This window comes from Lagenorhynchus albirostris, chromosome 15, assembly GCF_949774975.1.
Source record: "Lagenorhynchus albirostris chromosome 15, mLagAlb1.1, whole genome shotgun sequence".
NCBI classification, from domain to species: Eukaryota; Metazoa; Chordata; class Mammalia; order Artiodactyla; family Delphinidae; genus Lagenorhynchus; species Lagenorhynchus albirostris.
Genome location: NC_083109.1, coordinates 11,559,870 through 11,631,048, shown reverse-complemented (window position 1 = coordinate 11,631,048; position 71,179 = coordinate 11,559,870). Strand labels below are relative to the sequence as shown.

At 48.5% G+C, this 71,179-nt stretch overlaps 2 protein-coding genes across 6 annotated transcripts in view; both read right to left on the bottom strand.

The window, feature by feature from the left end:
- Positions 1–20,532, bottom strand: part of UBE2V1 (ubiquitin conjugating enzyme E2 V1) — a 50,821-nt gene extending 30,289 nt beyond the window's left edge. For 2 of the 4 annotated variants that reach the window (XM_060125182.1, XM_060125184.1), the window contains exons 1-2: positions 20,443–20,532; positions 2,203–2,351 (exon numbers count right to left, since the gene is read on the bottom strand). In XM_060125182.1, the coding sequence (XP_059981165.1) occupies positions 2,203–2,351; positions 20,443–20,464 (171 nt within the window). In that variant the 5' untranslated portion in view covers positions 20,465–20,532. Of the gene's footprint in view, positions 1–2,015; positions 2,148–2,202; positions 2,352–20,132; positions 20,153–20,442 lie in introns of those variants that run through there. The other 2 variants (XM_060125183.1, XM_060125185.1) reach the window with 2 other exon arrangements.
- An 8,779-nt stretch (positions 20,533–29,311) lies between these two features.
- Positions 29,312–53,354, bottom strand: PEDS1 (plasmanylethanolamine desaturase 1). 2 transcript variants are annotated; one of them, XM_060125180.1, is made up of 6 exons: positions 53,172–53,354; positions 45,202–45,321; positions 35,946–36,037; positions 34,593–34,737; positions 32,831–33,043; positions 29,312–30,373 (listed from the first exon to the last, which is right to left on the bottom strand). In XM_060125180.1, the coding sequence occupies exons 1-6, from the start codon at positions 53,293–53,295 to the stop codon at positions 30,252–30,254; spliced, it is 816 nt and encodes a 271-aa protein (XP_059981163.1). In that variant the 5' UTR covers positions 53,296–53,354; the 3' UTR covers positions 29,312–30,251. The 2 variants fall into 2 exon arrangements, with proteins under 2 accessions (XP_059981163.1, XP_059981164.1); XM_060125181.1 differs by lacking the exon at positions 45,202–45,321.
- Between the last annotated feature and the right edge of the window lie 17,825 nt (positions 53,355–71,179).

Below are 71,179 nucleotides of genomic sequence, written 5' to 3'. Positions count from 1 at the left end.
AACAAAATATGGTATATCCATACAAAAGAATATTATTCAGCCATAAAAAGGAATGAACTACTGATAAGTGCGATAACATGAACGAATCCTGAAAACATTATGCTAAGTAAAAGCCAGTCACAAAAGACCACATATTAATTCCAATTACATGAAATGTCCAGAACAGGCAAATGCATAGATACAGAAAGTAAACAGTGATTGTCAAGGGTGAGGAGTGAGCGGGTAGAAGGCAGAATGGGAGTGACTGCCAAAGGGTATGGGGTTTCTTTCTTGGGTAATGAAAATGCTCTGAAATTAGTGACAGTTGCACAATTCTGAATATAATAAAAACCACTGAACTGTACACTTTAAAAGTATATTCTATGGTTAAGTGAATTCTATGGTTTGTGAATTATGTCTCAATTAAAAAAAAAAAGGATGTAAAGGACATATGGAAAGTATCTTGCATACTGTAGCTACTCATTAAAAGTTAGCCCCCTTTGGAAAGAGGTAAACTGAAACTCGGTAACCTAAGATGTTTTAGGTGGGACAGCATATTTTCAACAGAACTTAGTGTTCATTTTATGTATTCATTTGTTTGTTTAAGTATATAATTCAGTGGTATTTAGTGTATTCACAATGTTGTACGCTGGTTCATTCTTAGTTTGTTAGAACCTAAAAATCAGTCTGTTAACAAATCTGTTGAACATGTACCCCATTCTGAGTCATTTCTAGGCGCTCTGGAGAGTAAAGAGAAGGGAAGAATAGTTCTCATCTTCAAAAAACCTAAACCATTCTTAGGAAGATAAGAATACAGTGAAGGAAGCCATCACTATACAGTGGACTTTCAGAGACAGCAAGAAATGATCTTTATGAAGAAACAAGCCTTCTAGATCAAGGTTTTTCCCAGTATTTAATAGATTCAGAAAACCCCGATTTTCATAGATTAAAAAAAGATCAAGAAATGAGTAAAAACAGATTGAATATTTTTTTTAAACCTCCCAAACAAAACTACAGGGTCACAAAAATGATTCAAAAAGTAACATTAAATATCAAAGCCAGTCATTCATCATGAGTGTTTATGACAGTCTAAGAGTCCTAACACTGAGCGAGCACCACACTCTTCCTTTTTTCAGACAGGGCCACATCCCATGTGTCTTTCTATCTCCCAGAGGCTGGTGCAGAGCCTTGCACGAGGTGAAAAGAATGACCGAACATCATCACCCTTAAGCACAAGCAGACACAGGAAAGGGCCTGCTACACTCAGGCAGAATCTCCTACCGCTTGTCTGAAACAAGTGTCACATTATTGGAATCTATTTCTTCACTCCTACATCAAATTGCTACTTAACACTAGATAATTCTATAGTGGGAACAGATGAAAACTCAAAATATAAATAGGAAGGAGACAATATAGCACAGTGGTTAGGAGCACAGGCTCTGGAGTGAGACGAGGTTTGGGAATTATCGGCCATGTGACTTTGTACGAGTACCCTGACTTTTCCAAGTCGGCTTCCTCATCTGTAAGATGGAACGCAGCTACGCCAACAGGAGCACCTTACAACAGGCTCTTGTGAGAATTAAAGGGCATTTCTGGGGGGTTTACTATGTGCCACAAAAAAAGGTTAGCGGGCATTATAAGACTGGGAATGCTCGAAAATCACAGAGCTCTAAAAGAGGGGTCCTGTTCCCCATCCCCACTGTCTTTGTCTTCTTCGCAAAGGTCTCTGGGCCCAACAGAGCCTGGAACAGACCAGAGCAGACCAGGCAGGCAATAACCCTTTGTTGAATGGCCCAATGAATTAGGATACAGACGCATGGCAGGACTGGGAAACAATGAATAAAAACCACAACCATAAAGGTTTTCCGAAGTTCAGTTGGACACTGTCTTCAGGAATGCTGGCTGTACCTGGAGCCTTGTTATTTGATAAGCCCAGGAGTTTGTTCTAAACTACGTGAGGGTACAATTACCTCTAACCTCACTGTCTACATTGTCATGTAAATTCACACTATGAGACTAAACAGGTTTTTGCTTACCATTTAGAGGGATTAAACAGCATCAGAGGAGGTTCAAATATATAAACTGAAACTGGTCAAAAAAGAATAGCCACATTTCAGAAAATATACCATTGGTGAGCTTTTTCCGTGATAAGGCTAATATTTTTTAAAAGGAGGCACAGTGAATTTAAGACATTGACATTTATAGCGGTAGCTCGACGCTTACTCTTGGAGGCCCAATTATCATCCCTGTCCATCTTGTAAGTGTCATGTCTTCGTCATCTTCTAGACCCCAGCTAACTGTGCCATCTCCTACTCCTTTCTGGCCTTCTTCGAGTTCTTCCAACAGTCGGAAATTGCGAGGGACTTTTACTCCTAAAATAAATGGAAAGAAATTCAAGATACTAGCAACTCCAGGGGAACTTGTAAGCCTAGAGCTAGCTGCTCATTATCACTAGGTTAGAATAAAGATGCTTATGTGCTAAAAACTTCTGTAAGTTGTCGTACCTCAAGCTTGCTGCTTACGAAGCTATCTGTATTGACCAGCACAACCAGAAGGAAGGGGCACGTGGTTTGTTACAGGTGAAGTGTCGACTACACCAGGGCTGGATGACCAAACCTAGAAAGACACCCCACCCCCATCCCTGGAGCTTTGACGAACTTCATAAAGGGTTTACAAGCCGAAATGTTGATTAATTTGGGCCCAATAGTTTGAGATGAAAACTAAAGTGCTAACAAAAGTGCCTTGGAAGAAAAGAGGCTATTTCTTTTGTTTTGTTCTTATTCTACATTTCTGAGTCTAAGGGCATGCTCATTTGTTGGTACGACTCTCAAACTACCTTAGGAGGAACAGACGCCCTGGCCCTATCATGTAACAACAGTGTCCTCTTGATCAACTCAGAGTCAACAGAAGGCAGCAAGGATGAAAAATTGCAAATATTTAAGTCATAGTTTCTCTCTTGTGAAAAAGCTAAGAGGGCAGCCAGTTCTCTGCTTTACCTGTTTCCAAAAATCCCAAAGCCTGGAAAGTAGCTCATGGAAGCAAACACACGAACACATCTCACAGGTTCATGCCACTGCACCCAAGTTCAGGCTGAGGCTTGCACCGCTTCTGGGTGTCTTCCAGAACAGAGTCTAGGTACTGGGCCCAGATGGGGATGTTATTCTCCCAACCAGTCCTGCCTACCTCTCCCCGCACTCACCTCTTCCCCTGGCATTTAGACTATTCCTCAGGAAAAAACTCAGGATCCAGGCCAAGTTACAAGCTTTCTTTACCGAGCCTCCAACTGGCCAGACTCTCAGAGCCAAGCAGCACTTAACATATGATTATGAAGAAAGACCCACTGGAGGGACTCAAGACTGTGGGAGGTGTTCACTGTATATCTCAGTATTTCCCAAAGTGTGGAACACATGTTACTATTAATTCAACTGGAATAAATACCTGAGGAAATCAGGCACTTTTCTAGGCACCAAGAAATAAGCTGTGAACAAAACAAAAATGCCTGCCCTCATGGAGCTTACATTCTAGAAGGAAACAAATACAAATTATGCAAGTTATGTAGTATGACAGATGGTGGTGTTCTGGAGCAGAGAGTACTGGTGGGGGGAGTTACAATTTTAAATAGGGAACATTACTTATTGGCAGCTGAGGGGAGAGTCTTCCAGTCAGAGGAAAGAGCAGGTGCAAAGGTCCTGAAGTACGACCTTGCCCAGAGTGTCAAAGAACAGCAAAGATGCCAAGTGAGCTAAAACCAAGTCAGTGAGATGGAAGTAGGAAATTAGGGACTCCAACTGTTAAAAAGCCACTGGAGTTTTGAATAGAGGAATGACAGGATTTTGACTTGTTTTTAACAGGATCCCTCTGGCTGCTGTATGAAGAGTACAGTGAAGGGAGCTAGGGCAGAAACAGCTGGAAGGCTATTGCAATAATCCCAGCAAAAGATCACAGGTGTTAACAGTGAAGGAACAGGGTGATAGCAGTGAAGGTGGTGAGAAGTAGCACAGTTTTAGATATTTCAGGGGTGTGAGCTGGTAAGATTTGCTGTCAGATTGCCTATGAAGTGTGAGAGAAAGAGAAGTCAACTATTGCCCCCAGGCTTTTTTTCAGGTGGTACATAAGTGAACACTTCATTTTACAGTCATGTATTTATTAGGGCAAGTAATGTTAAACTAATTTCCCCTTTATGATTATGTTAAAATTTTCCTTCTAAAATAAACATAAGCAAAAGAGTCAGTCGACTGAAGAAAAATATTAAATAGCACAGATGGTACTTGAAAGGAAACAGGAAAAATCTGAAAGCATTCTTGAATGGTCCGTTTGGAAAACACTGGCATTTTTTATCCACAGAAGAGCCAACTGGATTATTCACTTACACTGGATTAAGTCTCCTCCAGCAAACGCGAAACTGAAGGCTGTTTGTGACATTATAAGCAAAAAACCAGACAATTCAATGCCTTTTGTTTAGAAAGAGTTAAATCTTTAATAATCCTAATTTGGCTTAGGAGAAAAAAAATCACTGTGCATTACTACTGCTGTTACTATTGGTTACTTTATAAGCCTGCACTAATAAAAATGAATATCCAAATAGCACAGAATTGTACTGATAGGAAGACTGATAGATATCTGACGTACTTGTTCACAGGTGGTGTAATGGGCTGAACTGTGTCTCCTCAAGTTCATATGTTGAAGACCTAAGTCCCAGCATCTCAGAATGTGACTATATTCGGAAACAGAGCCTTTAAAGAGGTGATTAAGTTAAAATGAGGCCATTAGGGTGGGCCCTAATCCAATATGACTGGTGTCCTTACTGGAAGAGGAAACTTAGATGCACAAGGAAACAACAGGTATGCACATCTGTATGGAGTAAAGACCATGTGAGGACCCAGTGAGAAGGCAACCACCTGCAAGCCAAAAGAAATCAAACCTGCTGATACCTTGATCTTGGACTTCTAGCCTCCAGAATTCTGAATGTCCATTGTTTAAGCTATCCAGTCTGTGGTATTCTGTTATGGCAGCCCTAGTAAACTAATATAGATGTTAAGTGACATCTTAAGAAACCTGGATAGATTATCTCTAGGTGCAACCTGGTTATCTCTAGGTGCAAGGATTATGGGTGGTTCCAACCCCCCCTTTCCATATTTTCTGATTTTTTTAAAAAACCACGATTGTGACTTACTTCACTCTGTATAACAGACTCTAGGTCCATCCACCTCACTACAAATAACTCAACTTCATTTCTTTTTATGGCTGAGTAATATTCCATTGTATATATGTGCCACATCTTTATCCATTCATCTGTTGATGGACACTTCCGTTGCTTCCATGTCCTGGCTATTTATAGAGCTGCAATGAACATCGTGGTACATGACTCTGTTTGAATTATGGTTTTCTCTGGCTATATGCCCAGTAGTGGAATTGCTGGGTGGTATGGTAGTTTTTTTAGTTTTTTAAAGAACCTCCATACTGTTCTCCATAGTGGCTGTATCAATTTACATTCCCACCAACAGTGCAGGAGGGTTCCCTTATCTCCACACCCTCTCCAGCATTTATTGTTTGTAGATTTTTTGATGATGGCCTTTCTGACCAGTGTGAGATAATAGCTCATTGTAGTTTTGATTTGCATTTCTCTAATGATTAGTGATGTTGAGCATTCTTTCATGTGTTTGTTGGCAGTCTGTATATCTTCTTTGGATAAATGTCTATTTAGGTCTTCTGCCCGTTTTTGGATTGGGTTGTTAGAGTCTGTCATACAGAGTGAAGTTAAGTCAGAAAGAGAAAAACAAATACCGTATGCCAACACATATATATGGAATCTAAGGAAAAAAAAAAAGGTCATGAAGAACCTAGGGGCAAGACGGGAATAAAGAGCAGACCTACTAGAGAATGGACTTGAGGATATGCGGAGGGGGAGGCGGAAGGGTAAGCTGGGACAAAGTGAGAGAGTGGCATGGACATATATACACTACCAAATGTAAAACAGATAGCTAGTGGGAAGCAGCAGCATAGCACAGGGAGATCAGCTCTCGGTGCTTTGTGACCACCTGGAGGGGTGCGATAGGGAGGGTGGGAGGGAGGGAGACCCAAGAGGGAAGAGATATGGGGATATATGTATAACTGATTCACTTTGTTATAAAGCAGAAACTAACACACCATTGTAAAGCAATTATACTCCAATAAAGATGTTAAAAAAAAAAACCAAACAACCATGATTGTGTCATTTGATCAACACAACACTTAGGAACCATGTCAACCAAACTGCACTTGCTATTCGCTTTGCCTGGAACACTCTTCCCCAGATAAGTTATATAAGTCATGCTTCCTCACCTTCTCTAGGGCTTCAGTTATGTGACACCTGATTGTGGTGTCACAGTGGTCTGTGTTCTTTAGTGTTACCAAAACTTGTTCAAGTCAAATGATCAACAGCGAAGTACAATAGCTCCCATGGCTAAGCCCTTCACTTTTTTTTTTTAAGAAGATGTTGGGGGTAGGAGTTTATTAATTAATTTATTTTTGTTGTGTTGGGTCTTCGTTTCTGTGCGAGGGCTTTCTCTAGTTGTGGCAAGCGGGGGCCACTCTTCATCGCGGTGCGCGGGCCTCTCACTGTCGCGGCCTCTCTTTTTGCGGAGCGCAGGCTCAGTAGTTGTGGCTCACGGGCCTAGTTGCTCCGCGGCATGTGGGATCCTCCCAGACCAGGACTCGAACCAGTGCCCCCTGCATTAGCAGGCAGAGTCTCAACCACTGCGCCACCAGGGAAGCCCAGCCCTTCACTGTTTTTTTTTTTTTGCGGTACGCGGGCCTCTCACTGCTGTGGCCTCTCCCGTTGCGGAGCACAGGCTCCGGACGCGCAGGCTCAGCGGCCATGGCCCACGGTCCCAGCCGCTCCGTGGCACGTGGGATCCTCCCGGACCGGGGCATGAACCTGTGTCCCCCGCATCGGCAGGTGGACTCTCAACCACTGCGCCACCAGGGAAGCCCTGTGTCAGATCTTTAAATCAGGTTGGATTAATTATTTCAGGTGTAACTGTTCCTCTTGTAAACTTTAGCAAAGAACATTCTTATAGGTGGAAATGTTCCCTCTTCATCTAACAACCAGGTCTGATTAGGAAATCTTTTTTTTTTTAATTTAATTTTTTGGCCACACTTCGTGGCAAGTGGGATCATAGTTTCCCGACCAGGCAACGAACCCGCGCCCCCTGCACTGGAAGCAGAGTCTTAACTGCTGGACCACCAGGGAAGTCCCCCTTAATCCAAATATCACAAGCTCATTGCTATTAGTTTCAAAACAGGTAGTGAATTCAACATATCTTTCTGACGCTTGATTTTTTTACTTCTGAAGTAGGGGAAAATATTATATTAGTAATGAATCTTGCACTTCCAACAGGTATTTCCATTGGATTAGAGACATTTAATTACTTAAAAACAAAGCATGCAGAGCTCATATACACAACTGCACAACAACAACAGAGTCACTTAAACTTATTTTAGGTTAGTATTTGGAACAGTAAATGAGCACCACAGAGGACAAAGTCAGCTTTTCATTGTTACTTCTGTACTGACATTACAGGATGATTCAATTTGATTCAATTATAAAACAGGCATCAAAACAGCTTAATAAATGAAAAACTCTGGATTGGCCAGCATCTATTAGGCAGTCTAGAAATATTCCAAGCAGGAGTTGGAATATACATATGAATATCAGAATAATTGTACTATATACTGATTATGATAAGCATTTATTCCATTTGAATAGCAGTTCTCAGCTTTTTTGGTCTCAAGACCCTTTTACACTCTTAAAAATTATTGAAGACTTCAAAGAGCCTTTGTTTATGTGGGTTATAGCTATTGATATTGACCAAATTAGAAAATTAAAACTGAGAAATTATAAAAATACTTAACTCATTTACAACTAACCACAACCAACCATTACGTGCTAAGATAAATAACATATAACTATATTTTCCAAAGAACAGAATTAAACTAGTGAGAAGAGTGGTATGGCTTTGCAGATTTCTTTAATGTCTGGCTCAAAACAACAGGAAGTGTTAAGAACTGAGGTGAGCTGGAGAATACACATCCTCTCTAAAGGGGACAGTCACGCCTTTGCCCTGGCCAAATGTCTATGGGTCAGATTCTGCTTATGGGACACTACTCTGCAACATCCGAGGTCACCTAATTGTTCTCAAAAATCCCTTTAAGCCCTAATATCCTAGGTTTAGCTCAGAGGATATTTTAAACCCTCTGAGGGTAAGGGTAAGTAAAGGTTGCTAAACGTTGTAATCTGGCATTGGGCAGTTAAGTACTCAGTTAACCTTTATTTAGCAAAATCTCGAAGAATTTAAGTCCACAAAGTGGATAGCTTTTATTTTTTTCATTTTATTTTTAAAAATTATTTGTTTATTTATTATTATTTTTGGCTTCATTGGGTCTTTGTTGCTGCACGCGGGCTTTCTCTAGTTGCGGTGAGCGGGGGCTACTCTTCGTTGCGGTGCGCGGGTTTCTCATTGCGGTGGCTTCTCTTGTTGCGGAGCACAGGCTCTAGGCACACAGGCTTCAGTAGTTGCAGCACACAGGTTCAGTAGTTGTGGCGCACGGGCTTAGTTGCTCCATGGCATGTGGGATCTTCCTGGACCAGGGATCGAACCCATGTCCCCTGCACTGGCAGGCAGCTTCTTAACCACTGCGCCACCAGGGAAGTCCCTAGATAGCTTTTAAAGAGGACTGTTACTTTTTTAATTCATTTTTCCTAAGCCATAAACTTTTATTTTCACTCAAAAATTGACTAAAAGTGAAGTCTGGGGAATAACTACAGCTAGCAGAAATCAGGAACTGCAAAAATTTACAAATTATGCAGTGATTCATTTAGCTTTTTTTGATATTTAAATAGAAGTGGCTGATTAGCACCTGGTTAGCTGGTATACTGAACTCTATTTAGTAAGGAACCATCTGGTTAGCTGGTATACTGAACTCTATCTAGTAAGGAACCATCTAGGGTTCACCATGTTTAATGTGTGTAAAACTGAGCTCATTCCACCTTTACAAGCAAAATCCACACATTTCAGGACTGCAATTTTTTAAAATGTTAGCTACGCTTGTTACCTGTTTGTCAAAATTTCCCTACCTATAAATTTGTTAGTAATATATATGTACACACACTTTCTTTCAGTACAATAATTATCACTTATCCAACACCATGCTAGACCTTATTGGGGCTATGAAAGAAATAAAAACAGGAGCTTCCCAATCAGAGTATAAAGTCTCACTATGGAAACAAGATACACATACAAAGTTCAAGAAAACAAAACAGTATTAGAACGTATGAGAGAAATATAATCATAGGGCAACGTTTCTTAATCTTTGAGGGGGTCATAGACCCCTCTGAATGTGATGAAAGCTAAAGAGGTGGGGCCATGTTACTAAGAGGACTTTATCCTGAGGGTAATTAGTGGGGAGCTGCAAAAGGCTCTGAGCAGGGCAAGAGATAAGGCAAATCTCCCAGGTAATGTTCAGGATGGGCTGAAGGATTAGAGGCCAGGTTAGAGATGTGTTACTACTAACATCTCAGGATACAAAGCCAGAAGCATTTGCTTAGAGCAAATACTTGTGACAACGGAACAAGTTATCGAACTTCTTATAAGCTGAGGTAGGTGGGATGTTAAAGAGATTTAAGGCAGCACACATTAATTTGCATGACTGTTGTGATAGTTCCCATTTTTATAAAAAAAACATTAAAACAACTGGCCTTTACATGGTAGTCTGTAGATAAATATTCGTTGAAAAATAAAAAAACTGAGCAAAGTATAAAAAGGTATGTACACTCCATTTTATAAAAGATAAACACAAAGTCAACCCATGCTTCCCCGTATGTGTATACTCACATAAACGATCTTTAGATGCCACGGAAGTAGAATCACAAATGTAAGGATACCTGGTTGACCTATTTTTATTATTTTTTTTTAAGATTTTTTTTTTTTGATGTGGACCATTCTAAAAGTCTTTATTGAATTTGTTACTATACTGCTTCTGTTTTTTTTGGCTGCAAGCCATGTGGGATCTTAGCTCCCCAACCAGGGACCGAACCCGCACTCCCTGCACTGGAAGGTGAAGTCTTAACCACTGGACCGCCAGGGAAGTCCCGACTACTCTATTTTAAAAAGGTTGGTCAGAGGAATGGCGAAGTTACCTCCCACAAATAAGAGTCAGAATATAATTTAGAGAAAATTCTATAATCTCTCAGCAGAAGGTTAAGACCAGGAACCTAGGCTCAAATCCATGCTCTGCAACTTTCCAGCAATCTAGCTGGGTGACTACACCAAGTTATCCTTGACCCTCAGCGTAACAGGGATCCCGATACTCTTTGCCTCTACAAGTGGTGAGGAAGAACCAATGAGGTAAAACCTATAAAAGCACTTTGTGTAATACCTGGGACAGAGATTGAATCACCTTCATCGGCACTGTACTATCCATCGTAGTATAAAATACAAAAACTCTCACTTGATCCCATATCCCCTTCTAGCTACCAACTCATTTCTTTGTTCATTTTTAGCAAAAAATCTCAAAAGGGCTGTCTAGACCCCTTGTTTGCAATTCTTCACTCTACTTGCACCTACTCCAATCAGGCTTTTCTAGCTAGTCACTCACCCAAACTGCTCTTGTCAGGGGCACCAAGCAGCACCCTCTAGCCAAATCCTGTGGTCAATTCTCAGCCCCTACCTCAAGTTCCTGGAGCTCTCAGCAGCACCCATAACTCCCTCCTGTAACTCTCTTCCCTTAGCCTCAGGCTCTCTTCCTACCTCACTAGTTGATTGGCTTCACCTCCTTGACTGCAAACACTGGCTGCCAGGCCTCAGGGCACAGCCCACTGACCGCTGCTTTCCTGCCCCCTCCCCAAGTGATTTTACCCAGACCAAGGAAGCTTAGTAACTCTCCAGTTTATATTTCCAACTAACTGCCTTCTACACATCTCCGTTTATATGCCTCATAGGCCTCTCCAACTTAAAACAATTCCAAACAAAACTCCCTTGCACTCCTCAAAAAACAAAAAGTACCCACTCTTCGATCTCAGTATATAGCACAAACAGATTTCTCTGGCTAGAAATCTTGGAGTTATGATAAGAGATCTTTCTCTTATACCCCATACCTAACCCATTTCCAAATATATCCCAAATACAATCATCTTCACCATTCCCACTGCAACCACTGTTAAGTTAGATCCCATCACTCCCCTTCTCAAAGCCCTCCACTGGCTTTCCCTTACAACTAGCATCCAAACTCCTTACCTCACCTACAGAGCCCTACCTGTTTCTCCAACATCATTTCCTGCCACCCTTTCCCTTGCTCCTCACCCTCCTTCAGCCATACCATCCTTTTTGAAGTTCCTGAAGAGGCAACCTGACTTTGCTTTTGCACCTGATGTTGCCTCACCCCAGAATTCTCTGTCCCCGAGCTGGGAATGGCTGGCTGGCTGGCTGGCTCCCTTATTCTTCATCTAAGCTCCAACTTCCCATTCCCTTATCTTGCTTTATTTTTCTTCACAGCATCATTACCACTTGACATTTTAAGTGTATTCTCTTCCACTTCATTAGTTGTTTACTGTCTGTCTCTCCCATGTGAACATAAACTCCCTGAGAATAAAACTTCATCTGTTTTGTTCACTGCTGAATTTCCAATACGTCAAAGAGTGCTTTGCCAAAGCATGTACTCAAACGCTTGCTGAATAAATGAATGGTGGCCGGGTGTTAGCTAGGGATGTTATTTCAGAATGAATAATGCTCAACGTCACAAAATTCTAACTCTGGTTTATTTCTGGAAATACAGCAGGGAAACATTCATAGCACTATTAAAAGGGAGTCTAATATTAAAAAGATTATCAAAGGGGCTTAGTATGGATTTCAAATAGCCCAAGAAAAGTTATACATTAAATTTTAAATATGATCTTAAGAAGAAACACAAATCTTCAACTCGGAGCTGGGCAGTCTGTGGAGGTCCTCTAAGAGCCCCCTTACCCCCAACCCCATGCTCCTTTACCTTCACACAATGTCTGTGCTGTACCTTTTCTTTTTCTTTAAATTTCATTTTCTTTCTTTTTTTGTTGTCTGACTCACTCTTGGAGCTTCTCAAGTTAGAGTTGTGACTCATTCAATCCTACCTCCCCAGAATCTGGTATGCTACCTGGCATGTAATGGTACTCAATAAATGTTTCCTGATTGAAGAAAAGGCAGTACCTCTTCCTTTCCTACTGTAACCTCTCATATGGTCTACTGTGGCCAAAATACTGGACACTGATACCATATAACTGAGATACCTTAACAAAGATAAGGTTCTTTGTTTTGAGATAATTAAAATTTGATAAGTAGTTTTATTTTTTAATGAAGTGTGATCAAGACTTTTAGAGAAACTTTTTTTTTAATGAGGGAAAACTGGTTTTTTTCCCCCCACCACACAAGTCAAGGATTCTTCATTACAAATTGAACTTTGTTTCATAAAATATATATGAAAGCATGTTACTGATATTTCAAACCATTTAGAAACTGCATACAAAGTTAATACATCAATATTTTCTACAAAGCAAGAGCATTTAACACCAAATGGCCTAACTCCAATATTTTCTACAAAGCAAGAACATTTGACTCCAAATAACCCTTGTTCTAGAACCTCAGGGGCTACCCCAGGGACATAAATCCAAATATTGGTGGAGTTCAGAGCTCCTGCAGACCTTGTGAGTGTATCAGTCACAGGGAGGACTTCATTCCATCCCAAGTGGAGAGAATAAGCTCAAAATCATGACACGTTAAACAAAAGACTTCAGTGAATATATTAAAAATTAAATCCAGATATGTCAAAAACCAGAAGCATAACAGATCAGAAAAACGCAGTGATACCCTAACATATTTTCTTCCTATGGCACTTGAAGCCATTGAATCAAGCTAAATTTTAAGGTTCCTAAAACTTGTGTGTTAATCTGACACCTAAAAGGCAGCTGAAGGAACAGCTAGCTTCAAGAGGCAATAGAGGATGTAAAAATGGACTCTTGTTAATCTTAATAAACTATAAGTATTAAAAGGTTAGCTATGAAAATGTTAAGATAACTCTACCAAGGTGCTAAAATAACGCAGTAACCCAAGATTTTTAAAAAGAAAACATTTGTTCCTGTTACTTCAGAATTCTTCTCTCCAGAAGGATTTTTCCTGGATTTGTGTCAGTATCAAAAGTCAGCCAGTTTTTCTCCTGGCTAAATATAAACTGAAAAGTCAGCAGCTGCAGGATATTACAAAGAAAATATGACAACCAGGTTAAAAAAGTATGAATATTTGATAGGGTTTTACACCATGTCCTAGTAAAACATTTAATGCAGTAATTTGAAACACAGCAACATATTAAAATATTTGTGGTACAAAAAGGATTTTGAAGCCCTTTAAAACATCCTTTTGGGAAAAGCACTGCCACAAAGCAGCGGCTATTACAGCATGCCAATCTTGGAAAACCCTGGCCTGGCCTGGGTCTTGATTTAAAATGGCAGAGCCTCACAGGTTTCTCCGGGAAAGAAAGCTGCTAGTTGAAACTGGTCTGGTTGCCCATTCAGGGAAGACAGTGAACTGAGCTAGGAGTCTGGTGCTGCTACCATTCTGAAAATAAGGAGGCCTGGAAGGTGATGCACCTGGATTAAACGTTCTCGAAAAGTGGGCATAAAGTCAGGGGCAGGTAACTTTTGTTTCTGAGCAACTGGCAAGTGCAGTGCAGTCTGGGTGCCTGGTTAGGGCCTGTCCAGAGGAGCATATTTCTTCTCTCCTTCTACACAACAATGATTCTCCAAGTATGGTCCCCAGACCTGCAGCCTACACATCACCTGGGAAGCGGCTAGAAATGTAAATCCTCAGGCCACACACCAGAACACTACACCACATTACACCATAGAACTATCGAATCTGAAACTGAGGGTGGAGCCCAGCAATCTAACAAGCCCCCCAGGTGATACTAATATATACTAGTTTGAGAATCACTGATCTGGGGGAAGAAACAGCAGCAATCTATCATTCTTTACAGTCTAGACAATGTGACAACAAACAGCTGGTGACAAGATGCAAGACCCTGTGTTTCTCTGCTGCTAGGGTGACCAAGGCCAAAGATCAAATTTTCTCTGAAAGGGGTGGAGACAAAGAATAAGGTGTGGTAAGTGCCTCAGGACAGTCAGGGAAGGAGAGAAAGAGTTAATTGTATGCTGAAGTCCATCTATAAATGCCAACTTATCAGGACAAGAGCTTTCCTTTTTGAAAAGCTGAACAGGCACTTTTGCTTCTGCCCTATCAGATACAATGTTTCTCCAAATATGTAAATTTATATATTTGGCTACATCAAGATGAGACCCTGGATTAATTCACTGCAACATTCAATATTTATTGAGCACCTACTCTATGTCAGGGACTATGTGGGTGCTAGGGACATAGCAGAGAACAAGGATTATTCCTGCCCTACTGCAAAGGCACAGAAATGTGGAAAAACAAACAAGAAACCTTCAGATAAGGTTATGCACTTTAGAACAGAACAGAGATGTGATAATGAGTGAGAAGACTATGTTGAAAGGGGTGGGCAGGGATGGACTTTCTGGAGAGCTGAGACCTGAAGAAGGAGAAGCAGGCAGTCACAGGCAGGCAGAGCATTCCTAAAAGGGGAAGAGCAAGGGCACAGGTGTGCACATCACGCGAGCTCAGGGGTAGGCAAGGCCAAGGCCATGGAAGCCCTTGTGGGCCATGGAAAAGAGATGGATTTTATTCTAAGTGCAGCAGGAAGGGCTTTCTGCAGAGAGTGGCAGTTTCTGTTTTCTTGTCTGTAAAAAACCATTCTGCCTCCTCTACAGAGAATGGATTAGAAAAGGGCAAGACTGGAAGCAGGAGGCTTTTGTAGTCTTTTAGGCAAGAGAAAGGTGGTACTGGTAGGACAAGAACGACAATAATGCCGATGGAGAGAAGGAGGATTTGCCATCTATTTTGGGGTTACACCTACTGAACTTGTATGGGGTGAACGTGACAATGAAGAAAGAATCATACTTGGTGTCATTACTATCCACCCATGAAAGAACTAATCCGCCAAGGCAGGAATGTCAACAGACCTGCCAATGGCTGAAGGAACTTGAGATGCCTAGCTGGAGAACAGGCAATGGGGGGCTGGAAAAATGCTAATATGGACAAGGGCATATGTCCTGGAGCAGAGCTGTCCCAGTTCTGTACCCTGGTTTGCAAGTCACTGGCTCTGAGCTTCAGGCAAATCATTTCTCCTCTCTGGGCCTCAGTTTCCTCACCTTCACAATAGATACCTGCTTCAAAACGTTGCTGTCAGAAACGAGATGATGTATTTAATACAGTGTCTACCCATAGTTAGCCTTAGAAGTGCAGCTTAAAAAGAAGTCTGAAGGGCTTGCATGTCAATGAAGGACTGACTTTGTACATGACATGAGGGGGCCCTAAGCCCAACGAGTGTTGAGTTATTGAGTGTAAAGTATAAGCAAGAGCAAGAAGTGGCCTTCACTCTCATCAGACAGCACATTACCCAGAATGGGTAAAATGTGGCCAGGGATGCTGTAAAAAGAGTTCCTGCTACAGGTGGCAGACACTTCTCATTAAAGCCTGTTCTCTCATCAAGATTAAATACGCCAAGACTGAGGAAGAGCACATGCCTGAATCCATGCCTTTCCATTTCCTTCCTAAGGCACTGGAGCAGGTTGGGGAAGGAACTGGAGTCAAAACCCCCTGGGCTCTAATCTGAGTGTCACCACTCCTCAGGCAGCCATCAGTCTCCTTCAGGAATATTGGGGGGCCAATACTTCCCCTGGTGAGCTCACTAGGTTGTGGAGAGTTGGATGAGATGACATAGCAGGTTAAGTCGAAGTACTAGGAAACCTCTAAACCACTTTACGTAATATAAAAGTAACAGTGTTAACATCTCTACTTCACCAAATGTGCTGCTCTATACTTCCCTGGGGCCTTTCAGAATTAAAGAGAGGATTCCTGGGACTTCCCTGGTGGCGCAGTGGTTAAGAATCCGCCTGCCAATGCAGGGGACACGGGTTCGATCCCTAGTCCAGGAAGATCCCACATGCTGCAGAGTAACTAAGCCCGTGAGCCACAACTACTGAGCCTGCGCTCTAGAGCCCGTGAGCTGCAACTACTGAGCCCGCATGCTGCAACTACTGAGCCCACATGCTGCAACTACTGAAGCCCGTGCGCCTAGAGCCCGTGCTCCGCAACGAGAGAAGCCACTGCAATGAGAAGCCTGAGCACTGCAACTAGAGAAAGCCCGTGCGCAGCAACAAAGACCCAATGCAGCCCAAAATAAATAAATAAAGGTGTCTACTCTTTAAAAAAAAAGAAAGAAAGAAAGAAAGAAAGAAAGAAAGAAAGAAAGGATTTCTGACTTTACATCCTCTATTCTACATTTATCAAACTACTGTAGAGCTACACTTCAGCTGAGAGAGAGGGAGGGAGGAAGAGAATATGGTGGGGGGAAGAGGGTGGTTTTAAAGTTATTGTGAAGGGAAAATCATGATCATCAAATTGACCCTAGCAATCCATAAGAGGAACAATAGATTGTAGTGGCCCAACAAAGCGTTTCCCCTCCATCACTAGAGCAGACTGCTGTTTCTTCAGCTGCGTACAACATGAAGAAGTTCTCATGAAAGCAGGGCCCATGTTGTACAAAAGGCACTTAGCTACAACTGGCACAAGAAGATGCTCACACAGTGAGACACACGGGAACGAGACCAGCTAACAGACTACCGGTTCTCATCTGCCAGCTCCAGCTCTTTCTAGGCAACTCCCTTGAATGGAATGGAAGACTACTAACCTCCACTGCCCATCTGGTTAAATGTTCGTAAGAGGAGTGAGTGTATGCAGCCACTCCAACGTATGCAAATTTAAAATGTAAAGGGCTTACTTTGCTGGCACTCCATTTCTGGTTTACTGTCAGGGCAGCCTGTGGGATGCTGGGTGAGAGGAAAGATCTGGCAGCCAAGGGCTACTCTTTGAGGCCCTGCAATCCTGGCCAAGGCAGGAGGAAGTCACCTGTCACAACACAAGCATCCTGAGGATTCCAGTGGGTTTTCCACAGTTCCACCCCTCTAAGATCTATGAGGAAATCACACACTGCAGAAGCAAAGGAGGTGGGAAGCTGCTGTCACCAAGCGTTGAAAGCAGTGACCACAAAAAACTAAGTTCAGCCCTTACAGGAACTCAAAGGCTTCACAGCTGTTTCCTGGCAACCAGGGGCACAGATTAATCAAGAGGTTTGTTCTAAACCTAAGGAAGGCCTCAGGGCCCCTGACCACACCTGAAAGACTTCTCAGGGTTAGAAAGCAGAGAGGCCTGTACACTCATTTTAGTTTAACCCAAATATGATCTTTCTGCTCCCTCCCTTAGCACTCTGCACTCCTCTTACTGCCTGGGAGCAATGGTCAGATCTTGTCATTCCTCTCTTTTTAAGACTCTCATTCATTCATTCAACAAACATTTACTGAACGTTTACTTCAGACCAGGTACTTGTTCAATGGCTTTCTTCCACACTGAATAAAATCCAAACTCATCTCTCTCTCCAACTCATCTCTTTAACAAGCCTCCCTTGCACACGGAGGCCTTTAGCTTGTTCTTTCAACATGCCAAGCTCAGTCCTGCCACAGGGCCTTTCCACTCAGCCTCCCCGTCCCCTGCCTGTGACGCACACTGTTGGCTCCTTCCATCATTTGTCTCAGTTCAAATACCCCCCCTTGGAGAAGCCTTCCTTGACCACCTCTCCAGATACTACATCACACAATTTCCTTCATAGCGTTTACTGTTATCTGAAATCTTAATTATTTACTCCTTTAATGGGCTTCTGACTTGAACAGAAGCTCCTCAAGGACAGGGGCTATGTCCATCTTGTTCACTATTCACAATGGGACACAGCAAATTCTTAATAAATACCTGCTGAATAAACAGACAAAGGAGTTCTGGGAAGCCCCCTTTTTATTTATTTATTTATTTGCAGTACGCGGGCCTCTCACTGTTGTGGCGTCTCCCGTTGCGGAGCACAGGCTCCGGACGCACAGGCCCAGTGGCCATGGCTCACGGGCCCAGCCGCTCCGCGGCATACGGGATCCTCCCAGACCGGGACACGAACCCGCGCCCCCTGCATCGGCAGGCAGACTCTCAACCACTGCACCACCAGGGAAGCCCCTGGGAAGCCCATTTTAAGGCACCTCAAAACCTCTTCCATGTTATCTAAACCATGCCAAGTGCTCTTGTATGCCACTAGACAGCAGCTGACGATGGTTTATCTGACCACCACAGCATTTATGAAGCACTCTTCAACTGGCAGGGCTTCAAGAAGTTAGAATTAAGGAGCTGTTAAACCGGATTACAGGTAGCCAATCTCAAGTGATTGCCAAGGGGCTGAGCTGCAAAGCCATCACAACGCTGGCTGCTGCAGGCACAGTGTACCCCCAGTTCAGAGCAACCTGGCAGGGGTGTTAGTCTCATGAGACGTTTCCCACAGCAGTCTGGCCTGACTCAGCCTCTCTCTTCTGAGAATGTCTGTAGCAGTCTCTTTGTAAATGAACTGACTCAGCACTGTTCCAACTGAAACCAAACCTAGGAAAAAGATGTGTGGTTTCCTCATCCTCCAGGAAGACCCCACTGCTTTAAGTGTAAAAGGCAGCTTGGGGTAGGTGACTTCAGTCAGATCCCCTACTTCCAATTCCTTCTATTCCCACTCTAACAATCAAACAAAGATGGCCCCTTGGGATACTAGAGGAGTAACATCCTGGAAAGACAGACTCCCCTCACCCTGCTCGCTTTGGGTCACCAACCCTCTCCTAACAGTGCTGCTGCGGCCTTAAACAGCTGGAGGATTTCAGTACCCAGGCAGGTGGGCCTGTTCATTTCCTCCATCAGCCGTCACCCACTGTCACCTCTTCTGGGAGGACTTCACTGGCCAATTTCACTGCCAGGCACCTCAGGGGACACCCTCCTCACCAAAAGGGGGACACTCTGTTACTCCCAAATTCTGCACTTCCAGAATCCGACTCTCTTGCCTCATCAGCCCCTCTGCGGGACCTTCCCCACGCAATCATCACCCTGCCTCTTCCAGAAGGCCACCTGAGTCCATCCCCTGATGCCCAGCTGTGAGTGTTAGCTCTGAAACAGACCCTTCAGGATTTGATCCTCTGGTGCATCTCAGGAACACTGAGCAGTGAATCCAGTCTCAAAATCAATGCTCCTTCCCTTTACCTACCAGGGCCTGGAAGAACTCCCCCTGGCCCACAGCGCAGCCCCCTCCTTCCCTCTTGTACCTCAGCTTTCTTCTCCAGTCACCCAAAACTTCCCATTTTATTTGTTCCTCTCCCCATAACCCATCCAGCCACTGGGGAACTGCTGAGCTGCACTCCCATATGTTACCAACACCCGAAAGAGTGGGAGAGAGACAGTCTCCATAAAACAGACACTCCTAGGGTACGCTTTCCTCACCCAACAAAGGAGATTTTTTTTCTCTAAAGAGAACATCTCTGAAACCTGACCTTTTCCCACTCTCACCCACTGCATGGGGCTCCCTTCCCCAGACAGACACCTCCAGGGCTCCCAACTCATCTGTTCTTCACCCAATATCGCAAGCTTCCACTAACCGCCCTGCTCGGAGCTTGCCTCCTAAAACCTAACATCTACCTCCAAAACTAGGGGCCTGGTAACGATGGGGTCATTTCACTTTCAGCTGCTCCAACCAAATCCCTCTGGAATCTGAAAAATCCCTTTCCTCTTCTCACGTATCCTATGGAGATGCCTTTCATCCCCCCCAAAGTAGCCACCCCAAGACTCCCCCTTTCTAATCAACATAAAAATTTCCTCAGCTAACCCAATCCCCCAAACGAACACTGGAGCCCTGCCCTTTACCAATGGGGGATCCTCTCAGTCACCCCTCAGGATGCTGTTTTCTTCCCTCATCCATCCTGAGGGGCTTCTCCGAAGTCCCCGCCAAAAGGACATCCCAAGGCTCCTCCCCCCACCCGGACACCCAGCACCCAAATAAAGGACTTCCATCCATTTTGGGGCGCCTCCTCGTTCTCAAAGGGACCCCTCGATCTCCCCTAAAGAGCCGCCAGCCCCGATCTCCTCGGCAGTGCCTCTGGGCTCGCCCCTCACCCGCTCTGGCCGCTCCGCTGCGCCGCGAGACCCGGCCCTTCCTCTCAGCAGGGCCCTCACGCCGCCCGGGGGAGCCTCTGGGCCTCGCCGCGCCGCCCACAGGCCCCACAGGCCCCTCAGGCCCCCGCCCGTGCTTCCGGCCACCGCCTGCTCCTCCTCCCCACTCAGGCCGCCTGGGTCGCCGCCACGGTGCCCAGGGGACAGAGGCATCGCAGAGGCCCTGGCCCCGCAGCAAGGGCCTTCGCGGGTCCCCGGCCCCCGGCCCGAGCCCATGCCCCCTCGGCCGGCCGGGTCCGGCGCCCCCGCTCACCCGAGCCCGTGGTGGCTGCCATCTTGCGTCGCTGTCGCTCAAAGGCCGGCCCCTTCTTCACCCCCCACCCGTTCTCCGGGCTCTTCTGCGCATGCGTGTGCGCACACGCAGACGCCTCCGCTGACGCCCGCTCCGCGGACTGCGCGACCAGTTGCCGGGAAGGTATTTTTTCCTGCCCTTTTAGAGAGAGGAAATGTTTGCGTGCGTGAGGGCCCAGCAACCTGCAAGGCCCTGCAGGCTCTGGTGCGAGGGAGGTATTGAGGTGCTTGGTGGGGAGGGCAAGGGGGATCAGACTTGGAAGGGTGTGACTGTGAAAGAAAAAGAAAAGAAAGCTTTTAAAAAGCGCCTATTGTCACAACCTATAATGGAATATAATCTGCAAAAAAAACCCCACCAAAACCCAAAAACCTGAATCACTATGCTGTACACCTGAAACTAACACAATATTGTAAGTCAACTATACTTCAATAAATATAAATAAATAAATAGATGCAAGTTTATAATATTTTTAAAAATCACCTATTTTGGGCTTCCGTGGTGGCGCAGTGGTTGAGAATCCGCCTGCCAATGCAGGGGACACGGGTTCGAGCCCTGGTCTGGAAGATCCCACATGCCGCGGAGCGGCTGGGCCCGTGAGCCATGGCCGCTGAGCCTGCGCGTCCGGAGCCTGTGCTCCGCAACAGGAGAGGCCACAATAGTGAGAGGCCCGCTACTGCAAAAATAAATAAATAAAAAGAATAAAAAGCACCTATTTTGCCTGGGGCATTTTCCTATCTAGTTGGATCCTCACAACATCTCTACCAGGTCGGGCTTAAAGTGAAACATGAAGGCGAGAGGGGTTAAGCCATTTATCTAAACTCAGCTGTTAAATGACTGAGTCAGAATTTGAACCCAAGCCAGATGTCTTGCTTCCAAGATCGATGCTCCCAGGCCAGAAGGGGCTTGTAGAAGGGCAGCTAAATGATTTGGGGCATTAAGGTGGCAGGGAAAGCATTCACTCATTCATTCATTCGTTCACTCTTTCACTCAATCCATTCATTCCATCGAACAAATATTTACTAAGCATCTACTATGTGCCAGATGCTGTCATAGGTGCTGGGGATGGATATACATCCCTGAAGAAGCAAGCTCCTGCTCTCATGGGCTTAGATTTTAGTCGGAGATAGGAAGCAAATAAACAAATAGGGAAAAACATAACTATAATAGGATAGAGAGTAAACCAGAGAAGAAGTGGTCAGGGAGGGCCTCCTATGGAAGTCATATTTCAACAGCGACCTGAATGATGAGAAGGAGGTAGAAGGAATGGCATGTGCAAAGGCCCTGGAAACATATACTTGCAAATGTTAAATCCAAGAAGTGACTCCTCTATGACAAATGGTCTGAGAAGCTCTTATATGGATATGGAAACAGGCTGAGAGAGGTGAAAGGATTGCCTCAAGGCAACACAGCTGAACACTGGCTGAGAAATGACCAGGACTTTCAATACAGAGGAACAAGGAAGCTGGAAGCCTTCACCCAGTGCATCCAATTCATCACCTTGTTCTGACAGAATGCCTCCTAAGCATCTCTCTACTCCATCCACTTGTCTCCCACTTGGATGATCCCAGCAGCCTCCATTCTTGCCCCCATGTTCCATTCACCTAAACCTTTCAGTAGCTCCCCATTCCCATGGGATAAAATACAGACTCTACAAATTGAGTGACCAAAGAATTATCATCCAACGAGACAATCAGCAGATTGAAAGGGGGCCTAGTATGACCTTACTGGGACAACAACCAGGAATCTCCAGGACAAACCAGGATGGTTAACCACCCTACCCACAATGCCCTGCACCTAGGCCAGGACTAGGATGGAGTCAGTGAGGGGTCTAGGGCGCCAAATTTAAGGAGGCTTTCACTCTCCGATCCAGGCTCTGCACTTGCACCACCCTTCAAATGCGAGCCTCCCTAAAATCTGCACCCTGGGTGCCTCACTTTCCCCCTTCCCTGGCACTGCCTGCACCTCTGAGACTTGCTGTACCTCTCCAGTTACACTGGCCCTTTTCAAGGCCTCTGGAACACATGTCCTCTCCCTCCTCACGGCCATTGCCTGTGCTGTTCCCAGTCATTGCCCGCTCAGGGAAACTTTCCTTGATTTCTCCCACCAAATTCAGCCATAATTGACGCTCCAAGTGCCACGTGCATCTTCTTCCCAGCACTGGCCACATGGAATCATCTTGACATTATTCCGTGTATCACGTGATTCAAGTTTACCTTGAAGAGCACAGGAGATATTTGCCCTGGACTTTGGGTCACTGTAAAAAGTCATACAGCAAGTGGGAAGCATTTGGGCTCCTAAGGTGGACTCACCTCTGACGTGAAATTTTCTGGGTTCGAGTCCTCCTTCACCACTCACTTTGCTGTGTGACTTGAGGCAAGGGACTTGAGCCTCTCCTGGCATCAATTTCCCCTTCTGAAAAGGGGGATGACGGTATCAACCTCATAGGGTTGCTGTGGGGATAAAATGCGTTGATAAACGCTTTGGCACCGAGAGAGAAGGGGACACTAGAAGAGCTGACATTTACCAAGCTGTCATATCCACCTTTTAATCCTCACAACTCTGTGCCACAACTCCTAGGAATATCCCCAATTTAGAGGTGAGAAAACAGACTCAGAGATAACAGGTGGAGAAGTGACGATTAAAACACAAGCCTCTTGTCCATGATGCTCATAAATGTTTACTTGCGTAGATTCTTTGGTTCCCGTGGGGAATTTCTGTCAAGCAAATTGACGATAAAGCGAATTTCTACACAGAGCGCCTCGCAGGAAGACTAGATTAAGCACGGCAGCCCGAGGCATGCTGGTAATTATAGTCCAGCGGGGTCGCGGAGCCTGCTGGGAGTTGTAGTCCTCCCCGTACTAAAGCGCTCTCGGAGAGGCTCCGCCCCCTCCCCGGCGGTCGCCGCCAGTCCCCAGAGCGGGATTCTTCTGGCCCCTGCGCCCCTGTCCCTCTCTGCCCTTGAGCTGGTAGCTTCAGCTGTCGCGGATGTGAGTCCTGTTTTATCGGATTCGTGGGAAGATTAAAATGGCTAATAGAACTAAAGAATTTAGAAAATGGCTTGACAGAGCGAGTGCTATATATTAGCTGCTGCCATTATTACTACAATATTATTATTATTATTTCCTCAATGACCCTTGCAAAGTAGCTGTTGTTATCTCCACATTTGTCAGATGTGGAAACTGAGACTCGGTGGAGTAAGATGGCCTTCCTAGGGTCACACAAGAAAGGAGTAAATTCAGGTTTGTAATCCAGTTCTTTTAACTCTGGGGCACTTGATGTTTCCTGTGTGGTGAGGGAGCTGAAGCCTGGAAAGTTTGAAGCAAAACGTAGGCGGGTTTGCATTTTTACAAAGTGCAGCCTGGCTGCCTCAAGGAAATTGAATTGGGCGGCAGCAAGACTGGAGGTGAGGGGTCCAGAGAGGAGGTGTGTTGGACACTGCTGACTGCCAGTCCAGTCATGACCTTCCGTGCTCACAGAAGCCTGATTTTGCTTAGGAGGCTGAACTTCCAGGTGTGAATCCAAGCCAATCACAGGCACTGCCATTTCCTTTTGCCAGTGGTTGGTCCAGGAGTGTGCCTGTGATCTAGTTCTTTCTGGCCAGTGGAGTTGGGGAGGAGGTGTTTGGAAAGTTTCCCTCTTCTGAAAATAGCTGGGGAGAAAGCCTTTTTTGTCCCCTTTCCTCCTTCCTATATATGAGGTTATGATGGTTGGAGCTGTGGTAATCATATAGATACCATGAGGCACAAGCCTGAGGCTGAAAAGCCAACACAACAAAGAGGACAGCACAGAAAGATGGCAAGAGCTAGATAGGACCTGGATGATGTAGTTGAGCAGTTGAACAAATCCCAGGGCTGCCTACCTATAAGCTTCTTAAGACGTGATAATAAATGTCATTACTGCTTAAACTGCTCTTAAAAGTAAGTTGTTATCTACAGCCAAGGAAGCTGGCACAGTGTTCCAGGAGAGATATATGGACTTGGACTGTTCCACAGCATTCACTCAAGAACACTGTTCTCAACAGGTGGGAAAACATCCGGGGAGTTCTGGAATCTCTGAGATGTGAAAGGCATGAATAGCTTGAAAAAGTATATTGAAAATGTAAAAAATGCAATATACTTTACAGGACCTACAATATCATTTTTTAGAGCAATACTTCTCAAACTCTAATGTGCAGGTAAATCACTAGCAGTTTTGTTTAAATGCAGATTCTGATTCTGTAGGGGTGAGCGGTGCTTGAGATCCTGCATTTCCCACAGCCTCCCAGGGGATGCCGTTGCCGAGGCACAGACCACACTTTGAGTAGCGAGGTTGTGGATAACATTATAAAATTTTATGTTTATATTTCCAATTCATAGTTAAGAAAAAACCCCAAATTCATGCTATAGTTTTTATAATACAAACTACAGAAAGTAAAGCTGAGGAACCGTTGACGGGAAGGGTCATGGGCACCCAGAAGACAGAGAATCCCTGGGGAGGGGTCTGTGGTGGATGGGATGTGCGACACATTTGTTCGTGGCATTTCATGGCACATACATGGAGTTATGCCCCCCTGGGGTGTGTCTGAAGTATAGCATTAAGATATTTAATGTTTGATGTAGTTGCTAAAATACACAACCAAAAAGGGATAGGAGTGGGTAGGTAGGGGGTAATGGTACAATTAATTTATTCCTATATTGATGGACATCTGGGTCACTTCCATTGGCTTCTTCCTATACAATTTATTTCTATAATGTCTGAATTTTGTATCATCTGTTTTGTGGTCAATGAAAAAGGAGTAAAAACCAGGGGTCTGGGATGGGGGGAAAACCAAAAGGATGTTTCCTTAATTTACAAAGAGCCCTTGCAACTCATTAAGAAAAAGAGATCCCAAAGGAAAGATGATAATCATAGCAAACGTGTATGGAGCATTTAGTATGTTCCAGGAACATAGTGTTTTGCATATATTAATTCATTTAATCTTCACAATGACCCTATGAGTTAGGTTCCCATCTCACGGATAAGGAAACTGAGACACAGAAAGATTAAGTAACTTGCCCAAAGTCACATGCTTTTAAGTGGCAGAGCTGGGATTTGAACCCTAAGCTCTTAACCATTACTGTCCTGCCTCCCCCCCAAAATCAGAAAAGAACATGTGCAGAGAAAGGAAATGTGATAAGATACCCAATCTCACTCAACATATTGTATTTCAGTGATTCTAAGATGCAAATTTTTATATTCAAACATCTCTGAAATCAGGATGGATGGTACAATCAATGATATCTTAGATTCAATGAAATACAGTAAGAGAAATGCAAATTAAAACCACCTATCAGATTGGCAAAGAACAAAACACTCGATAACACTCTTTGTTGGCAAGGGTGTGAGGCAACTGGCACTCTCAAAAGTTCTGAGAGTTTAAATGGGCATGGCCTTGGTGGAAGGCAATTTTGGCATGAGCTATCAAAATGCAGCACACAGACATCCCTGACCTAGCAATTCGATCCCCAGAAATTGACCCCTCAGGTCTGCTGGCCCTTATGAGCAGACTTAAGTTCTCTGATGCACACAACAGCAGTTTGTATTACCCCAAAATGAAAATTATCTCAAAATTCAACGAGCGATGAGTTAAAAAAGAAAGGTCCATCCTGAAGTTGGAATGTTATACAGCTGTATAAAGGAATAAGAAGCATTGATATATACTATCCCCAAAACATATTAAATGAAAAAAGGCAAGGTGCAGAACTGTGTATATAATATTCTACCTATTGTGTGAAAAGAGGGGGGACAGACATGACTCTGTGCCTGTGTAAGCGACTTGCAAGGGTCTTATCAAAATGATGGGCTCTGGGGAAGAGAAATGAGGGCTTGGGGGAACATGAATGGGGAGCACTCTAGACCTGGAGTTGGTAAATTTTTTTCTGTAAAGGGCCAGATAGTAAATATTTTAGGTTTTGTGGGTCGTTTGGTCTCTTGACTCTGCTGCTGTATTGAAAAAGCAGCCATAGACAATATGCAAATGAATAGCTGTGTGTCAGTAAAACTTTACGATTGACACTGAATTTGAATGTCGTGTGTTAGGAAATATTCTTTATTCCCCCCACTATTAAAAAGAAAATGCTAATGGGGGACAGCAGAAAAACAGGTGGGACAGATCTGGTCTACTGGCCAGTCAGCTGACCCCTGTATTGTTTATTATTCCTTACCTTATGCATGCATTACCTATTACAAAATCATGTTTAAAAGGTTAGCTTGAAATTTTTAGATTTATCAAAAGGGGGTGGGGTTAACGTTGGGAGCAGGCGCCCTGCCCAGACCCCCTCTAAGGACAAGTCAGCAAAGGGGGGGCGATGCGTGACTTTCCCAGTGGAGCTGGAAACCCATGTATTTGCTCTGCACTGCCACCTGCCCTGCTCCACCACCAGATAGCAGCACAAATCCACCCAAAATCAGGCCGTCCCTGCACCAGCTGGTAAGTTACAGGCAGAAATTGGCCTATATACCTGTTCTATTTTGCCCACCGTATGTATAAAGAATGGAGTCAGCATTTAAAAAATACGGATTTTCTGGCTCCTCTTTACTCAACTGATATGAGTAGCAGCTGCCCTCTGGGGCCTGATGTCTCCAGGGCATCTCAGTCCTCAGTGTTAGCTGCTGTTTCTCATCCTGATGTGTTGTTGCTTTCTCATAGGAGACACGTTTCTCACTGGCCACCTGCCTCCTCACCTCCCTCCCTCCACGGGGGCTCCGGGTGCGTGTGAAAGCTGCTAGAGCTCAGCGTTAGATCAGGGCTCAGATTCCAACCCTGCTACCTACCATCTGTGTGACGTTTGGTATGTTATTTGACCTCTGTGCCTGTTCCCTCATTTGGAAAAAATGGGGCTAGGTGTACTCACCTCTCAGAGCTGCAGGGACTGCTTGAGGGGACCCACGCACGGAGCTCTCCGCATCTGGCCTGTAGTAAGTGTTCAGTAGGTGTTCGCATTTCCTGCTCCCCGGCCCTCAATAGGGACTTTTTGGAATCTTCCCATCTCACAAATGACCCGAACTTTCCCAGACCTGACCCAAAACATGTCCCTCTGGTTTTGAAAAGTATTTCTCCAGTCCTTGGGATTCAGGAGCAGCAAGATGGTCTGAGTGTGAGGGCTGGCTCTGCCCCACTAGCTGTGTGGTCTTGGACAAGTCACTTCACCTCTCTGGACTCATGCTGTTTGTTCTTGCTGGCTTCTGGGGGAACTAAAACATTGGTAGGGCCTAGAAATATACCCCCAGCAGAGCCTGGGAATAGGAAAGCAACCCCTGCAGCCCCAAGGCTGCTTACCTGGTGCTGATTTTGGCTGTCTGCCCCACCCACTGCACCTTAAGTTTTCTTTTGGGAACCATCCCTCCCTCCTCTCATCCTGTGACTTGGGAAGTGTTGATCCCACTTCTGCAACTTCAGGTGGATATTTCAGCCCTGGCCAATCAGAACACTTCACTACCACCACAAAGAGTTGGTTCAGGGACAGGCACGTGACCCAATCCAGGCCAATAAGAGCCTGCCCTGGGGCTTTTGCTGCAGCTGCTGGGAAGGGAGACTTTTTCTACTGAGGAGTTGAGCTGGTCCAATGTCAAGTCTCAACTCAGAGAAAAACAGAGCTAGACAAAGAGACTAAGTTCTGATGAATCATGTGAGCCCCTGAGTCCTGCCAAACCTTGTCAGAAACACCTCTGACCTTTTCAGTTATATGAGTTAATAAAATTACTTTAGCTATTAATTTTTGCTTAAGTTATGGTTTCTGTCACTTAGAGTTGAAGACTTCTAATACCCCTTCCTTTTGTGGTCCCCTCAGACAGTTAAAAATCAAGTCTAGTGGCGAGCAAACTTTAAAATGAAGTTATGGGTCACATTAAAAAAAACTTTATCTGTGACTGCTCTAAAGAGTCTTTTACCATTTCTCTGTCCCCAACAAGATTTTGTTTTTCCTGGTTACTATTACAGCAACTATCTAGCCCAGACTAGATATTGATTGTAAATCTGTTGTGTTCACTACTGAATCCCAGTGCCTGGCACATAGGAAATGCCTCATATTTGTTCAATGAATAAATGAACGAGATACTTGTTTAAAATGTCCAGTCTCCCGACTTGCCTGTGAGGTTCCATACAACTAGTTCCTATTTTTCAAACCTCATCTTCCACTTTCCCCTTGCTCACTCCCATCCAGCCACACTCTCTTAAAAACCCCAGGTTTGTTCCTGCCTCAGGGCCTTTGCACCTGTCCAGCCAGGAAGGCTTTCCCTCCAGTTCTTTCCCCATTTGGTTCTATCTCCTCCTCCAGGTCTCAGCTCAGATGTCATCTCCTCAGAGAGGCCCTCCCTGACCACCCTGCCAAAGCAGCCTCACCCTGCCTTTCTGATGTAATCCCGAGATGTTTGATTTTCTTTACAAATCACCGTCTGAATGTCCATGTGCATTTATTTAAGTTTATTGTCTCTCTCCCCAGGAGGTCAGCTCCATCGGGGTAAATCCTTGTTTGTTTGTTCACTTCCATGCCCCGGTGTCCAGGCCAGAGCCTGGCACACATTAGGTGCCGACAAACATTTGCCAAAGGAATTCACCCATAAGGATCAGCCTTTGTTACTCTATCACCATGATTTTCTGCATGAAGACCATTCCTCACCAAATCACGGGTCCCTTCCAAAAGTGTTTGGAGCAGATGTCGACATTGATTCACTGTCTTAGATGACAAAGACCTCATCCTTAGCCCAGCGTTGTGAGGGAAGCTGGGAATAGGGTAGGGGTGGGGCCTCACCCTCCAGGCTCCTTACTTCCCTTCCCCCAGGCAACCAGGAAATACGAGGCAGCGAGGTTAAGTAGACTCTTGCTGCTTTGTTATAAATATATTATGTACATCCAAAACATGACATTAAAATATTACTCCGTGTTACAGAAAAGATATTAAGGCTTTCTATTATTTACATTAAACAAGCAAGCACCGTTAAAAAAAAAAATAACCGAAACAAAAAAGCCCCACTCTTCCTTCTCTGACATACCCCCGGCCAGAGGGGACACTGTGTCCCCTTCCAAATGACAAAGACCCTTTGCAGGGGCTGTGCCCTTTGAAGACATCCTCTGATTAGACACATCAGCTCTGGCTGAAATCACATTGGCAGATGGGGGAGGGGTGGGGAAGAAGGGGGATCCAGACTTGATCAGGAAATTCCAGCCTCGTCTGGCCAGCTGCCCCCAGACCCTTGCTGCACTTTGCCATCCTTGGGTGGACAAGCTAGGCTGAAGGTGGTGACTGGGGCTGTCTATCCACCCAGGCCTTGGGGGTCAGTCTGCAGGTCCATGGCAGGGTAATGCTCCAGGGACAGTTAGGTGTGCCTGGGGGCTCCTAGACCACTGAGGGCAAAGAGGAACAGACGACTCAGTGCCCCAATACCAGCCACACTGAAGGGCTGCCCAGTGGGGCAAGGGGTGGTGGGAGTGTGGGGAGTTGGTGAACTTCTCCTCAACCCAAGGGATGGCTGGCAGGGTGGGGCTCTTTTTTTTTCGCAGAGTCAGGTTTGGCAGACAGAGCAGTTCAGGTGGCTGGGGAGGGGTCAAGGAAAGAAAACGAAAAAAAGGAAATGAAAAAAATCAGTGGCTCAAGTATTCTGTGTCACAAGGGGTGGGCTGGGGGTGCCCGGGCCCAGCCCAGGAGGTGTCCTCTCCACCTGGATGGGCCAGCGCAAGGAGGCTGGAATTTGGCAGATGGCTTCGGTTTGGGGGAGCTGGGTAAGGTTGGCAACGAGGTGGTGGCCCGGAGGAGTTATTTGACCTTCTGTGCCCATTTCATGTCGTCTGCCCGAGGCTTCTCGCCTGTCAGGCCCTGGATAATGTCCTCTAGGCGTCTCCAGAAGCCCATCTTCTCGAGAGGGTAGTTGAGCCAGCCTGCAGTGGAAACAGGGCAGGGGGGTGTGCGGAGGGGTTGAATGGGAGAGCAGCAGTGAGAGGACGTAGAGAGAGAGCTGGCCCTGCCTCGGGCAGGGGAGGAACAGAGTTAAGTCTGCAGGGGGCAGGGGACAAGGACTGACCGAGGAATTTTGGGACAGGGGCTTCCCACCAATGGGTTTAGAGGCTGCTCAGATATGCCTTCATCCCCTCATTCACCTTCTTATTGAGTGCTTACTATATGCCAGGCATGGAGGCAATGTTTCTTATCATTTGGCTCTAATGCTACCTCTTCCAGGAAGCCTTCCCTGACTACCGCTTAGCAGTGCTCCTGTCCTGTCACGTCACCCTTTCTTATTTCTTTACAGCTTTTATGATAACCTGTAACCAATCTCATTAATTCGTCACCTCCCTGTTTTGTGTTGGTTTTTATCCCCAACTCCCAACTAGAATGTCAGCTCCAAACAGTAGAACCCCATGTTGTTTCACTGTTGATCCCACTGCCTAGGATGATGCCTGGCATATGGTAGGTGCTCAATGAACAGTGCTCATAATCTTATTTAATCTGTATTACAGTCTACCACGTGAACCTTGAAGTACATACTATTATTAGTCCCACTTTCCACATGAGAAGACTGAGTCTTGGGGACTTCCCTGGTGGCGCAGTGGTTAGGAATCCGCCTGCCAATGCACGGGACACAGGTTCGAGCCCTGGTCTGGGAAGATGAACATGCCATGGAGCAACTAAGCCCGTGCGCCACAACTACTGAGCCTGCACTCTAGAGCCCACGAGCCACAACTACTGAAGCCCGCGCACCTACAGCCTGTGCTCCGCAACGAGAAGCCTGCGCACCACAACAGAGTAACCCCCGCTTGCCCGCAACTAGAGAAAGCCCACACAAAGCAACGAAGACCCAACACGGCCAAAATTAAAATTAATTAATTACTTTAAAAAAAAAAAAAAGAAGACTGAGCCTTGGAGGAGAGTTTCCCAATTAGTATATGGCCAAACCAAGACTGATCCCAGTTCTGGTTGAGCAGTTAAATGATCTCCACAACAGCCTAAATTCTAACCCCTCCAACTGCTCCTAGAAAGCATGACTTTAGGGTGTACAAAAAATGTTTTTTTGTGGCTCTCAGTTCTGCTTCCAGAAAGGCAAAAATCCCCAAGAAACAAAAACAAAACCAAACCCCCCCAAAACCAAACCAAACCCCCCAACCCCTGCCCCCAAACCAGTAGCTGTAGCTTACTGAGTACCTACTATGTGCCAAGCACTTTGCATCTGCCACCTTACCACTCACACCCCAGCGCTGGGAGCTGGTATGTGAAGGAGGTAGCTGTAGCCCCATCTTGTGAATGAGAAAAACGATAACCAGGGAGGCTTGTGAGCCTCCGCAAGTCACACGTGGAGGAGCTGAAGGCTACGCCCAAGTTGGTCTGACTTAACAGCACGTGTGGTATACTTAACCTTAAAAAGATACCCAGCTGCCCCTGGAAAACCTGGTCGCCTCACCTCATCTCACCTCTTTGGCACTGGCCCATTAACTACCAACAGCATGTGGGCCTCCTTACTACTCCTGGGTCACCTGTTCCTGCCGCAGGGCCTCTGTGTACTTGCTGTTCCCTCTGCCTGGACTGATCTGTCCCTATTTATCTGCAGGGAACCCCCCTTTTTCCAGATTTCCGATCTCCTTTATCAACAGCTACGCCCCCTTCCCCCATGACTCTCTGCCCTTCATCCTGCTTTGTTTGCCCTCACAGCATTTCTCACACCTGGACTCTGCCATCTCTCCGACCCTTCTACCCCTCACGCCTCTCACTGAAGCCACACTAGCCGCCTTGCTGCTCCTCAAACAAACCAGGCATGTGGTTCCTGCCTCCAAGGCCCTTCACCTACTGCTCCTGCTGCCTGGAGAGCTCTTCCTCCAGATCTGCATGACTCTATTCCTCAGTTCAAATGTCACCTTCTCAGCGAGGCCTTCCCTGACCACCCTATTCACCCCTAAAGGGTGAAGCTCCCCATTTCCCTCTCCTACCCTCTGCATTATTTTCCTCCATAGCAGTTAGGACAATCAGATATAGTACTTGTTTTTTAGTGCTTGGAATGTCCCCTCTTAGAATGTGAATGCTATAAAGGTAGGGATTTTTGCCTATTTTGTTCAGTGCTATGGCACATAGTAGGTGCTCAATAAATATCTGCTGGATGGATGGGTGGTTGGAATCACAACTCCATGAAGGGTGTGTGTGTGTGTGTGTGTGTCTGTCTTGTTTACTGCTGTGTCCTTGGCACCTAGAAGAGTGCCTGGCACGTAGTAGATGCTCAAGAAACGTGTGTTCTGAGAGAATGTTCCTGCAGGACTGCACCACCTCCCACTGTGACCTGTGCCCCTTGATCCTAAGGATGGAGCTGCAGTCAGAGTGGGGGCAGCCCATTCCACGCTACCCTATAGCCGCACCTGTGGTGATGCAGAAGTAGGTCTCGTGGGGTGAGACGTGGTGGATGCGATGGTGTTTACGAGGCAGGATGACATGCCAGTCCTGCAGGAGGACGACCCAGCGCGGCAGCCCAAAGTACGTGTGTGACCACTTGTGGATCTGGTTGGTGAAGGTACCGAAGATGATCAGGCAGAAGACGAAGCATTCCCAGGGGTACAGCTGCTCCAGGACTTCTGCAGCGTGGGTAGAGGGGGGGATGACCATAGGCCCCATACAGCTGTCCACAGGGTGGGGGCCCACTGCCAGCCTGGCCCAGCTCCCTTCCCAGGATAGCACCCAGGCCTCTTTCCAACCTCCCAAGTGGACTTGGGCAAGCTCAGACTCCCTCCCCTCTGGGCCTCAGTCTCCTCTTCTGCTCAGTGGGCAGAATGGAATAAGCATAGGTAATAGTTAATAATGTGGGCTCTGGAATGAGGCAGAGCTGGGTGCAGATCCCTACTCTGACATTTCTTTTTCTTTTTCGGTCATGCCACGCAGCTTGTGGGATCTTAGTTCCCCGACAAGGGATTGAACCTGGGCCCTCGGCAGTGAAAGCGCGGAGTCCTAACCCCTGGACCACCAGGGAATTCCCCCCTGCTCTGACATTTCTTAACTGTATGAACTTGGGTCAACGACTCTACCTCTTTGAGTCTCAAGCTCCTCAACAACGAAATGAGAGTAAGTCTTTGTCCAGATTCCCTAGAAGCAGAGCCTGAGACAAGGATTCATGTGCCCATGAGTTATCTGACTGGTGGGGGTGGGGGGGGCGGGAAATCCTCTCTTCTGGAAAAATATCTGAGGGAGTGAGGAAAGCAGGACAGGGCAGGGGAAGAGTTAAGCAAAGATGGGGTGGGGGGAGTCTTGTCTCAGCCCGATCCTGGTGGGGGTGGGGGTCTGAAATGTTAATGACTCCATAGAGTTGGTCCCACTCAGAGGCCGGGGGGCTCGCTTTTGCAGGCTTTTTTTTTTGTCACTGGCTTCAGGCTTATCCCAAGGGAAGAGGCGGGACCTGCCCTGGCAGTTCTCAGAAGGGGCAGCTGGATGCTCACAGCAGCTGGGGGACGGGTGTCCCCACTGGGGAAGAGGAGGTGGGCGGGGCAGCACCCCCAACACTACAGACATTCATCACATCTGCCCGCAGCGGGGCTGCTCTAAAGATCAGCACCGTGTCACACTGTTAGGACAGCATCTGGCACGGGGGAAGGACTCATCCCCCACCTGACAGACGAGGTCGCTGAGGTTCAGAGAGGTGAAGTGACTTGCTTTGGCACAAGGTTCCTCCCCCAGGTAGTAGTCACGGCAGAGGTCTGAACTCAGGACGGGGTTGGCAGGCTACACATACTCTTTCCACTAAGCCCAGACAGCAAAACCAGAAGCCCTCAGGGCCAGGGAGGTAATTCAAATGAGCAAGGCAGGCCAGGCATTGGACAGCAGGGAGTAGTGGGGACTGTGGCAAAGTGGAAAGCGTGCATCTCTGTCTAAGGGGGTGCCCCTGCAGCTCAGCTCTGGCCCAGTACAGCCAAGTGGGAACAAAGACCCAGGGTGGCCAGATCGGATTGTTCAAGAGAAGCTGGAAACACAGATCTTTATGTCAAATATCCCAATTTTACATGAGGGAAACTAAAACCTTTTCTAATACAGTGAGCGGCAAACACACACACAAGCTACAGGAGACTCATGGGAGGGGTGCGTGTGTGCCTGTCCCCAATGGCTCCCTGAAGGCCCACCAGGGGGCACTCTTACCTGGGCTCTGGGTGCGGAACTTGTAGGCCATGTTTAACAGCGGTAGCAGCGTCACCAGGCAGTTGTCCCCATTGGTCTCGATGAAGTCGTGCCGCGTAATGGCTGTCGGGTCAATGTGATGCTCCCGGAATGGCCGGATGAAAGCCTGGGTGGGGTAGGGGGGCGGGAGAGGGGATCCATCCGACCAGTCAGCCTATGGTGGTCAGCCACTCTCCCCGACTTCCTGCACACACTCCGCGCCGGCTCACCTCCTTGCCTTTGAGATGCTGTCCCACCACGTCACTGCTGCAGATCCCACCCAGCCTTCAGGGTCTGGGTCTAACAGCTTTAGTGCAAGATGGGTCGAAATGACCTGGTGGGGACCTTGGGCTGGTACTGCCCCCCTGTGGGCCTCAGTCTCCTGACCTGGGCTATGGGGGGGTTTGGAGACAATCTCCACCCTCCTTTCCTACCCTAAGACAATTGAGGAGGCCCCTCCCAGTGACAGGCAGGACCCTTTCTTTCCGACGTCCAGGCCCCTCCTTCTGGTAGCAGCCTCCCCTTCTTTTAGTACCAGTTGTTCCAATGGGCTGACTCCTCCGCCCCTAGTTAAGAGTAAGCACGGGACCCTGGCCTGGCCAATCAGAGCACCCCATCCCTCTGGCCACCGTGACTGGATGAAGGATGGGTGTGTGATCCAAGGTGGGCCAATGGGAAGGAGCCATGGGACTCTGGCCGAAACTATGGGAAAGGGGAGTTCTTCTACTGGGGGCACTGAGCTGGGAGGATGGAAGTCTAGGCAGCTGTGAGCCATCCTGGCCACCTTTCCCCACCTTCTCGTGTAGGGGAAAGCCTACACGAGAGTGGAGCCAGCAGAGACAGACATGGAGAGGGACTGAGTCCAAAGAATATGGTCTGTCCGTCTCACCGGACCCAGCCATGCCCTAATTTGGCTCTACTCCTAAAATTTTCATTACATGAGTCAGTACCTTTCTTTGGTTAAGTTTGTACCAGATTTTCTACCACAATCAAAAAAGTCAGACTGACTCAAGATAAAGTTCAATGGAAACAGTGAGGTGTGGCAGGGAAGGCAAAGGAGAATAAGATGTGGCGTGGTCCCCAAACTCAAGGGGTTCCGGTGAGGTGGACATGTATCAAAGCTCTCTGTCCCACGCCTGATGCTTCCAGAAAACCCCAGGGGATTCTTGTTCTAGTCTTGGAGGAGGGGCATGGGGGTCAGGCTGGAACCACAGTTCCCATCTTTCAGATAGGGAAACAGGCTCAGAGAGGAAAGGGGACTCACCCAAGGTCAGACAGCCCGACCTCCTCCTGGAGGACATGGGCTGGGCTTCGGGGCTGGGTCAACATACGCACCTTCCCCACGATGGGCAGCTCCACGGAGCCCCAGGTGTCGGCTCCCCAGTGCACCACGCCAGACAAGAAGTCAGCAATGAGAGCCCCTGCAACTGTGGACAAGAAGAGCATGAGCTGGGGGGGTGGGGGGGCGGTGGACAAGAGGGAGATCCCTGCCCACTCCCCACCCCAAATCAGGAAGTCACTCACTTGCTCGCTCACTCATTCACTCATTTGTTGGGGCAGAAGGTGTCCCTTCTCTACTTGGGACACTTTGTTCCCTGTGAATGGAGTCTCAGGAATAACATTCCTGGCCTCAATCTGTCCCTTTACTTGCTCTTCCCCAGGGAGATGTGGGGCCTCATTTGCTGGGTGAGTCTGGAGAGAGTAAACCGGGCATGCTCAGATCAGCCCAACCTTTCCCTATTAGGAGCCAACTGTCCCTTTCTCTCTGACCCCCAATCGCCCCATGTAGGGAAGCCCACTCTGCCCCAGTGCTGCTGGTAACCGGATGAAAATGTCCTTCTGGGGTTTGGTGTCGGGAAGTACCTTAGGTCCACATGGAAGCCACGTTCCCCGCAACCTAATTTTTATCAACAGTAAGTGTGATAATTTGGCCTCCAGCAGCCTTTTCCTTGTCTTCGTTCTGAATTTGTTCAGAACTGGAGTGGAGTCCCCTCAGAGACCCCCAAACCATTCGCTCACTTGAGGGTTCAGTATAATACAGAGGTTACATGCTGTTACATCTGGACTCACATTCCAGCTGTCACTCACTAGCTGTGTGACACTGGGCATGTTACTCAACCTCTCTGTGCCCCAGTTTCCTCTAGATGGATACGAATGATGATGATTAAAAAAACCACAGCAGCTACCATTTATCGAGCACTTTCTCAGTGCCAGACACAAGTGCTTTACATGCTTGATCTTAACGAATTCTCACAATCTGTTAGAAGTTGGTACCATTTTTACTCTTACTTTATAGGGGCAGAAACTGAGGCTTGGAGAACAGAAATAACTAGACTGAGGTCGCATAGATGGCAAGTGGCAGAGCTGGGCTCTTAACCTGCCTTGGGGTCCAAATATAACACAGAAGGATGCACCACGATACTGTCCACATGCGGAAACCGAGGTGGAGTGGCCAGCAAGCTGCCCAAGGTAACACACCAGTGCCACCCCCATCACGCTCCCCTCCCTCTGTGTCTCAGCCCTACTGGCATATTCCCCTTCCCTTACACCCCCCTACATGCCTCTGGGTCTCTGCATTTGCTCTTCACTCTGCTGGAACATTCTTTCCCAAGAGGTAACACAGCTCACTCCCTCACTTCCTTCAGATCTTTGCCTCAAAGGTCCTCCGGGGACACCTGATCTAAAATCGTAACCATTCCCATCTTCCAGCATCTCCTAGCACCTATCTTCTTTTCCGAGCACCTATCACCTTGGACTTCATTTCTGTTTGTTTACTGTCTCCCCTACAAGAATATCAACTCCAAAAAGACAGGGATTTTAGTCTTGCGTTTACATTGGCTACATTCCAATTCCTCGCACATAATATGGTTCAGTAAATAAACATTTGTTGAATGAATCAATGTAAAGCATTAAGTACAGTGTGGGGCACATAGTGAGCCCTCAATACATATTATTATTGTTGTTATTCAGTCATTCAGTCTATCAAGCGACATTCTGTGAGGACCTACTGTGTGCCAAGCTCTAGAGCAAGAGGTGCATCAGACATTGAGCTCATGTCGTTGGGACAGAGATATAGGGGTGGGGGTGGGGGGAGGAAGTTGTAAACAAATACACAAAACAAATGCAGTTTTAAGCGCTGGTAAATGCAGCCCACTGGGTCACGTGACTTCAGGCAACCCCTCCTCCCCTCCCAGACTGTTTCTCGGTGTGAACTGGTTGTCCAAGGGCCAGCTGGGCCATTTAAAGGTTATTCGAATTCTGCTAGGTCCCATAGCCCCTTGGTGACAGGGGACCAGGGCCCTGAGGTACTGTGAAGGCTGAGAAAATCCCCTAGATGCCTCCCTGGAGAGCAGGACTCATGAGCGAGGGAGCAAGAGTGAGTGTGTGGGTCACTGTGGACGTGCAGCTCTGGTGTGTGGGCCCGAGTCACGGGTGGCTGTGAATGAAGGCTTTCCAGAGGCCCTGGAGCATCCACCCCACATATGCCAAACATGGGAGGGATGGCGGGGGGGGGCAGGGGAGATACAGCTGCATACATTGCAAGTTCCTGGTGACAAGTGGGCCGCCAGGTGGAGACATACAGCACCTCCTCGCATGCAGAAGCCAAAGGACAGGGCGGGGAAGGGGGTGACACTGCATGGGTGGCTGGGCTGGGGAGAGGGGAGGGCTTGGCAGGGCTCAAAGGCCAGTGCACACAAGGCCCCGCCCAGGGCTAGGGCGTCATGCTCCTTAGTGACGGTGCTGGGAGGGTGGACCTGGGCTGGGGAAGGGGCTGGGGAATCTGGCGAAGCCTAGGGCGTTTGCACTTGCTGTTCCTCTACCTGGCACCCCACCCTCTCCCTGAAGATCCCCGAGTGGCTGGCTCCGCTTCAGCCTTCTAGCTCAGAGCAGACATCACCAACCCCCTGGCGAAGCCCTCCTCCCAGGCAGGTGCTCTCGGTCACATCTCCCTGCTTTACTTCTTTCACAGCACTTGTCACCATCTGAGGTGACAGCCTCATTTATTTTCCCCACTTCTCTGATGAGGAAAGGGGCTCAGGGAGGTTGAAGCACCACCCCTGGTCCCATGGCTTGGAAGTGGCAGCCATGGGATGGGAAGAGGTGAGTCTACCAGCCTCCAAAACCAGCATGCTTTCACGCCCTTAATCTGTACCTCAGTAGGTCCAGGGGCATTAATAGAGCTCCTACTGCAAGCTACACAGGATGCTGTGGACACACTGCCTTGCGTCTACCAGGAGGGACTAGAGGCACTGTGGCCAAGAGCTAAGGGGGAGCTAGATCAAGGGTCGGGGGCCTCATCTCTTGCTACCATATTGCTGTGTGACCCTGGGCAAGCCCTTTGCCCCCTCTGGGCCTCAGCATCTTCACTTGCACAGCGAAGGGTCAGCTAAGGTGCCTCTTGAGCCCCTGTCCCAACAGCTTGGACTAATCCTGCCCCTAAATGCTGCCTTCAGGAGAACGCAGCCCCCCAGCAGTCCCCCTAGTGCCTCCCCACCCCTGTTCCATGCAACCACCGATGCGCTTCCCATAATTATACTTTGGTTTGGCCAATTCTAGAACTTTATACAAATTGATTCTTATGGTATGTGCTTTTTTGGGTCTAGCTTCCTTCACTAGCATAATGCTTCTAGAGTCATCCATGTGGTTGTGTGTATCAGGAGTTCATCCTTTTTATTGCTGAGTAGTATTCCACCATCTGGATGTACCACAGTACATTTATCCGTTTTGCTCTTGGACGACTAGGTTGTTTCCAGGTTGGGGCTGGTATGACTCAGGCTCCTGTGAACATGCATTCACAAGCCTGTGTGAAGATCTATGCCCTCATCTTCTTAGGGTACAGACGTCAGCTATCTATCTATCCATCCATCCCTCCATCCATTTATTTATTTTGACTGGACATTTATCGAGCATTTATAGTTACCAGGCTCCGTGCCAGAACCTTAAACGTTTTATCTCTCTTAATCCCTAAACTGTACCAAGGCCAGTCCTAAGCTGGTTATACATCTTATCTCCTTAATCGTTCTAAGCATTTAATCCTTACAGATGATAACAATGGTAATAAAAACAATATTAGAAAAACGTTTTGTGATCACGGTTAACATTGGGGTGCTTCCTGTGTGCTGGGTGCTTTGTCAAAGGTGTTAAAAAGTGCATCATCAGGTGTATAACTCCCCACAGATTAAATATGGGCTGTACACAGTGACTTCTCTCCAAGGGGAATACAGTACAGAAGCGGGGCGGGGGTGCGGGGGGAAGAGAGTAACTTTACAGTGGAGAAACCTGACAAACACCACTTGGGCCAGGTGGTCAAGGTCAACATCATGGGGATAAGTCATGCTGACGGTACATACCCTTGCTACGAGGTGATGAAAATGGCACTTGACCTCTGAGCGCTTCCTCCCCAAGACACATAACCCACTAAGAAAAACACCAGACGAGTTCCAGCAGATGGGCATCCTACGAGCACTCCTCCAAACTGTTCAGATCACTGAAAACAGGGAAAACCTGAGAAACTCTCACAGCTAAGGAGCCTCAAGAGACGTGACAACTAAACGTGATGTGGAATCCTGCATGGGATCCTGGAACAGAAAAAGGACATTAGCTAAAAACTAAGGACATCTGAATAAACTATGGACTTTAGTTCATAATAATGTATCCATATTGGTGTATTAATTGTAACAAACGTATGATAGTAAGATAAGATGTTAATAATAAGGGAAATTGGGGGCAGGGCATATATGGGAACTCGATGTACTATCTGTTCATCTTCCGTAAATCTAAAGCTGTCCTAAAAAATAAAGTCCATTTAAAAAAACGTGTATTGGGACTTCCCCGGCGGTCCAGTGGTTAGGACTGCGTGCCCCCGCTGCAGGGAGCACGTGTTCGATCCCTGGTCGGGGAACTAGGATCCCGCGTGCCACTAGATGTGGCAAAAAAACAAAAAAACGTGTATTATCTCACATCACGTCCATTGTGATAGGCCCCACCACACCCCACGTGCCAGAGGAGGAAAGGAGACCTGAAGGGTGAGGGCTGCCCTGAGGTGGTCAGGGCTGCTGGCGAGTGGCCAGAGACCAAGGCGAGGGCCATTCATGACGATGCTGAGCCTTCACGTCCACGTCTGGGAAATGGGGACATTAATGGTACTTACTTAACTACAGTCAGTTAATAACAGTGGGCTAATCCTTGGGACATAGCAAGTGCTCCCCGAATGTAGCTACAGTTAGTAGTTAAATATTATTCCTCTCTCTGAGCCTCAAGCCCCTGGCCTTGTCAGGCTGCTGAGCAGGGAGGGATGTGGGCTTTAGGCAGACGTCAGGAATTTTTATTGGAGGGACAGAGCCCACCCCCCAACCCCCCACCCCAAGGGAGGAAACGGCTCGGTGATCTATGGGCGGTAGCTCTTTCTAGAGGAGCAACTCCAGGCCTTCAGGCCTGCTGCCCAAGTCCTCTTTAATGGGGGTAGAGGTGGCGGAGGTGGGCACACAGAAGCTTCTTTGTCCCAATGCTGGTGTCAGCGCCTGGTGGCTGGCTCACTCTGGGGGCAGCTTGGGCCTAGTTACCACCCTGCCTGCAGGACACTGGGACAGCATAAGAGATGATGATTCACTCCAGGCTACCCTGACTCACCAGGTGACCTTGAGACAGTCCCTGGGCCCCTTGGGGCCTCCATCTCCCCACAGGTCACCTGGCTGGGACTTCTTCGTGCCCTGCCCACCTCAAGGCCTGGTGTGGAGGCAGAGGGGCTGAGACAGAGGCAGACACTGCTGAAGGCTGGTCCCTACAGTCCTGGGGCCAAAGCCTGTCTTTACCACCTTTCAGCTCGGATCCCGTGGAGACTTCGCACCTGACCTACAAGGCTGGCCGTGACCTGGGGCCCTGCGAGTGCTGACCTTTGCATTCACTGTGCCCCCTGCCTGGAACCCCTGCCCCCCCCCACCCACTTGTCTGCCAGAAACTCCCACTCACTCCTTCAGTCACTGGCTCAGAGCCCTCACACTTTCCCTCCAGTTTCCCCAAGTGCGGCAAATAGCTCGGGGCTCCCGGGGCCACTCATTTATTACTCATTCACACTGTCCTTGTCAAGGTCACTAATGACCTCCACGGGGCCAAATCCGGTGGTCCCCTCGCTGCCCCATCTTGCTGCTCTGCTCAGCTGGCTGCTCCCAGTTGATCCCCGAGTCTTCTGGAAACACATTCTCCTCTCAGCCTGTGCAAGCCTGCCCAGCTCCCCTTTCTCCCCCTTGGCTGGTTCTTCCTCCTCTCCCCGTCCCAAGCACGGGAGGCCTCGGGGGCCTCTCCTGTGCTCGTACACAGTCCCTCCGCCCCACCCCGGGGCCCTCTGCCAGCATCTGGGCTTCAAACACCATCTCTACTCTCAGGACACCCAGATTTCCGGATTTCCAATTTCCTGCTCAACACCTTCCCTTGGCCCTCAGGCAGGCATCCCAAGCATCTCCCCTCACGCGGGTCCTCTAACCTCCTCCCGGTCCCTTCTTCCATAGTTCAGGCCACTGACCCCTTCCCCCTCCCCTCCACAGCCAACCTGACAGCACATTCTGGTGCCCATCTTTCACAGCTCACCCAGAATCTGACGACTTTTCACCACCTCCACTGCCCTACAGGGTTCCGGGCCACCACCTTCACCTCCTCTCTGGCCCTCCCTGCCCCCATCCATCCTCCCTGCAGCATGAGATGATGTCAGCTCCCTGTGGGAAAATCGCCAGTGGCTTCTCACGGCCTGTAGAATAAAACCCCCAATCCAGACCATGGCCTTCAAGGCCCTACACGACCTGCCCCCACTGCCCCCAGCTGTCCCTCAGCTGCCACCAACTACTTTTCCTTTGGTTAGTTTTCTCAGGCCACACGGGCCTCCTCTCTATCCTCCAAATGCTCAGGGCTCACCCCAGCCTCAAGGCCTTTGCAGCACTTGCTGTTCCCTCTGCCTGCGACACCCCAGGGACAACTGTTTGCCTCCCCTCCCTCACCTCCTTCAGGTCTCTGTGCAAATGTCACTTTTCCAGAGAGCCTTCCCTGACCTCTTACCTCTCCTCTTCGCCGCCAGCTCCCCTATCTTGACTCTGCTACCCAGGATTGCGTCATCTGTCTGTATTTATTAACTGGGCACCTTTTCAGGGCTTCTCGTTCCCTTGGTTTCTGGGGCCTGCCAGGGGCACCAGAACCTCTTGGGAGACAGCAGCAGGTGAGCTGTATAGGCTGGCACGGTGCCCTTACTTCCGGCATGTCAACACACAAATCAGGGCAGCTACTTAAATCCATTAGGAACTGTGCAAACACTACTATCAGGGGATTGTCTGCCCTTATCAGCCCAGAGGCAAAGGTGCTGGGTGGAAGGGCTGCTATCACAGGCAGGAGCGAAGTCTCTTGGGTCTGGTCCCAACCGACCAGGGAGGCAGCGACCTGCCTGGGATGCCCACCCTCCCGGTTCACACAACATACACCTGGGGCTCTGGTGCTACTGATCCTCTGCCCAGACTGGGCCCACTGCCTAGAACACCCTTTCCTCCTAGTGCCAACTGGAGGCTGCGTAGTCCCCGGCCAGGTCTGGATATGAAATCCCAGACTCTGCTGCTGCCCGGGTTAGGGTCGATGGGCAAGTCACCTGGCCTCTCAGAGCACAGGGATCAGACCCTCCTCACTCAGTTGCCACCAAGAGTTAAGAGCCCAGCGTGGGTCTTGCACACGGTAGGCTTGGGAAATATCCACCGTTAAACTGACCATTGAGGCAGAAGTTCTGAGCCCTGGGGAGTGAATGTTGGGCGGTGTCCCCTCCTCACCTCTACTCAGTTGCTGCCCTCTCAGCAGTTATGTACACCTGCATTTTGCCCTCACAAAGGCCCTAGGAGGCAGGGGCTGTGAGCAGTCTCACTTTCCAGATGTGGAAGACAAGGCTCAGAGGTGCACTGACACTTGCCCAAGGCCACACAGCCAGGAAGTGGCAGAGCTGGGACTTGAACCCAGGACAGTAGGGGCCTGCTCGTGACCACCCCCAGATGGGGCGTCGGGGCTCACACTGTCTACATCCCTGCCCTTGAATGTGCTGCTCCAAGGCAGAGAGGCTGGAGGTACAGGTCCTTCTCACCCCTGGGCAGAGGGGACATGTCTGGCTCCTGTGGGCGGGGCCCAGGCTCCCTGGCACTAGATGGCTTAACCTCCTTCCCCTTCAGCTGGTCCGCCCCCAGCACATGCTTATCCCCACCCCAGACCCAGATGGCTCAATTAGCTGGCCTGAGCGCTACTGGCTTAGGCGACCAGAATGCTTTTAATGCGACTGTGGAAGCTGAACACTTGGGGCTGGCTAGGCGGACCAAGGGCACAGCCGCTGCCCTGTCAGCCTGGGAGCCCAGGGTGGGGGAAGGGATGAACACCTGAATTAGAGGGAAGAGGGGAGGGGCGGTGTGCGGAGAGGAAGGAACTGAGTCACTCCAGGAGCTGGGAGTACGACATAATTAAGAACTATGTCGTACTCTCTGTTTTGAGGTGTGACTCTGGCCGGTCCCCTCTCTGAGGTTCGGTCTCCTCGTCTGGAAAATGATGACAACTGCAGCCTCCACCCCCCCCAGTCTGTGGATGGGTGAGGACTGACCGATGGAAAACACTCAACAGGTACTAATACACTGCAGCTCATTCATTCACTGATTCAATTAATATTTACCGAGCACCTACTGTGTGAGGCTTTGTGCTTGGGGCTGGGGACACAGCAGCAGACAAAAATCCCTACTCTCAGGGAGCTGATATTTGAGTGGGGGAGACAGGTAATAAACAAAGAAACAGACTGTATAACAGAGTGGGGTTAAGGATGGTGTATGGCAGGGCTACTATTGTTGAGGGAGAGCCTCCCCGAGGAGGTGACCTAGACGAGGCAGGGAACCACGCAGGTACCTGCTGGAAGAGAGTTCCAGGCACAGGAACAGCATGTGCAAAGGCCCTGAGCTGGGGTGTGCCTGACAGCACCTGGTGGAGGCACAGCAAGAGGCCACTGTGGCGGCAGCAGGGTGAGCCAGAGGAGAGGAAGGAAATGATGTGAGGCGGGGCTGGGGCCAGGCCGTGCTGAGGAGTTGGTGTTTTATTCTAAGTATACAGGGGACAACAGGCCAGTGGAGTGACCTCACGGAGGATCCAACGGGATTCTCCCAGCTGCCTGTGGAGAATGGACAGTGCGGGGCAGAGGTGGAGGCGGGGAGACCAGGGAGGAGGCTTCCACCATAGTCCAGGCTGGAGGGTGGTGCTGGACCAGGGAGGGGATGTAGAGGTGGACAGCAATGGATGCTGGATGCATCTCGAAAGGACAGCCAAGAGCATTTGCTGATGCTCTGGAGTGGAATGTGAGAGAAAGGAACTGAGGATGACACCCAGGTTTTTGGCCCAAGTGACAGGAAGGACACAGGTGCCACCGACTGAGATGGGAGCCAGGGTTCCCACAACCTGTACCCCATTCGTGTGCACACAAGCGCGCGCACACACCCCCCCCCACACACACGTGTAAGTCGCCATCAGAGTGGCGCAGACACTAGGTAGGTCCCTGGCCCCTGGGGAAACCGAGGCAGGCAGCAGGGCTGCGGGCACTCACCGACTCCCAGCATTACAAGAGGTGTGTGCTCCCAGTGAGCCAGCAGCAGGAGGTGGACCGTGTTGTGGGCGATGAGGCTGAAGCACAGCACCACACAGCACCACTCCTGGAAGCGCTTGCCTGCAGGGAGAGGAGGCGAGAGGTGAGTGCAGGGCGGGTGGCAAAGGCCCAGGGAGCAAGGATCAAAGCCAGGCAGAGCTGGGCCCATGGGGGCTCTTCGACTGTGTTCTGAGAGTCTGCAGTGCTGACTACAGGCTGAACACAGGGATTGCCTGCCCATTTCACAGATGATGTCACCGAGGCCTGGAGAAGGGGTGGGGCCTGCTGAAGGTCAGACACTCAGGGCCGGGTGTGTTAAACCAAGCCCTTCTGAGCGCAGGCCCCCTGTGCACAGGTCTGATGCCCGTGAAGCTGGCCTTGCACATGCTGATTCTTTGGCAGACAGGACCAGAATACTGGTCTCTTGGGCCCCTTTGGGCTCTCTCTGGAGACATGTGAAGGAATTTTAATGAGCTTCTTTTTTTTTTTTTTTTTTTTTTTTTTTTTTGCGGTACGCGGGCCTCTCACTGCTGGGCCTCTCCCGTTGCGGAGCACAGGCTCCGGTCGCACAGGCCCAGCAGCCATGGCTCACGGGCCCAGCCACTAAGCGGCATGTGGGATCTTCCCAGACCGGGGCACGAACCCGTGTCCCCTGCATCGGCAGGCGGACTCTCAACCACTGCGCCACCAGGGAAGCCCATGAGCTTCTTTTTTTTAACTGTCATCATCCCATCACCTGTCCCCTTTTGTAGGTAATTATTTGGAGGCAGAGGCTACAAACAGCTTTTAATCATGGAGGTTCAGACCCCGCCCAACCTCCATCAAGCAGGGCTCCAGGCAATGAGTCAGGAATTCAGGAGAAATAAGGCCTTGGTTATCCCCTCTAGGGCTCCAGCCACAGGGAGAAGAGGCAGTGCCGATGAAGGGTCTCAAACTCCAGGGGCCAGGCAGGTGATTTGAAGGAGTGAGGTGGGCTGGGTGGGGACAGTGGAACACCACAGCACATGTGCCCTTTCTAAAGCAGTAGCCACTAACTGGCTGACTATTGCCAAGGGGGAGTGTGGGCCCAGGGAGGCCAGACCTTCTAATTCTCAAGAGAAGCCAGCAATCAGGATGTGGGTGTGAAATCGTCTCTTTAAATCTTGGCACCTGTTTTAATAGCATGTGAGCTCAGACAAGCTGATTCACTCACTGCAGCTTTGTTGCAGGTATAGAAATTTGGAAAATAACCTTTGTGTCCATTGCCGGGGGACTCAGACAAATTAATTTGGTTTATGGCATCTCTGTAGCTAGGAAAAAAGCCTGGGTGACTGTTAATGTGTGGCTATGGAGGGACATCCAGGACAAACTGGTAAGTGCAAACAGCAAAGTGCTAAACAGCCATTTATGTGAAAAAAGGGAAAAAAACCTATACGGTCGAGACTTTTTCACGTACTCCCTTTTGAACTTAAAATTTGTGAATGCAGGACTTCCCTGGTGGCGCGGTGGTTAAGAATCCACCTGCCAATGCAGGGGACACAGGTTCGATCCCTGGTCCAGGAAGATCCCACATGCCACGGAGCAACTAAGCCCGTGAGCCATAACTGCTGAGCCCGTGTGCCACGACTACTAAAGCCTGCGTGCCTAGAGCCCGTGCTCTGCAGCAAGAGAATCCACCGCAATGAGAAGCCCACGCACCGCAATGAAGAGTAGCCCTCGCTCGCCGTAGCTAGAGAAAGCCCGCGTGCAGCAACGAAGACTCAACATAGCCAAAAATAAATAAATAAATAAGTAAATAAAAGACTATTAAAGCAAAAGGAAATAAAAAGACCACGTGGGTGATACCACGTGTGACAGGGCCCCTGGGAATACTGTTTTCTCAGGCAGCTGGTCCCAAGGACAAATCTGCTCTTACATATCTCTACCTGGAACCTCCACCTCCAGGAAGCCATCCATGATGCCTCCTTTAACCCCCAGGCTCTCCCAACATGGGACCCATATCATGAGGGACTGTCACTGCCTGTCTAACATCTGTCTTCCCCTCCCTAAATGTAAACTCAGGAGGCCTAGGGCCATACCTGGCTTGCTCACCAGGGTCCTGGCACAGAGTTGTTGCTTAATAAATGCTTGTGGAATGAACAAATTCCCAACCACGACCCTAGAGAAAGACTGCCAGGCTTTGTCTCTGGGCACCCCTCACTGAAGCACTGTGAGAAGGAAGTATGAGGCGTCCCACTGTTCCTGACAGGAAACAGGCTCAGAGAGAGAAAGGGCCTTGTCTGGGCTGTAGAGCAGCAGACCGCGCCCTGAGCCAGAATCCGAACAGCGGCCCTGTGAAAAGACCAAGGCTCAGAGAGGGAAAGGACATGCCCAGGGTCACATCCCTCAGCCCCTCTCATACAGATGAGGACCCCGAGGCCCAGAAAGGGCTAGGATCCCAACAGCATCACACAGCAGCAGATGCAGAAGCCCCTTGCTGCTTACTTCGCAGTCAGGGGCTGTTTCCCTTGGGCCACGGGGCTATGCTACCCCAGGGGCCCCCACCTGGGGTCACCATGACCAGGCCCAGAAGGGCCTTCCCTTTTGCAGCTCCTGTTTGTGGCTAGGACCTGGGGCTCAGAAGCAGGAAGCCAGGAGGGGTGGTGGTAAGGGACAGGTGATTCTTCAGTACCGATCTGCTGCCACCCAGCCTGTAGGGACAGCAACAGCAACAATGGCTAACACCCACTGAGGCCTATTATGGGCTGGGGTACAGGGTGCAGCCCGCATCAGAGATGCTGCAGACCCACTCCCTCTGTCATATTTTGCTCTTAGTTTTGGAAAAATCAGCTACACTTAAAAAAAAAAAAAATCACACGAAACTACCTCCTTTGAGAACGTAGGGCTCTGGCCAGCCCAAGCCTGCCTCCATCAGATGGAGCAAGAGCTCCTTGTTGACCCCAGTCCGCTCCCTTCCCTGCAGCCTCATACTGGGTGGCTTCCCTTGGTGGCGGTCCTGGCCAAGTCCCTGCAGTCACCTGAGGTTTCAAGCCCAAGGCATAGTCTCTCAGTCTCTCATTCAAGTCTCAGTCCCTCCAGGGAGCTACTGTGTGATCCCAATTTCCTAGATGAGGAAACTGAGGCTCTGCGGGTAAAAATGAAAACTGGGTTTGGATCCTGAGCTCGTTAGCCTGGATGTTCGGGGCTGTCCTGATTCCAAAGATAGCCCAGCTCTCTCTCCTTGCCACAAAGAATGTCCCAAAATCTGAATATTTTCCCATCTAAACTCTCTCTCTGGCCTCGGTATCCTTCTGCAGAACAAGTGCCTCAACTATGACCCATAAAAACTACATCTATTATAACAAGCGGCCTTCACGGAGCACCTGTTACATACCAGGGCCAGTGTCAGGGACGATCCCAACAAGCCCTTGCCTGCCGCACACCATGGGCTGGGGGCTATTTGCCCCATCCTTCAGAAGGAGAAAGTAGGCCCGGAGAGATGAAGTGTGCTGTCCAAAGTCCCTCGAGAATCACCAGAGTCACAGCATGGACAGTCTGCTTGGCAGGGACTGCGTGGTCAGGTGGTCTAAATGGTGTCGCTTCACAGATGTGCAGACTGAGGCCCAGGGAGGGGAAGGACTTTCCTCAGGACAGAAGGGCTCAGGCCACCTCTGGCAGAGTGCTGAGCCTTGTTTCCCTGAGCCAGCCCCTGGCCTGGCCAGGGTCCACGATCTGGGCTGAGTGACAGTAGTGACTGCCTGTTGGCCTGGGGAGGGGGCCAGGCTTGTGTGTGGAGGGCTGGGAGGGCTGGGAGGGGCAGGGCAGGCCATCTCTGCTTGCCTGGGGACAGGCCACAGCCAAAGGCTTGGTATCAGGCCCGACTCTTCTGGTTTCAGTCAGACGAGCCCTGGAACCTGCACTTCTGATGGTCCTTGGCCACCACTAGGAGACACTCGGCCTCAGGGAGGTGGGGGGACAGGAGGTAGAGAGACCAGAGAGACACAGAGGAAGAGAGAGAGAGATGGGAGAGAACAGGAATCAGAGACACAGAAAGATGAGAAACAGCTGGGTGGTGGTGGTGGGGGGAGGAGTTGGGCGATTGGGATTGACATATATACACTAATATGTATAAAATAGATCACTAAAAAGAACCTGCTGTATAAAAAATAAAGAAAGAAAATAAAAATTAAAAAAAAAATTGATGAGAAACAGACAGAAGAGGAAGACAGAGACAGGGAGTGATTATAAGGTGACAAAGAGAACATGAGTATGGCCAGAGAGGAGAGACAAAGAAATGGAAAATGAACAAGACTTACTGAGGGAGACAGAGGGAAAGCTGGGCCAGGAGCATGACAGGGACCAGGCCCGGCCAGGGAAGGGGCCTCAGGGAGGCCTGTCTTGGGGGACAGAATCCAGGCTCAGCTCTGGGACTACAGGCCAGGACCCCCACCCAGCACTCCTGACACCCTCCACCTTCCCCCCACCACACGCTAAGAGTCTCTGTGTCCCACAGGGCAGGGGCATCCGTAGTTAGCCAGGGTGGGTGAACAGGGGCTCTGGTGACCCCCCAAGATCCACCCCTGGAGCCTAGGTACCTGAGAAGTGGGACCAACATAGCCAGAGGTCAGTTGGCGCCTGCCGGGAAGCTGGACACCTGCGTTGCCTCCAGGCTTGCCCATGAGACTGGGGTAGACCTGCCAAGTCCACCCACCCTTCACAAACGTCGGCACCTGGCAGAGGGTGGGGTGGTGCTGCAAACCCCTAACCTGGACCCTCTGTGGCTCCCTGGACCTGGGGGAGTGCTTGGGTCAGACACTCCTTGGCCAGACACTCAGGGTCCATGGGATCAGGCTGAGGCTGCCCTGACCAGACAACTCACAGCTCTCGGCCGACGCTAGGCCCACTGTCTCTGCCGCCAGCCCTGCACGCGTGCTGCTCTGCTGACCTGGAACACTGGTGCCCCTCCTGCACACACACTTGGGCTGGCTCACTTCCACAGCAAAGATTCGGAACACAGAACCTAGAATGCCCCGACCAGTGTTCTCATTCTGGTCCTGCTGTCTGTGTGACTGTGGGCAGGTCACCACTCTTTGCTAAGCCCCAGGGAAAGTCTTAAAGATGGACAGGGTGCAGGCACTTCAGGCAAGCCAAACAGATGCTGCCCCTGGCCTTGCTCACCTTCCCCTCTGGTGGGGGCAGACACAAGCCTAATCCCAGGCACGACAAACGTTAGGAAGAACACATGTCGGGGGTGGGCTACGAGGAGGCTACGGGGGTCTCGGTTTCCTCCCCTGTAAAATGGAGTTAATACCAGGATGCCCCTGAGACAACTGTAGTGAGGATGAAATGAGAGCACATAAGGGAAGTGCCCAGCACATAGTCAGTGCTCAATAAATGTCAACTCTGTTAACTGCCGTATTATTGCTGCCAGTTGTCATGGTGCCAACCCATCACTGGCCCCAGGAATCTCAAAAATTCAGTCCTGGAACCCAGAAACTTTCCCTACTCTCCCCCAGCTCACTCTGTTCCAGCCCACAGGCCTCTTTGGTGTCCTGCAAATACTTCAGGCTTGCTCCCACCGTAGGGCCTTTGCACTTGCTGTGTCCCTGGTCTGGACCAATCCTTCCTCAAATATCTTCAGGAGTCCCTCCCTTCTGGTCTCTGTTCAATTGTCACCTGCTCAGTGAGGCCTTAACTGCCCCGTCTCTAAAATGTCACTGTCCCCAACATTTCACTTCTCCCTTTTCTGCTGTATGTCTGTTCCACAGCACTTGCCACCACTGGGCAAGTAAGATATTTCCCTTATTTACTGGGTTTACTAAAAAGGCCAGCTCCATTTTTCCTGTTTTGTTCACCGCTTTGCCCCCAAAGCCTAGAACAGGGCATGGGACGAGGGTGTTCAATATGTATTCAGCCTGGCCCCTTATTTTATAGGTCAAGCCCAGAGACTGAGGTTCTTCCTCAAGGCCAAGGGACACAGACGGGCAGAGGGAGGTCTATGGAATTTGGAGAAACTAGTCTCTTCCTCCTTCACTCCCCCTCTCCAGGCACTCCCCCTGCCCTGCCCCACCTCTAGGGTAAGAGGAGATAAGGCCTCTGATTGCAGGCTTGGGGCACCAGGAGACTGTCTGCAGCCTTAAATCCCTGCAGTGGCTGCTCTTCAGAGAGTGAGGGGCACTTGGGGATACCAGAATTGGGCAAAGATGCAATCATGGTGGAATGAGAAGATGGCAGTCCATTGAGGAAGCTCAGAATGCCCAGGTATGATCTGGTTGAAGGTGGGTAGGGTTCACTTGAGTGGGCATAGCTGGACACCAAAGGAGGCAGGCTTTGAATCCTTACCCTTGATTCCCAGGTGGTGAGTCTGAGAAGCAGAGAGGTGAGAGAGCTTACCCCAAGACTCACAGGGAGGGTCAGACTATTGGATTAATAATAGGGATTGCCTACTGTATGACAGGCACTGCACCAAGGTAGACGATCTCATTTCCTCCTCCCAGCGACACTAAGGAACTGATAAACTTTATCTTGTATCCATTTTAGAGGTGAGGAAACTGAGGCTCAGAAAGGGAAAGTGCCTTGGCCCAGGTTACACAGCTAAGAAGAAGAGTCAGGATGCCAAGTCCAGCCTGCCCCAGGGAGCACAGGAGGTTTTAAGTCCACAAGCTGGGTGTTGGGGGAACAGGCTGAAGAAACCATGGTATCCTGGGCCAGGTGCCCAAGTCAAGTATGAAAAAAGTCACACCCAGAACATGGCATTGCAAGTCCAGAAAGGCCTCTGGTGATCTAGGACTCAACAAGAAAGCAAATGGCCCAAGGTCACACAGATAGTTATGGCAGAGATGGTATGCAAACCCAGGCCAGTTAGGGAAAAAAGCCAAAGGTGGTAGTGGACCCATGCCCACCCCAGGCAAAGGCTGTGCATGGTGGTTGCCCCCCAGCAAAAGGAAAGATGTCAGAATGTTTGACAAACAAAGCTTGATGTGATGGCAACACCCAGGCAGAGGGGCCTCCCAGTCACTCGACTCTGGAGTTCTCAAAGGCACTTCCCTTAACCCCTGGGGACACTCTGCCCTGCTGGGGTCTGGCAATGAGATTCTTGAGGCTCAAGTGGAAGTCAGAGAAGGGGGTGGAGGCTGGTGCTTGCTGGAAAAGAAATGGTAGGCCCAGCAGGAAGAAACCAGAGACCTTGTCCTGGGGCAGAACCAGAGCAAGGGTCTCTGAGTTGTGGTCCAGTCTGGGGACCCCCAAGTCCCAATGGAGGGGGCTCATATATCTACATGGGGGAAGGAAATGGCTGGAATTGGGGCTTGTATATGAGAGGAGCTTAAACTGGAAGATTTGCAGTGCCCTCACCACCGGGGATTCCAAAATATAGGATGAGAGTTAATGCAGTGGGGGAATGGTGGTCTGTAGACTGAAACTATAAATCTAAGATGGGGCTTTGGAGGAAGTGCCTCTGGGGCACTCTAGCTGGGGGCCCCTGAGTTGGGGTTCCCAGAGCAGGGGGCCTGACATGCCCAGATCTGAGGTCACTACCTCTGGGTCCTGGCTGGGGTGCAGATGGGGCCCTAGAGTGCGAATTTTGGATCTGGGGAACCCGGGATAGGGTGTGACTTTTAGGGGTCAGTGCATGTGGCTGAGGGGCTGCCTTCGGCTTGGACAGGGTCCTGGGGTGGGGGGGTCCCTAAGGCTAGGGGCGCTCTTTGCAGCCGCAGGTACCCTGAGCTAGGATCCGGACCTGGCTGTGTGATGTGAGCTGTCCAGAAAGCCCCGGGGCTGGGATTCTGCCTTGGGCTTGGAAGGGGCGCTGGGGTGGGGTCCCCGGACTTAGGGGAGCTATTTGCAAGTTAAAAGCCGCAGATGGAGTTCTGCATCGGGGCCGGAGGCTGGGGCTCCGATATTGGCGACCCGGGGTTGCTGTCCGCAGCCCAGGCTGATGACTGCAGGCCCGGAGGGGAACCCGGAGGTCCTACCTGGTGAGTAGAGCGCGGCCAGCTCGCGGGCCCCGGCATGCTGCGCGCCCCAGCGCCGGCTATACGCCGCCTCGTCCTCGTCGACCTCCGGCTGCTGGCCCGGCCCGTCTTCGGTGCCCGCCATAGCCACTCGCCCGGCCAGCCCGGTGCGCTCTGCTGGCGGCGGCGGCGGCGGCGGCGGCGGCGGCGGCGGCGGCGGCGGCGGCGGCGGCGGCGGCGGCGGCGGCGGCGGCGGCGGCGGCTGCGGTAGCTGCGGCGCCGCGGAATCGCGGCGATATCACGCCGCCCAATGACCGCCCAGTCCAGGCGCGGCTGCGGCGGCGGCGGGGGCCTCGCCCGGCCGCGCGTCACACCCAATCGGGGCCCGCGCCGGGGCCACGTCAGCCAATCAGCGACTTCCGAGCCGCAACCAACCGCGGCGCGCGGGGGTCAGGTCCGCAGCTGGCGCAGCTGGGTGCGGAAGTTGTGGGGTGGCGGCGCCTCAGTGCCAGTCACGCTCTGCCTCCGCCTCCGCCTCCGGCCTGGTCGTCAGCCGCACGGAAACTCGGGCAGCGTCGTCGCCCACCTCGGGCTCGGTTTACTCACCGGTGCAAAGGGCCGAGGTCTTGCGCCGGCGGACCCAGAAGCGGGCGTCTCTTCAGCACGCACAGCCAAGCGCCTATTGTGTGCAAGGAACTCGAGTGGAGGGCGCCTGGGCGGGGCGGGGGAGCCAGGGCTTGGTGGGCACTTTGAACAGTGTCCCTGGCGGGGGCCGATTCACACTGGACCGACTTCTGAGCCCTACCGCGTGCAGAGGTTACGAGGACCGAGCGTACCCCTACTGTGTGACAGCTCGTGCTGTGTGCCCGGGAGCGCCTGTTCTCTTGAGGGAGAGGACAGTAGACTGATGAGAGTCACTGTAAGATTTGGTGAGCGCTTAATATGTTAGGCGCCCTGCCAAGCTAGACCGCAGCATATTTTTACTCATGATAACGAGTGGTGTTGCCTCCTCAGAGGCCCCCCCTCTCACCACGTCGCTGAGAGGTGCCCACTCCTCCAGTCACTGCGACATCACCCCGTCTTCTCAGTGCTTGTCGTAGGCAGTGAACTTACTGTTCGTGTCTCCGCCACCGGAAAGCAAGCTCCTGAGGGCTGGGACTTGCTTGCTTCACAGCTGAACCTCCATGTCTGGATCTGCGTAGGGCTCAGTAAATGCCTGATGAATGAATTAAGTCTCAGCCAAATGACTTTACTTCCTCAGCAGGTAAATGACCGGTCAAGCTGACTACAAAGTACACAGTAACTGCTCACATAAATTCCGTCTGGTGTCACCAAATGGGAGCTGTTTAGAGGCCGTGGAAGGACCCAAGAGGTGCCCAGGGGGAGCAGGGTGGGGAGGTGAGAACCCTTCTAGAATGTCTTTCGGAGGCTCCACCCTTGTTCTGGTTCTCTGAGGTTTTCAGCCCTGGATCCTTCTGCTGCTAGGAAAAGCCGGTCATCCCAGGTGTGTCTCCTGGGTGTTCATGCCCTGGGAGGCCACCATGCCCAGCCAGGCCCATGCTCCTTCCCTGTTTCCTTCTATACCTTCAGGAAAGAAAAGTGTGCTTCCATGGCAGGGACAGGTTGCAGCCCAAATCCTGGTGAATTCTGGCAAAACTGGCTGGCCTTGCCTTATTTTTAGCTTAGTTCAATTTTTCAATCCAGGAGATTAAGGTGGCTTGCCTTGGTGAGGGCTGGATTTCAGATTTCAGGGAGACACCTTTCTAAGCTCTCTGCATGTGTCCCAGACCTCCAAGCAGGCTGAGATGGGCTGGTTACTGCTGGTGTCTGAAGATCCCCTAGTGGCCAGCACAAGATGGGTGATGGACAAACAGGTCATTCATTCATTGAACACATTTATTAAGCACCAATCTGGCCCAGGTTGTTCTAGGGAAACAGCAGGGAACATGACAGAGTCTCCTGGGAGGTGATGGTGTGAGTCAGGGGAGGCCTGTTCAAGAAAGTGACATTTGAGCCAAGACCTAAAGGAGATGGAGCCAGCTATGCAAATATCTGGGGGCAAATTGTTCCAAGCCAAGGGAACAGCAAGTGCAAAGGTCCTGAGGCAGGAACATGCTTGCCATGTCCAGGAACAGCACGTTGGCCAGTGAGACATGAAGTAGGTGAGAGAGGGGGAGGTGAGAGGTGAGATCAGAGAGGAAGGGAGCGGGGCAGATAGGGTAGGGTCTTGAAAGGATATAGGGGGTTTTGGTTTTTACTTAAAATGAACTGAGAAATCTCTTCTCTCTAAGGTTTGTTTGTGGTTTTTTTCGGCCATGCTGCACAGCATGCGGGATCTTAGTTCCCCGACCAGGGATCGAACCCATGCCCTTTGCAGTGGAAGCACAGAGCCCTAACCACTGGACCGCCAGGTAATTCCCTTTTAATTTTTGTTTTTGGCCGCACTGAGCAGCTTGCAGGATCCTAGTTCCCCGACCAAGGATCAAACCCGTGCCCTCAGTAGTGAAAGCATGGAGTCCTAACCACTGGACTGCTGGGGAATTCTAAGGTTTTGAATAGAGGAATTACATAACCTGATTTATATTTAAGAAAATAATTTTATTTTTAATATGTAGGACATTCACATGCTTTGAAAGTAAAAAAATATATATATTCATATAATATAATGGAATCATATAATATAATGGAATCATACAATATGTGGCCTTTTTTGGTCTTCTTTCACTGCATAATTTTTTCAAGGTTCATTCATTTTGTAGGACTTCATTCCTTTTTATGGCCATCAACATTCCATTGGATGAATAGTCTTCGTTTTGTTTACACATTCAGTTGATGAACATTTGGGTTGTTTCCACCTTTGGCTGTTATAATAAATAGTGCTGCCATGAACATTCATGTACAGATTTTTGTGTGGACATATGTTTTTATTTCTCTTGGGTATATGCCTAGAAGTGGAATTGCTGGGTCAAATGGTAACTAACTTTTTGAGGAATGCCAAACTGTTCTCCATGGCAGGTGTACTAGTCTACATCCCCACCAGCAATGTGTGAGTGGTCCAGTTGTTCTACCTCCTCGCCAACATTTGTTATTTTCTGTTTTTGGTTGTAACCATCCTAATGGATATGAACTGGTATCTCACTGTGGTTTTGATTTACATTTCCCTAATGACTAGTGATGTTGAGCATCTTTTCATGTGCTTATTGGCCATTTGTATATATCTTCGGAGAAATAAATCCAAATTTATTCAAATCCTTTGCCCATTTAACAATTGGGTTGTCTTTTTATTGTTGAATTGTAAAAGTTCTTGATATATTCTGGACACTAGACCCTTATCAGAGACATAGTTTGCAAATATTTTCTCTCATTCTGTTGGTGGTCTTCACTTTCTTGATAGTGTCCTTTGATGCACAAAAATGTTTTTACTTTTGATGAAGTCTAATTTATTTTTTTCTTTGTGCTTTAGGGGGTCATTATTTCCTCATTCATTTTTTATAACTTCATTGTATTCCACTGTGTGGCTGGACCATAATTCATTTAACTAGCTGTTTATTGATGGACACTTGGGTCATTTCCTATCTTTGGATGTTATAGATGGTTTACTTAATGTCATTTTTGCATGTGAAGGTAGATGTGTTGGACTCCTGAAGTGGGGTTGTTTTGACAAATGTTAACTGCTTTGTCATTTTGCTAGATATAGATAAACCTATTGGTCGGTAGGTAGCCGTTAGAATCATATTCTAATTTATACTCCCACCATCATCTGTGTTCAAGAGTGCCTGTTTCCCACGGTCTTGCCAACAGAGTGTAGCTAATAAAGTAAGTAAAATTAACATTTCGGTCTTTCAGTTATACTCTGCACATTTCAAGTGCTCCATAGTCACATGTGGCTGGTGGGTAATGAATTAGTGCAGATTTAGAACATTTCCACCTTCGCAGAAAGTTCTATTGGGCAATTCTGGTAAAGAATTGTACAGTGACCTTGACTTTATATCTTAATAGGATCCTCGGGCTGCATGTGAGAGGTGGACTCAGAGACCGTCCAGAAGCAGGAGACCAGAGAGGAGGTGACTGCAATAGTCCAGGTAGGAGGGGATGGAGGGTCAGACCAGGGTGATTGTGGAGGTGGGAGAAGTGGTGGATTCTGGTTGCATTTTGAGGGTGGCGTGGCCAGGACTTGCTGGTTGATGGCATGTGGGGTGAGGGAGAGAGAAGTCGAGGATGACTCTCAGGTTTCTAGCCTGAACCACTGGAAGGATGGAGGCGCCATTGACTGAGCTGGTGAAGAAGGTGGGAGCAGGTTTGGGGAGCGGGGGAGACCAGGAGTTCTGTTTTGGGCATGCTGCGTGTAAGGTGCAGGTTGGACGTCCCAAGCTGAGATGTCCAATGGCTTCAAGTAGTTTTTCTGGCCTAGAGAATGACATATAATTTTGGTCATCAAGTTAGAGCAAAGTCAGAAGGGAGGGAAGAGGCAGAATTACACACCTAAGATGGGGGCAAAGGCCAAGGGCAGCAATGGGCAGTGGAAGGAGCCCGGCCTTTGAAGCTTAGAGTCTCACAGCTGTGTTTCTGAGCCTCTGTGGGTCTATTTTCCTTCCGTGAAATGGAAAGAACAGCACTGCATAGGCTTGTTGTAAGGTTCACAGTGAGCACAGTGAGAGGTGGGGTACCTGCCAGGCAGGATACCCTGCAGAAACGTTTGTTACACTTGACTATGGGGGCGGTGGGGTGAGATCCACACCCTCACCTGACAGTCGAGGCCTTGCTGACTCTCCAGCCTTGTCTCCTGACATCTCGCGCTGTCATCCACAGCTGGGCCTTTGCCATCACTGTACCTGCTTCCTGGTGCATGAGCTCCCCAGAGAGTCAGGTGGCTGGCCCCGGACTCTCCTTCAGGTCTCTGTTCTCCAGTTCCTGCTAGCTCTGAGACGCAGGCTGCAAAGCTGCCCGACCTGGACACCCCAAGGTGTCACAGTGTTGGGGGATGGAGCCCCCCATGACTTGCCTCAAATCATGTTGATCAGGATTGCTCCATTCACTTATTCACCAAATCTTTACTGAGACCTGCTGTGGGCCGGATGCTGTGTAAGATGCTGGCCATACAGCAGTGGTCCCTACCCTCCCAGTTGCAAGAGAGACAGACAATAAACAGGTAAAAAGATAATCTAATGTCAGGTAGGGACAGGTGATGTGGAGAAATGAAGCAGGGTAAGAGATGGGTGGAGGATGATAGGGAGAGCTTCATTAGGTGGAGGAAAACAGAGGGGGTGATCGGCATGGGGATGAGAACAGTAATACGTGGTCAGCAATAATGACCAGCATCTGTTTGAACACTTTCTATGTCATGTCATAACCTCACCGAATCTTCACATCATCCCCAAACAGTTGCTTAAAACCATGTTGATTATTACTCCTTACAACTCTGTGGATTGGCTAGTGGTTCCACTGCTGGTTTCACCTGGTCTCACTCTTGCAGCTTCATTCAGCTTCCAGCTGTGCTCATTCATACATCCAGCAGTGTGTGCTGGTTGTTGGCTGGGGCATCTCAGTTCTGTTTGTGGCTTCTCATCTTTCAGAAGGCTAGATGGGCTTCTTCACATGGTGTTATCAGGGCAGCATCCAAGAGTGCTAGGGTCAGATGTCTCATAAGTCACTTCGTTCATTTTATTCATCAAAACAAGTAAAAAAGCAGCCTGGAGGCTCCTTGTTCCTCATTGGCTCCCTTGCATCACGTGCCCGTTCCTGGACCAGTCACTAGCAGGGGGAAAAGATTCCCTTTCGACCCCTCAGGCCCTTCTAAGTATCTGGGGATGGCGTCACTTTCCTGAGCCAACTGGGCTCCTGGGGGAGGCGTGGACATTTGAACAAAACTGGGGCTAGGTAGGGGCCATTACTAACCACTGTTAATGCTGGGTGGAACTTCTTTCTGGGCATTTTACAGACCCAAATAAAAGCAAAGAGAACCCTTTCTGGGAGATTCTTGGGACTATGACCTGAATGGGTCCCAGCTCCTGGGCACAATCATGCACTTTTTTCTTGGGAGCAGGGAGAATAACAGATTAAAACCATGTTTTAAAAACTAGATGGTGATTTCTAAAAACCCTTTTAAAATAATAATTTCTAATAGTACAGCAACTTTCCATATATCTCCTTCACTCAGATCCCCCAGTTGTCAATATTTTGCTACATTTGATTTATCATTCTTTTTCTCTGTGTGTGTAATTTTTCGGAACCATTTGAGAGTCAGTTACACAAAAAAAGATACAATGTCCTTTGACTCCTAATTACTTTAGTGTGCATCTCCTAAAAACAAGGACGTTCTCTTACATGACCACTGTATAGTTTTCAAAACCAGGAAATTCAATGCTGATACAATGTTATAATATCATTCTTATTCCCCATATTCAAATCCCACTAATTATCCCAATAATAACCTGAAATCCTTATTCTTTTTTAATAATCTTTTTTTAACTTAATTATTTTTGTTATTAATTAATTTATTTTTGGCTGCGTTGGGTCTTCGTTGCTGTGCGTGGGCTTTCTCTAGTTGCGGCGAGCGGGGGCTACTCTTCATTGTGGTGCACAGGCTTCTCATTGCTGTGGCTTTTCTTGTTGTAGAGCATGGGCTCTAGGCATGCGGGCTCAGTAGTTGTGGCTCGCAGGCTCAGTAGTTGTGGCTTGTGGGCTCTAGAGTGCAGGCTAAGTAGTTGTGGCACACGGCTTAGTTGCTCCGCGGCATGTGGGGTCTTACTGGACCAGGGCTTGAACCCACGTCCCCTGCATTGGCAGGAGGATTCTTAACCACTGTGCCACCAGGGAAGTCCCTGAAATCTTTATTCTTAAACCAGTGACTACCAAAGTCATGGACCCCTTCCAAAGAGATAAAACGCATGCACCTGTCCGAAGAGAAGAAAATCAATAACATCTATAAATCTGCTTAAAGAATCTGTGCTTATAAACCCTGCCACGGGCTCTGTGCATTGAGAGCAGTGATTCTCAACTGGGAATGATTTTGCCCCCCAGGGGACATTTGGCAATGTCTAGAGGCATTTGTGGTTGTCACAACTGGGGGTGGTGATATGCTACTGGCATCTTGTGGGTAGATGCCAGGAATGCTGCCAAACATCCTACCAGGCACAGAACAGCCCCCGCCAGCAGAGAATTCTCTGCCCCAAAATGTCAGTATGCTGAGGCTGTGACCTATAAGTAAATTGGGGAGAGACGCCTCCCTCTGTTGCAGTTGGAGCACTCCCTGGATCCACAATTCACCCCAGCGATTCTTTTTCCCCAGCTACCCCGGAAAACCCTGCTCCTATAGGCATAGGGAGGCCCAGCCAAGTCTGTTTACGATGGCTCCAAAGTGGAACCGACCCCCATGCCCAATTAGGAGGAGACTGATAAAATAAAACAGTGTAGTCATGCTGTGCTCGCAGTGCTTCCTTTGGCTCTGTTTGCTCCTCTGTAAAATGGGGTTGGGGAGATGGGCTTGGAAGGATGCCAAAAATCCTGGGCCCAGCTGCTGCTTTATGACTTATGGGCATAACTGCTCTGACTCATGCATGATTGATGCATTGGGATTATGCACAGACATGTCTCTGAGCTTTTATCGACAGAAGGCTGCCCTGGAATGTCTTTCCACTGGAATCGAGGGCAGGGCCTCTGCTGAGTCACCTCTGGCCCTTGGGAGTGTGGCTCAGGGTATGGCTCATTTTAAAAGCAGCTGCCATTTCTTTTCTTTTTTTAAAATTATTTATTTGTTTATTTATTTATTTTTGCCTGTGTTGGGTCTTCATTGCTGCGCATGGGCCTTCTTTAGTTGCAGCGAGCGGGGGCTACTCTTCATTGCGGCACACGGGTTTCTCGTTGTGGTGGCTTCTCTTGTTGTGGAGCACGGGCTCTAGGCATGCGGGCTTCAGTAGTTGTGGCATGCGGGCTCAGTAGTTGTGGCTCGTGGGCTCTAGAGCACAGGCTCAGTAGTTGTGGCACATGGGCTTAGTTGCTCCGCAGCATGTGGGATCTTCCTGGACCAGGGCTCGAACCCGTGTCCCCTGCATTGGCAGGCAGATTCTTAACCACTGGACCACCAGGGAAGTCCCTTTTGTCTCCATTTTTTAAATGAGGAAACTGAGGCTCAGAGAGATCATGACACACAGCTGGGAAAGGCAAAATTGGGATTCAAACCCAAGACGAGTCAAATTCCAAAGTTTGTGCTATTTCCGGTCTGCTGCACCTTCTCCCACACATAGTAGGTGCCCAGAAAATGTATGAGCGTCAGAAACTGGACAGTATATTCATTGGTAATAGATCACCGAGTTTTAGAAGAAAATATGATGGCTGCCCAGCTATGTTACCTAATGACTACTGTTCCCAGCCTCCCTTGCAGCAATATAGGACATATGACTAATTCCAGCCAATAGGATGAGAGTGGAAGTGGCACAAAACATCTGGTTTGTGCCCTTAAAGAAGTTGACTTCTACTTCCTTTTCTCTACTACCCACTGGCAGGAATGTAGATGTGATGGCAATGCTAGAGCAGCCATCTTGGACCATGAGATGGAAACTGCTGGTTGAAGATGGAAGAGCTATAAGACAGAAAAGAGTCTGGGTCCCTGATACCATAAAGCCACCATCCAAGTCTGCTTTCATTCAGATTGATGTGAGAGAGGAAAGTAAACTATTTTCTTGTCTTGTAGACATTTGTTATTTGAGCCATTCTTACAGCATTGAGCCTGTATCTCACCAATGCATTTGTTAAATGAACAAGTAGGTGATTGAATGACAGAAGGAGTAATCAGATCCAGCCCCACAAACATGTAAAAAATGCACAAAGACGCCACTTCAGCCTAGGTGGAAGTATCTTCCAAGTGCATGGAAAAATTCATGGCCAGTGGAGCCAGTTTCAAACCTGGCCTTGTACTAGCTTGCTGTATGCCCCTGGGTAAGCCACATGCCCTCTCTGGGCCCCACACTCCTGGGTTGTAAACCAGGTTAGCAAGTTCATGGAATCTATGCAATTTAAAGATGTTCATTGCTCTCTGGAATTCCATTTCTAGGAATCCATTCCCAGAGAAATTCGTACCCCATAGCCCATGAACACAGGTGCAAGGATGTAGCTTCAGACTGGTTTGTGGAGCAAAAACTTGGAAATATCCTTAAAGGTGATTGAATAAACTCTGGCAGGTTCATGCTCTGGAGTGCTGGACAGCTGATTGTGCCATGAGGAATTCTCTGGTGACACCTGCTGGCATAAAATGATACTGCAGCCCAGCTCAGTGAGGAATTGGAATTTCCAGAACAAGAGGTTCAGGGTAGCTGTGAGGGTCATTTGGGAAGCCACAGAGCAGGGAGAGATTTAGAAGGAAGGCCAAGGCAAGGAGATGGGCCTGGGTGTGGAGGTTGAGAATACAGACCTGGGTTCAAATTCCAGCTTCACTGTCTACTAGCTGGGTGAGCTTGGGACTTTCTCTGAGGCTTAGTTTCTTTAATAAAATGATGATCCCAGGGCCCTCATCATACAGATGTCTGGTGAGGATTTGACGAGAGCATTCATTTGTTTAATTATTTTTTTCATTTGATTATTTATTGAACTAACATTAAGCACCTATAATGAATCTCATCGCGGCACTAGGGATACACCAAGACCTGAGTCCTGCCCTCATAGAGTCTCGTTGGGGGAAGACTAAAAAAATAAACACACATATAAGATATTTTCAGGTACTGATAACTCTGTAAAGGGAAATAAAGCAGGAGATGGATCTGTGTGGGTGGAGGCACTGTTACAAATAAGGGGCTCGGGGAGGGGGGGCGTCCCTGAGGAGGTTTGAGCAGAGGCTTGAAGAAGAGGCATCTTGTGTATTTAGAAAACATACCAAATGCCAATGGAAGAGCCTGGTCCATAGTACATGCTCAGTACATGGTGGATCACTGTCTTATGACACAAAGGAGAAGAATTAAAGGGAAGACTGGAATCCATTTCCCAGGGTCTGAGGAAATCACAGAGAGTGAGAGAAGATTTTTTGGGGCCTGAGAGGTGAAGAGCCTGGACCTGAGTTGACCCAGCTCTGGGTGGCCTTGGGCAAATCACTGTCTGGGCCTCCGTTTCCTCATTTGGAAAACAGGGCTGATAATGTCCACGTTGTGAGATTGGGGGTTATCATAGGCTGAATTGTGCTCACCCCCTCCAGTCATATGTTGAAGTCTTGGCCCCCAGCATCTCAAAGTGTGACTGTATTTGGAGATGAGTCTTCAAAGCGATGATTAAATTAAAACAAGGTCACCAGGGTGGGTCCTAATCCAATATGACTGGTGTCCTTATAAGAAGAGGGGATTAGGACACACAGATGCACAGAGCAAAGAGGGTATGAGGACACAGGGAGAAGACGGCCATCTCTGAGCTGAGAGAGAGGCCTCGGAAGAAAACAACCCTGCGGACACCTTGATCTCAGACTTCCAGCCTCCAGAGCTGTGAGAAAATAAATGTCTGTGGTTTAAGCCACGCAGTCTGTGGTACTTAGTTATGGCAGCCCTAGAAACTAACATGGGGTGATATATGAATACAGACAGGCACACAGGAGGCCCTTAATAGAAGCTGACTTCCTTGGCCAGAACCACATGGAGCCTCTCAGCTGTGCCTGGGTCCTGGTTTGGGAATCCCCAGCATCTGTGTAGACCCAGAGTCAGCCTTGGGATTGCTGTGGTTCCTCTGCAGCTTGGTCCACACTGTGCCTGGGATCGGCCCTGCCTTGGGGACTCAGCACACCTAATCTCTGCCCTCCCCCCTGGTTCTTTACTCAGTCAGTCCACAGACTTAGCGTGTAGCACTGTGGCCATTCTCTGAATTACGGCATGGCTGTATTAGCGAGGATCCAGTCTGGAAAATGGAGACCACTCTAGGCATTTCAAACAGAAGATGAAATACAAGGAATTGCTTATACAGATGATGGAAGAGCTGAGATGCCAAAAGGGCAGGAGGAGGCACCCCAGGATGAGCTACAGCGGGAGGTCAGAGGGACAGGAGGATGTGGTATCACTAGATCCAAGAAGCCAGGGCTGGAACCATGGTGGGGACTGCCTGGTGGGAACTGGGACCAGGAAGGGAGGTCCTCTTGGGGAGGGACTGGTCCTCCTTGCCCTCAGATGCTTGTTCTTCCCTTCCCTAGTTCTGTTCTGAGTTGCAGAGGGGCTGGCCTCTGCAGGCTGCATTTCCTAGGCTCCAGGTCAGCTGACTTCCATCGGCCAGTGAGAGATCCTGGTGGGAGACTGGAGGTTTGAGGAAGGGAGAAGTATTTTTCCCTGTCTCCTTACACCTTGGGCTGCATCTCCATCAGCAAATGAGTCTTCTCCACGGCTCCAACTCCCACAGGACAGTCCACTGTGTTTGCCGCTTTGCTGAGTGACCACAGGCCCCGGGCTACTGTAGTGTCGCTTCCTCCCTCAGGCCCTCCAGCTTAGCAGTGGCAGTGACTCTGCTGCTGTGGATTCTGAGATTCTTCACAATTGCTTGGTTGGCTTCTGGGCTCCTGCATCATCTTTGTAACCAATTCCCTGTTGGAAAGTCTCTCTGTTTAAATGCTCAGTGGTTTCCTTTCCTGATATGAGTGCTTTCCCTTCCTGATATGCAAGCAAACTGGCCAGTGGCCAGCCCAGCAGGCCTTTCCAGCCCTTTCCCCCTTCTTACAGATAAGAGCCTGGCAGACTGCAAATGGGTGCTGGGGATCAAAGGGCAGCCCTAGAGTCAGATACGCCTTGCTTCGTCCTAGTTCTGCCATTTGTCAGCTCTGTAAACTTCATCAAGTCACTTTCCCTCCCTGAGGCCTCGGTTTCCTCACCTGTCCTGTGAGGATAAGGATTGTACCCTTGACACGGGGCTGTTTTGAGGATTTGATGAGAATGTGGCGTGGAAAGGACTTAGCCACAACCTTAGAAAAGAAGAGTAAAGAGGGGGCTTCCCCATCAGCAGTTGAAAGACGTATGCCATTATAGTAGAAGCTGTGTGGGTGCTGGTGCAAGGACAGACAGACCAGCGAGGCAGAGCAGTGACGGTGGAGTAGTCCGTGGATACCTGAGAAGTAACAACACAAGAACGGCAGCCCCGCCGCCCTGGAGAGACTGTTCAGAAGATGGTGTTGGGAAAGTGGCCCCAAATAAACTGGATCTTTAATTCATAATGAATTTTTGGGAGGGACTGGTCCTCCTTGCCCTCAGATGCTTGTTCTCCCCTTCCCTGGTTCTGTTCTGAGTTACAGAGGGGCTGGCCTCTGCAGGCTGCATTTCCCAGGCTCCAGGTCAGCTGACTTCCATCGGCCAGTGAGAGATCCACAAAGGCGGATTCTAGATGGATTAAAGGCTTCACATGAGGTGCAAAATTATAAAAATTAGTAGAAGTTATATATACACGATGGAATGCTATTCAGCCATGAAAAGAAATGAAATTTTGGACTTCCCTGGTGGCGCAGTGGTTAAGAATCCGCCTGCCAATTTCAGGGGACACGGGTTTGAGCCCTGGTCCAGGAAGATCCCACATGCTGTGGAGCAACTAAGCCCGTGTGCCACAGCTACTGAGCCTGTGCTCTAGAGCCCGCGAGCCACAACTACTGAGCCCGCACACCACAACTACTGAGGCTGCGCACCTAGAGCCCGTGCTCCACAACAAGAGAAGCCACCTCAGTGGGAAGCTCGCGCACTGCAACAGAGTAGCCCCCACTCGCCACAACTAGAGAAAGCCCGTGTGCAGCAACGAAGACCCAATGCAGCCCAAAATAAATAAATTTAGAAAAAAAGAAATGAAATTTTGACATGTGCTACAATATGGATGGACCTTGAAAATATTATGCTAAGGGGAATAAGCCAGTCACAAAAGGAAAAATATTCTATGATTTCACTTATACCTGAGCAAATTCATAGAGATAGAAAGCAAATTAGAGGTTTCCAGAGGCTGTGGGGAAGAGGATGGAAGGAGGATTACTGTTTAATGGGAACAGGGTTTCTGTTTGGGATGATGAAAAATTTCTGGATGTGGACAGTGGTGATGGTTGCACAACATGGTGAATGTATTTAACGCCACTGAATTGTACCCTTAAAGTAACTAAAATGGTAAATTTTATGTTATCTATTTTTTACCACAATAAAAAAGCACAAATGTATAAAAAGCAAAAAAAAAAAACATTTTGATTATATCAAAATGAAGGAATTCTGACCAAAGGACCCTATAGACAAAGTTAATAGGCAGATGTTAAGTGTGAAGACATTGCAGTGTCTAAGACTGCAGTGCTTAGAATATATAAGAAACTCCTGCAAACAACAGAAAAGACAGCAGCCCCAATGGAAAAAGGGCAATGGACGTGAAGAGCAATTTACAGAAGAGGAAACCACAAGCTTGGGAGGAAGGCTCAGACTCACTAGTAATAGGAAATGCGAATGCAAACAACCAGGGGCTATCACTTTACACCTATTAGATTGGTAACATTAATGTTGGACAGCACCCAGATTTTTGCCACTGAAAGGAACGAGGGCTGGGGTAAGAAAAGTAGAAGTTGAGCCTGGAACATCTTGTTGTGTCAGAAAATAAGGACATGCTCCAAGAATGATGGGGACGTGATAAAAGGACACAGGAGCCAGCTGAAAGGGGCTGACACTAGCCAAATCAGGGCCAATCTGAGCATCAGAACAAATAATGGTAATGATGCGTTTATAACCCCTGGAATAAAGTAAAATCCATGAGTCCATACTGATATAAGTGATCTTTTGTGTCTGGTGCTTTTCACTTGGCACAAGATTTTAGAGGTAACCAGGTCGCTGCACCTATGAATGGTTGTCACACCTATGATTAAAGTCAATTGCTTGAGGGGGAAGCAAATTTTGAAGTTGAGGAGGAGGGGGTTGGGCAATAAGGATGGGAAATTTCTCTTCAAAGCTGGGCCTGGAGCTTCCTGCCCTGGGGTGTCTGACCTCTCAAGTTCACCACCTACACCTGCTTTCTCTACTCATAGCAGCTGCAGAGGTTGGAGGTTGGGCTCTGTCGTCACCTCTCGGTGACTCTAGACAAATGCAACCAGAAATGCCAGCATTGCGCCCAGCCGGGTGGGGAGATTGTGGGTCAGGCTAGTGTGTATTTTCCTGGGTTGTGCCCCCAAATCACTGAGCACCTCCTCAGCACCTGCATGAGTCCTCTGTGTGTGTGTGTGTGTGTGTGTGTGTGTGTGTAAAGAGATGACCTATATTGGGCTGACCTTGAGGGGCTCCAAGGAGAGGGAGATTACACAAAACTAACTCCAGCCGGGGCAGAATAAGATCCTAGGGTCACCAGGTGTAGGGAGCACAGAGGAAGTGGAGAGTAATTTGACTTGGGCATTCAGGGAAAGTTTCTCAGGGTGTTTCTCAGCTGGAGGTGGGAGGGAAGGGTGTAGAGGCAGAGGGGACAGCAGGAGCAAAAGTGTGGAGGCAGGACCATGCCATGCATGGCTTTCTAAGCTCCAACAAATGGTAATAAGGTAATACATACCCATGGTGAACATTTTAAAGTTAGAAAAGGAGGTGGGTCTCCTCCTGCAGTGGACTTCTTCTAGGGGCTCCCAGTGAACCAGCCTCCTGGTAGGCATGCCCTTGTGCAGTCCCCAGCCCTTGCATCTGGCCTTTCCAGTAGAATGTGACAGAAATGGTGGCGAGCCAGTTTGGGGCTTCAGCCTAAGAAGGCCTAGCAGCTTTCACTTCTGTGCCATGGGGGAAGCCGGCTGCTGTGTAAGGAGTGCAGCTACTGTGATGGGGAGACCATGAGGAGAGGCCGCCTGGAGGGGCCACAGGAGAGAACTCCAGCAGAGACAGCTTGGACCACATGCAGGGGCCACATGACAATAACACACACGCAGAGGCCACACGTGAAGGGAGAAACTACATAATGGAGAACTGGGGAACGAAGAACTCACTGGCAGATGTGCTCCAGCAACTATCAGCTCTTCAGGCCAGCCTAGCTGAGGTGCCGCACGTGGGAATGGAGAAGTCACCTTGGATGTTCCAGCCTGCAGCCAGCCCTGGAGCAGAGACAAGCTGTCCCCTCGTGCCCTGTCCCAATTCCTGACTCGCAGGATCATGAGCAAACAAAATGGGGGTTGTTGTTAGCCGCTAAGTTTTGGGGTGTGTTATTACACAACGTTCCGAGCACCCTGAACTCTACGCTGCCAGTGCTGCCAGTTTCTTATGGCTCTTGCAGTAGGAGACTACATCCTCATAAAACACACGAGGACATTTCCGTATCTCCCCTCATTTATGTGGGGTTTGCACACCACACATCCTGGCCTGCACTTGGCCTTTTCCTCTTAACGATAGACCTTGGAGATGGTCCCAGATGTGTGCGGTTCAATACAGTCATCACTAGCCACAGGAGGCTACTTAAATTTAATTGAAATTGAATGAAGTAAACAATTCAGTTCCTGAGTCACATGAGCCACATCTCAAGTGCTCAGTGGCCTCATGTGGCTGGCAGCTCCCACATGGCACAGCACAGATGTGGAATATGCTGGTCATCCCAGAAAGTCCTGCGGGACAGTGCTGATCTGGATCCTCTCCCGTAGAGCTGCCCCATTCTTTTAAAATATTTATATATTTATTTGGCTGCCCTGGGTCTTAGTTGCGGCATGTGGGATTTTTAGTTGCGGCACGCGGGCTCTAGTTCCCTAACCAGGGATCGAACCCGGGTCCCCTGCATCGGGAGTGTGGAGTCTTAACTGCTGGACCACCAGGGAAGCCCCTGCCCCATTCTTTTTGGCAGCTGGAGAGTAGTTCCTGGAAACAACAGCCCCTGATGTTATGTCACAAGATTTGCTATTGCAGTGTTCATTGTGCTTGTGCAGGTGTGAGTGTCTTTGTAGTATAAGTGCCCAGCATTTCTGGCCCAATGATGTTTCCCATTTTGATAGCTGTGGTCAAAGTACGAGAGGTTGAACCACTTTGCAAAGCCACTAAAAGTGTGTAAGTGTGCTAGCTTCCCCGAACCTTCATCAACACTGTGTGAATTCACAATTAAAACTTTTTTTAGCTAATGGCGAAGGTTTTCAAGACAAACATGATTCTATCAGGATACTGCTCTGCCATGCCTTTCTTTGACCTCACAATGCCACTGGGCATCTCTCCATGCTGACATATGAAGATCTACCTTGTCCTTTAAAAAAAATTGTGGTAAAATTCACATAGCATAAAATTTACCAGTGAAAAAAATTGAAGTATATATATATATTTTTAAGATGACGTTATTCTTTTTAAAAATTAATTTATTATTATTATTTTTTGGCTGTGTTGGTCTTCGTTGCTGCGCGCGGGCTTTCTCTAGTTGTGGTGAGCGGGGGCTACTCTTCTCATTGTGGCGGCTTCTCTTATTGCAGAGCATGGGCTCTAGGTGCACAGGCTTCAGTAGATGTGACGTGTGGGCTCAGTAGTTTTGGCTTGTGGGCTCTAGGGTGCGTGGGCTTCAGTAGTTGCGGCGCATGGGTTCTAGAGCGCAGGCTCAGTAGTTGTGGCGCACCGGCTTAGTTGCTCCGGACCAGTTCCTGGACCAGGGATTGAACCTGTGTCCCCTGCATTGGCAGGTGGATTCTTAACCACTGCACTACCAGGGAAGTCCCTGAAGTATAGTTGATTTACTATATTGTGTTAGTTTCAGGTATACAGTGAAGAAAGTGATTCAGTTTTATATATACATATATATATTTTTTCAGGTTATTTTCCATTATAGGTTATTACAAGATGTTGAATATAGTTCCCTGTGCTGTACAGTAAATCCTGTTGCTTATCTATTTTATGTATAGTAGTTTGTATCTGTCAATCCCATACTCCTAACTTATCCTTCTCCCCCTCTCTTTCCCCTTTGGTAACCATAAGTTTGTTTTCTATGTCTGTGAGTCTGTTTCTGTTTTGTATATAGATTTATTTATATTATTTTTTAGATTCCACATATAAGTGATATCATATAGTATTTGTCTTTCTCTGTCTGACTTACTTCACTAAGTATAATATTCTCTAGGTCCATCCATGTTGCTGCAAATGGCATTATTTCATTCTTTTGTTTTCTGACTAATATTCATATATATATATATGCCACATCTTCTTTATCCATTCATCTATCGATAGATATTTAGGTTGCTTCCATATCTTGGCTATTGTAAATAGTGCTGCTGTGAACATTGGGGTGCATGTATCTTTTTGAATTGAGTTTTTGTCTTTTCCAGATACAAGTCCAGGAGTGAGATTGCTGGATCATATAGTAGCTCTGTAAAACTTACCATCTTATAATCCAATGTTTTCATAAATGTATCATGTTTATGTAAGATGCTATTATTAGAGGAGGCTGCACAAAGACTTTATGGGAATGCTGTATTGTCTTTACAACTCTTCTGTAACCTAAAAATGTTACTAAGTAAACAGTTAAAATCAATCGGCAATTAAAAAAAGTTCAAAAAAATTTACCATCTTAACTATAGTTCACTGACATTAAGTATTATGTATTCACACCGTTGTGCAACCATCACCACCATCCATCTCTAGGACTTTTCATCTTCCCAAATTGAAACTCTGTACCCATTAAACAACTGCCCTTTCCCCTCTCCCCAGTTCCTGGAAACCACCATTCTACTTTCCATCTCTGTGAGTTTAACTGCTCTAAGTACCTCGTATAAGTAGAATCAGACAATATTTGTCCTTTTGTGTCTGGTTTATTTCACTTAGCATAATGTCCTCAAGGTTCATCCATGTTGTAGCCTGTGTCAGAACTTCTTTCCTTTTAAAGGCTGAATAACATTCCCTTGTATGTATAGACCACATTTTGTTTATCCATTCATACATCAGTGGACACGTGTTGTTTCCACCTTTTAGCTATTGTGAATAATTGCTGCTATGAACATAGTTGTACAAATGTATTTTCAAAACTCTGCTTTCAGTTCTTTTGGGTATATGCCTAGAAGTGGAATTGCTGGATTGTATGGTAATTCTATTTTTAATTTTTTGAGGAACCACCTTACTGTTTCTCACAGTGGTTGTACCATTTGA

Coding starts and splice junctions, on each gene's coding strand:
- PEDS1 (XM_060125180.1), bottom strand. CDS start 53,295: ATGGCGGGCACCGAAGACGGGCCGGGCCAGCAGCCGGAGGTCGACGAG. Junction 34,738..35,945: donor AGCTGCCCATCGTGGGGAAG/GTGCGTATGTTG, acceptor TACCCCACCCAG/GCTTTCATCCGGCCATTCCG. Junction 33,044..34,592: donor GTTCCGCACCCAGAGCCCAG/GTAAGAGTGCCC, acceptor CCCACGCTGCAG/AAGTCCTGGAGCAGCTGTAC.